At 40.7% G+C, this 60,948-nt stretch overlaps 1 protein-coding gene across 1 annotated transcript; it reads left to right on the top strand.

Moving 5' to 3' along the window:
- Positions 1-32,077: 32,077 nt before the first annotated feature.
- Positions 32,078-59,121, top strand: AZI2 (5-azacytidine induced 2). The gene is made up of 8 exons (XM_072153582.1): positions 32,078-32,486; positions 38,752-38,981; positions 39,427-39,537; positions 39,647-39,746; positions 42,453-42,595; positions 47,200-47,267; positions 53,511-53,638; positions 58,393-59,121. The coding sequence occupies exons 2-8, from the start codon at positions 38,757-38,759 to the stop codon at positions 58,785-58,787; spliced, it is 1,170 nt and encodes a 389-aa protein (XP_072009683.1). The 5' UTR covers positions 32,078-32,486; positions 38,752-38,756; the 3' UTR covers positions 58,788-59,121.
- The last annotated feature ends 1,827 nt before the right edge of the window (positions 59,122-60,948 follow it).

The following is a 60,948-nucleotide window of genomic DNA, read 5'->3' on the forward strand; positions in this document are numbered from 1 at the left end:
ATGGCAGATGATGGGATAATATATACACTCTTCTCGTTTGGTAATCCCTTTGGTAATTCCCGAAAGTTCCTTTCTTTAAACCTCCCAATAACCACCTCAGCTTGTTCCTTAAAGTCAGCTTCTTTCATACAATTTTCCGGGATTCTTTTTTTTGGATCCATTTGAAATATTTTCAACTCATGGGCAATAGTGGTGACTACTAAATTCTATATATAACTATTTTATATAGTTAAATTATATATATATAACTACAGGCAGTCCCCGGGTTACATACAAGATAGGGACTGGAGGTTTGTTCTTAAGTTGAATTTGTATGCAAGTCGAAACTGTATATGTTATAATTGAAGTTCTGGACATTTTTTTTTCTTTTGTCCCAGTGACAATTGGAGTTTCAAAATTTTTGCTGTAATAGGACCAAGGATTATCAATAAAGCTTTATTACAGACACCTTACAGCTGATCATTGCAGTCTGGGGCTATAGTAAAGCATCCAGAAAGCTTCACCAGAGGTCACAGTGGGCAGAGGGGTCTGTCTGTAACTATGGGTTGTCTGTAAGTCGGGTGTCCTTAAGTAGGGGACCGCCTGTATTTACATCTGTGGCTTCCATCATCTACATGAATTTTCAGGTCCAAGAAATGCAATTTTTTACGGTCCTTTTTATAAGATTATAACAATAAGTCATAATGATTTTCATTCAAATATTCATATTATAAATAAGTTCTTCCTCGAAGACTTACATATACAAATTGGTGTAACTGGGGGCAAACTTTGCCCCCATTGTCGTACTGGTGTTCGGTTCATTAAAGCAATTGTTGAAACCGAGGTCAAGCTTTAACCCCTTAGCGCTCTGCATCCAATATATTGGAAACTGAGCTGAGACAGGGTGCCGGCTGTAACTAAAAGCCCACATCCCAGATTCACACCCGCAGTCGGAGTGGGTGTTTAACCCGTTAAATGCGTCAGCGTGACCACGGCATTTAAACTGCCTTTCAGGGATCTCTGCCCCACAAAGCCCTCCCCCCCCTCCAACGCACGAACGTTTTCGTGGGGCGCAGATCATTCCCATGACAGCACTGAGGTCCCATCAGGACCCCTGGGCTGTCTGCCAGCAGTGCCTGTAAGATGGTGTCTATGATGGCACATCATGTCCCATGGTGTATCTAATAGAAAAGTTAAAAAAAAATGTTACTAAATATTACTTTATTAAGCAGCTCCTAGTGCCTTTTTTATGGGTGACAGGTCCTCTTAAAGTCTTATAATTCCCTTGTAATGTCTTTCATAAATCATTAGTTTATCCCTATCAATTTTGGAAAATGTTCTCAGGCTCTAAAACTAGATGGCTTACTTCTATTTGAGCTGCTACCCTGTGGATATTGAACAGAAAAAAATGACAGGAAATTTATGTTTAAAGAGAGAATATTGGGAGCCTGCTGCCTTTAGTCTACAACCATATATCTCAAATAGACAGCAACTTTGCTTATGCTGTGAAAAACATGCAAGGTCTTATGAATAGTAGTCATTAATTAGATATATTAGAGTGATTTAGAAATTGGACACCAAAACAGCTGATTGATATGCAGTACACAAAGTTATAAAATTCCTGTAGGATTCTTGCTCCTGGTTACCTTAGTGAGAAGAGGGGGCGGAGCGTTGTGGGTGACCTGTCATTCTTGTCCATAAAATGGCCACAGATAGATGTTCAAGTAATTTCTACCTTCCCATGTCCGATTTACTCACCAGAACCTTGAAGGGTTATTCCCACAAAGACAAAGTTTCTTATATTTACTCAGGATAACAAAGCCATCTTGGATTATTGTGTGAGGACGGACAGCTGACTTTTTGTCTCTCTTTTCCCTGCCCTCTAGCCTGGCCCCCCTGCAGTCCAGGACAGAGCTCACAGACACTCACTTCCTGCCAGCAAACAACACATCATGAGCTGCAAGCTACAGGCAGATAAGTTATCCGGGGGAAAGGGGAGGACAGGCACATACCTGTAAGAACAGAAAACTAGCAGAGCTGAGTGTGTAATAGGCATCTCATGCAACTCATCATATCTGATTTGTCTCATCTCTCTTTCTATGTGTCAGATAGTAGAACAATGAGAATCATTGTAAAATGATTCAGAAGCTAAAAATCAGAAGGTAAATGAAAGTGCATTGTCACCCCAGAGAACTAGATGGATAATAATGTGTCTGCTTAGAAAGTCCCCACCCACACCCTGGGATTTTGCACTGAGCAGTCGAGGGAGTGATAGGAGCTAAAACTGCAATAAAACTGCGTAAAATTGTAAAGTAAGGGGTTAAAAATTATCTTTATTGTGTAAAAATCACTAGGGGATAGAGATTTGATCATTTTCTTTCGTGGGAAAATCCCTTTAAGACAGTATTCATTTATTTACAAGCCCAAGGTTCTGGAAGGAAGATCGATCAAGAACAGTTAGAGATCACATGGTAAAATATATTTTCAAAACAGGGGCTTTACTTTACATTTCAAGAATGTGTATATTGGTATTTGCTTACCCATAAAAAGTTGATCTCTGCATTGCCCAGTGCAGGGATTATTTTCTTCTATTCACCATTCTTCTTCCAAACTCAATATAATGACCAAAGATAATCAATAAATATGTAATCACAAAAGCGAACAAGAACACTTAAAAAAATCAGAAACACAATGGGGCACATTTACTGAGAACAGGGCAAACTGCATTCATTGCACTTTGCCTGTGTAGTGTACAGAGGGCGCCAGAGTCAGGATTTCTGGCGAGTGTTCTTCATGAATCTGGCGCCCCCTGCACTGCCTCGACAAAGTGCACCAACTTTTCTTTGGTGCACCTTTAACAAATAGGACGTGCAACACACTTCTGTCGGACTTTGCATGTTAAATCTGGTGCACGGTCCGACTGAGCACCAGAACGCACCCCTAATTTGTGTAGCAATATGACTAGCGCAGCTGTGACACAAAAGCGTCAGCTGTGACACAGTTGTGGTACAGACACTTCTTAAATACCTGTGCAAAAGAACATGCAAAGTCTGACGGAAAACTTGTGCAAGGTCCTTAGTAAATGTGCGCCAATATCTCTTATAACAGAAGAATCGAACTCCGCAATATACAACTATTCAGTCCAGATTGGATTATTTTGTGATCATAAAGAAAACACAAAAAATATTACATAAAGAAATATGCTTGGTCTTCTGTGCAGCTCAAATAAATGAATTCAACATAATTAGCAATTCTATAAATGGAAGAAAAAAGGGTTAGAGCTTTTCTAAGCATATAATTATGTTAAAAAAACATAAATAAAAGTCCTTGAGTTGTCCTTTTCAGATATTTTATTCTACATTTTATCCAGCATTTTCAGGCTTGATTAATAGGCACATTATTTTACTAGTGACCAGAAAATGCAATCAGTGAATCCAAAATTTTAATTTATATGAAAACTGTTAACCTTATGTAATCTCACAGCAGCAGAGAAAGTTTCAGCAAGCAATCGGGGGAGGGGGAGAAATTCTCCTTGCACGCTGTAACAGTCTGTAAAGCAGCACAGAGGGGCCCTGGTAATACCCCACAGGACCCCTTGAATCATAAGCATAATTTTAAAACTTGATTTTAAAAGGAAGGAAGCCATGGATAACAAATATAAGATTACCACAGTCACTGTTCCTGGATCTATCAGTAAGTGTCCCTGGTTTATCACGATGGTAGATTTGTTTCACATTGGCGTTGATGTTCCACTTCAGTTGCGCATCCGTTTTGTCTCCGAGTTCGCAAAAAAAAGGCTTAACATTGCTTTGCAAACATCACATCTGGTTTTTCAGCCTCATTAGTGAAAAAAAACAATGTTGCATCCATATTTTTCTCTTATTTTTGCAACTTTTTTGGGCACATATATTTGATATATTTGCGGCTAGATTTGCGACTTTTCCGCTTGCCTAGCAAAATTAGCCGCACAAGAATTTCTCAGTGTTGCGCCCAATATATCGTTTAAATCCAGATGTGAACGCATGAAAAATTCTCAATTTTGGTGCAAATCAGGTTCAAAAGTCGCCAAGAAACTCCAGTTATTAGTGAGGGAGGCTGCTGCTGGACATATTATTAGTGACGAGAGGCCACTGCTGGACATGTTATTAGTGAAGGGAGGCCACTGCTGGGACATTTTATTTTAAAGGGAGGCCACTCCTGGGTGAGGCAGCCAAAAGATTGCTATGGGGCCCACTCATTCCTAGTTACGCCACTGCAAATGGATAACATAAAATGATGTACCACAAACAAAGGGACCAGTTTCCCAGCCTGTTACTTTACATGGTACTATCATACGAGCATATATGTAAAAAGGGTTTTAACATTGAATATCGTGGGCCTGTCATAGACAATCATCAATGCAAACCAACTTGCATTTTTAATGTTTTTCACAACTATAACAATACCCTTGTCATCTCATATTGCCTATTACCCTTACCAACATGAACATTTTTCGTCTGTATGCTATCCATGATTCAATGGGTAATACATGGATAAATTCATTTGTGTGGGCTCATCCACATGGACTGTGTATGAGACAACTGTCTGTGCCACAGGGCTGTTCCTATTCCTGCCCATGTCAGTCTTTATTGTAGTCATATCAGCTCTGTTGTATGTGGCCTGCCGGATGCACACATTCACTGTGTTAATCACATAATCTTTTTGCATGTATCTTTTTACATGTCTTGTAATGATCACCATAAGTCAGTGGTGGCAAACCTATGGCATGGGTGCCAGAGGCGGCACTCTGAGTCCTTTCTGTGGGCACCCAGGCCATCACCCCAGAATGAAGTTCACCAGACAGAACTCAAAGAATCTGCCTGCAGAACCTTCCTACAATGATAAATGAATTTGCCCTCCTCCTTTCAACTGGGTTGGTGTCCTTGGGAGGCTGAAGGATTGAAAGTTGTCAATGAACAAGGAGAAATAAATTACTGCTTAAAGTGCTGCGCTGGCACATTGCAATAAATAAGTGGCTTTTGGTTGAAGTTTGGGCACTCAGGCTCTAAAAGGTTCGCCATCACTGCCATAAGTAATTGACGGTCTGTTTCAATGTTAACATATAAAGGAGTAGCCAAACCATTGTGAACATATAGTAAATATAGAACATATAGTAAACACAAGTATTGAAATTTTACAATAATTTAAAGTAAATTATTCCATATCCTTTACTGAAAAGAACAGACAATCTACTCATGAAAAAATCATAACTTTGCTAAGTGAATATGGTTGTGCGCTGTTTCCCTAGAAAGGTACTAACGGTTCTCAAGCTGCTTTATAAAGTGCATTTTTAACACTGCAAAATTTTCTTGACATTGATGGATGCAGCTTTGAGTTATTTTAAGAGAAAACGGGAAGTGGATTTATCATCAAGCAAGCAAAGCATTGTACACAGAATAGAGAATAGGAAGGTAATTGTTCAGTCTGGTAGTGATTGGCAGACACTTCGAAACTGCTGATTGGAACTGATAGTATGGAGCAGAAGGACCGTAGCCCATAACAGATAAAATTATCAAATAACACGAAAACTTCTATGAAACTTCATTAATCCACATAACATTCCATAAAAGTATGTAAGTATTGCACTACAGAAATCCAGCAAATGTCTCTAAAGTAAGTTTGGAATTGTAAGGGTCACAATATAAAAATAAGAACAATGATATTATGCGTCATCTTTGGGTCAGTGATGGAGAGTGTAAACATTGAATTTGAAACTGCATCAACGGCATGTGATTTTAATGTGATTTTGGAGTGTGTTCACACAATTAAATTAAGTTTTAGGGCATTGTTCACATTGGCGTTGGTGCTCAGCTTGAGTTCCATTTTGTCTCCGATTTTCTTTCGTTTTTTCTCTGTGATGCATCCGTTTTATCTCCGTGTCTGCTAAAAAAAACTGAAGGTTTAACACTGCTTTGAAAACATCACACCTGTTTTCTCAGCCTCATCATTGAAAAAAACTTTGTTTCATTAGGTTTTTTGCAGACTCATAGACTTCTATTGCCTTCCGTGATCCGCATCAGTGAAAAAATAGGACATGTTTCATAATTTTTCCCACGGACAATGGATTAGTAAAAATACAAGCCTATGTGAAATCACCCTTAGAAATCAATGGCTTTGTGAGGCATCTGTGGAAATTATTGAACCACGGACTTGAAAAACAACATCAATTTGAAAGAGCCCTTCACTGCACTTCCTTGATATCACATACAAAAGACATTAACTGAACAGGTAAATCACTTATTGAACATATTTCCCTTCAAATCCAAATTCACCTGCTCAGTAACTGCAAAAACTAAGCCTAAAACCATATCAAAACTAGGTGCAGTTTCTTAATTCAACAGGTGAAACAACTGATGACAGGTTCCCTTTAAGAAACTGCACCTAAAACCACATCAAAACTGATTACTATGTAATATTGCCAGTATATTACAGGAGTAAACTATTAAATAACTTCCAAGAAGACTGTAATTTTGTGTTAGGACCCCCTGTCCTAAAGGGGCTTCTTGGACTTTTGTGGACATAGGTTGTATTGCTTTTTTAATACCCCTTGGTTAATCGCCTGGGAGAAGATGCAAATTTCCCATCTATATATCTTATATATCTTCTATCTATTATATATCCATTTATCAACCAATGTTTCATTTTCTTCTACTATAATATGTATGTATATATTTTTTTATTTTTTTTTAATCTATATATATAAAATCTACTTTATATTTCTGCATCTAGAAATCTATCCATGAATCTATCATCTTTCATATTTATCTTCTATTATCAATCTACCTATCATCTATCTCCTATACAGTTTTCATGATTCTACAAGTGTTGTGCAAGTTTGTTTTAGGAACCCCAACTATTACATTCACCTAGCTTGCATTGCAACCAAGTTTTTTTAAGACCTATAAAAAAGCACTACTCTATGCATCAAAACCAAAGGATCTATTACTTTCTTAATTAAATGCACATTTTATTCAATTTCCCTTTATAGAAAGGCATTCCTAGGTCGACCCTGAATAATCCAGCTGAGTGACAGGTCACTAATAAAATCTTAATGCGAATTGAGCACCTTTTGCTTAGAATTCATTAAAAAATCCTTTATTAGTAGTAACACAATGACAAATGATTAATCCAGAAACTAACATGTTCTGAGATATATTGTAGAATATTTTATGCCCAGATTATCAACGTAAGGTGCCTGTTTAGTTATGATTCCAAAAGAAAATAAATTTTGGGCAACGTTTAAAAAGTAAGAAGATCCATAATTTCTCTATTATTTGTTGATAAAATTGGATTAAAACAAATTGCTTGTTCCTATAAAGAAAACGTGCATTTGTTCAATAGTCTTTTTTCTAATAGCAATGTTTGCAATACAGTACATAACACACTGATGGTAAATCACAATAAAAACAATGGGGGAGATTCATTATGGATTCTCCACCAGTTTTCAGGCAAAGAAACCAGTTTTCGGAGATTCTCTAACCTGCTCACAACTATGGGCATGTTGGGGCAGAGAGTGTGAAAGTCTGGCATTTACTGGAGACTATAGTAAAAAAACTCCACCAGTTCCAATCTGGCCTAAACAGTGGAGTGTGCGCCACTGGTGGTACCACGCCGCAGCAAGTCTAACCGTCTTTGCAGCGGGCTCTGGTGAAAACCGGGTACCAGTTAGATTCCGGTCCCAGGTGTTGGCTTACATCATCGTCTGCCGTGGTCCAGTGGCTCCACTACCCCTGGAGCCTGACAGCAGCATCATGGTTTGGGCCTCTCTTTCTTTAGCAGGGATATGAAAGATGGTTAAAATTGTTGGGAACATGAATAGAGCCAAATATAGTACCATTCTGGAAGAAAACCTGTTGGAGTCTGCAAAAGACTGAGCGGGAGATTTATCTTCCAACAAGACAATGATCCTAAACATAAGTCAATATGGTCAAGTCAAAGTCCAGAGCCGAATCCAATCGAGAATCTGTGGAAAGAGCTGAAAACTGCTGTTCACAAACGCTCTCCATCCAACCTCACTGAGCTCGAGCTGTTTTCCAGGGAAGAATGGGCAAGAATTTCCGTCTCTCGATGTGCAAAACTAAAAGAGATGTAACCCAAGCGACTTGCAGCTGTAATCACAGCAAAAAAAAGTAAAAATAAAATATCCAATAAATTTTGTTCTGCTTAACAATTGTGCCCCACTTGTTGATTCTTAACCAAAAGATTACAATTTTATGTCATCATGTTTGAATTCTGAAATGCGGCCAAAGGTAAAAAAGTTAAATTGGGCCGAATACTTGCGAAAGGCACATTATTAACATAATGTCAAAAGCATAGTTGGCACATGGACAAAACCTGCTTACTTCTGCAGTTCTCCAGGAGTGCCGAACGTCTGTGGAGAGAATTGCACACATCTGCAGACTTTCTACACTTCAAATTTATGCTCTAAATCTATAACTTCACCGGTTTATTTCACCAATCTAATCTCCTCTCTCTCTCTAAAGCTCCTAAAATGGTTTTTGATACTCAATCCTTACTAACACCAACTAAATCAAATTTGACTTTATCAGAAATTTCCCAATACATAAGCTCCATAGATCCCCTTTCCTCTGGTACATCCCCGTTTACTCTTTTCCTTTGAGTCATGGAGAAAAAAGTGCCTATGCTCACCCTACTAACTGTATTAATGACCCCACTTCTCATCTCACAAAATTTTTAATCTTCTCGTGTCTTTCCCCCCTGCTTCAAACATGCTGTTGGAACTCCATTACTAAAAAAAACTCTCCCCGAACCTAGCCAGTGCTGTTAACCACTGAGACTTGATTTATTCTCTACTAACTCCTCCTTGATATATACTTGTGTATAACATCACCTTATTGCAATACACCAGAGAGATCATCTCTCCGCTGACTGTAACATCATGACCTCTCTGTACCAGAAGCTTAATTTTTAACCCCTTGCTTCCAAAGCCACTTTTCACCTTCATGACACGGACCTTTTTTTCAAATCTGCCCTGTGTCACTATAAGTGGTTATAACTTTGGAACACTTTCACATATTCAAGTGATTTTGAAATTGTTTTCTCATGACACTTTGTACTTCATGTTAGTTAAAAAAAATTTGGTGGTATGTTTTGCATTTATTTTGGAGAAAATCAGATATTTGGTGAAAATTTGGAAAAATTCTCGATTTTCGAAATTCAAAATGTTCTACTTTTTCGACACATAGTCATAACAGCAAAAAAATGTAAAAACTAACATTCATCGAATGTCTACTTTATGAGGACATGGTTTTTTATGCATTCTCTAATTTTTGTAAGATGGTATGGGGCTTTGAACTTTAGGTGTGATGTTTCACATTTTCATAAAAACCACAAAATGACGCTATTGAGGGAGGGACCCATTCGCGATCCAGCGGCGCGTTCTATGCGGTGGATTCGGGTCCGGCCGGGATTCATTAAGGCAGTTCCTCCGACGTCCACCAGGTGGCACTGCTGCGCTGAAGAGCATCGGAACGCACTCAAGTTCACTGGCCTATTCCTAGTGAAGGTAAGTGCAAGCTCCGCAACACTTTTTTTTTTTAAATGCGGCGGTTTTTCCGAATCCGTCGGGTTTTCGTTCGGCCACGCCCCCCGATTTCCGTCGCGTGCATGCCAGTGCCGATGCGCCACAATCCGATCGCGTGCGCCATATTCCCGGGGCAATTCAGGGGAAATCGGCGCAAATCGGAAATATTCGGGAATCACGTCGGGAAAACGCAAATCGGGCCCTTAGTAAATGACCCCCAATATATTATTTTTATTCTATAGATCGCTACGACGGTGATCCCTCATATAGTATATAGGTTTTTTAAGATATTTTTACAATTTTACTGAAGAAAAGCTAATATATATACATAACTTGAATATTTTTTGGTTGACAGAGCTGGTTTAGGGCTTATTTTTTACATATTGAGTTGCCCTTTTCATTGGTACAATTTTGGCGCACATTACTTTTTTGATCACTTTTTGGATGGGCCTAAATTGCTGATCGTGGGGGTCTCAGTGATGAGACCCTCACAGATCATGAAAACGAGGGGTCCGATGGGGTCCCACTTACCTCAAGAGTAATGGAGCAGACGGCCGTGCATGACCGTTTTGCTCCATATATCTCAAAGGAGCTGACAGAAATTGTCGCGCTTGGAGATCTCTGTCAGCTCCATTGAGATGTATGAAACGGGGGCCGTATGCTCCATTATTCTCTGGGAGTGATGAGGGGTCCAACTGAGGTAAGTGGGACCCCGTCAGAAGCCTCGTTTTCGTGATCAGCAAGTTAGACCTTATCTTGTGGAGAGGACCTAATTTTGATTTAATGGAAAACCCCCTTTAAACAGGTTTCTCTGCAGACCTATGCACCCTGGTTGCTGTAAATATTGATAGCTGCTTGTGACTGGTTCATTCAGCATTATTAATATATTTATATTTAAATTATTTTCTCTCTTAAAGAATGACTGGACCATTTTCAAAAATTGCGTGTCACCACTTCATCCTGATAGTCTGTAAGCTCTTGCAAGCAGGGCCCTTATTTCTAGTGTTATTTGATAGTAAAAGCAAATATGTTCTGCAAGCAGATAGCTTAATAAAGTTTAAGGCTACAACAAGACAGTTATAGCTTCACCTACTTATGGTGGCCAATGGTCAAATGATTTTGTTGCCATACTTTGTAGAAGTAGTACTACTAAATAGTACTAACATTGTCTCACAATTACTTATCATTATATAGTATAAAGTGCTATAGGTTTATCACACTGATAATGGATAAAAAATGTAGTTTCGGGAATTACAAAGCAACCCCACAGTCACGATCAGTGGATCCTCTGTACAACCGCGGGCGATGATGTAAGCCGACAGCTGGGACAGGAGTCTAAGTGGTATCCAGTTTTCACCAGAGCCTGCCGCAAAGCAGGTTGGACTTGTTGTGGCGTGGTACCACCAGGTCGTTCCACAGGCACGACTTTGCCCGAACTTTGCAAGGACAGACAGAAGGTCAAAACAGGCAGCACAGGATCGGAGTCGGGAACGTAGCAATAGGTCAGGACAGGCAGCAAGGAATCGGAGTCAGAAACGGAATCGATGTCATAACGGGAAATCTGCATAATCGCAGAGGGTTTGGAATACAGCTTTCTCTCAGGTATGGAAGCACAGAGATCCGGCAGGGGTGCCAGGAAGAGGCTTGGCATATATAGGTTGTCAGATAGCCTGCACCAATTACTGGTGCGCTGGGCCTTTAAATTTTAGATGGCTGGCGCGCGTGCGCCCTAGGAGGCGGGGATGCGTGCGCTGAGGAGAGGAGACCATCGCTGGAGTGCAGCATGGTGAGTGAGACTGCCAGCAAGAGGGGGCAAACAGAGGCACATGGGCGTGCCTGCGACCCGTAACATGGGTCGCAGGAGCACCCGTGACACCCACCTTCATGAAGAGGTGGCGTACCTGGACAGGTTGGACAGTTGTTAGTTCCAGGATTTTGTTTTTTAATGTAAATACTATATGTATGACCTTTCCCTTACTCATCCAAGCTGCCATCCTAACTAACTAAAGAAATTTCCTAAAGAAGCACCATGGAGGGATAAGAGCATCCATAATCTACACCTACTCTGATCTATGCCCTCTGCTATGTTATTTGTTGTAAAATTGTAAATTTTGTAGAATTGTAGAATTACAAAAAAGGTGCTTAAAATTTTACCTAAAAATTTTTGTTCCAAGTTGGTGCATTTAAACATTGTCCCTTGCCATAAAGCAATGCACTTTTTAAAGAGTCATTTGTTCTAAAACTAGATTATTTCACTAGATTTTGGAGGATTTCACACAAATGTGGAGTTGTTACCACCTCTGTATATCTGCCCCTATGTTTTCTATGTTTTTATTAAACATTTTCTATTAAATTCACCAGTGAAACTGAAGAGAAAAAACATGCTGGTTCCATTCCACAGAATCCAATGCATCAGTTTTACCAGGGTGCACAAAATGCAGATATCTGACTTTTTAAAATTGGACACTTGAGGGTATATGCCGTCCCCTGCTGCATACTGAAATACTAGATCTCACAAATTGCATCTGATACATCGCCTTCGTCTAATGCATTTTCATCACAAATTGTGCCATTTTCACTATACAATACTATAGATAAATCTCAGCTATTGTCTTCCCTGAAACAAAATGCTGGAGAAATCACTGTAAATAATGGTCTCATATGTACTATGTTAGGGCTCCCTCTTCTGGATAGTTATGCTATTAATGCCATCCATTTCTTTATTAATTCTTTGTGTAAACTCCTGCAATTAATATTCATTCTAAACCACGAACACAAAGCAATGGGCACAGACTGCATTGTTTTTAGTAAATGTCAACCATTTGTTGGCTTTTGTTTCAATAACTTGCCTAAAATGAGGAAAAAGCCAGCTATACCTTACTTTTTGCGAGTAGTGTATTATGTATGTATAAAGGCTGCATTCGATTATGATGTAATGTACCCGAATGATGAATAAAATACTGCAAGAGAAATAACACGTTTATTGTATACAATTAGTTTTAACTCCAAATAACCTATTTAAAAATAAATAATTGGTTTAATTGGGTGATAGACTGAGCTCCATGTGTTTTTATATGTTGCCATCTGTATGAAATAGCCGCTTGTATCTGCTTCTCCAGCAAGTCAGCAATTAGAAACCCCTAAAATGGTTCATTCATTTCACGATATTGTGTTAAATGTTTACAAAATTTCATACATTATTAATTCATTACAAGAAACTGAGAAATTCCGCTGTGAAACAGAAAATGAGACTTTGTCATTGAGCCATTGGTACAAGTAAAAGTGCACACAGCTTAACGGAATAAACTCTAGACTGCTGAACAAGGAAAACCAAGTATATGACGGCTAAAAGTGGTCTTCCCATCTAATAAGGTTAGGGCATATCACTAAGATGGGCTATACATCCTAACAATAATACTTCTGACCAGCTGCTGAGCAGGGGACTACAAAAAAGCACTTTAAGGACTTGATCCAAGTCAACCACTATCAATGCACAGATCAGAACCGGGGTCAGCGTAAACATCCAAAAATGAAAGATGTAAGTCCAGCGTCCAGGAAAAGTATTAATAAATGATTAAAACATTGCTTTTATTGAAGAAAAAAAAATTAAAAATATGATGGCGCCATTATATGGTCTGGCACGTTTCAAACAAAAGTTGCTAGTCATAGCCTAACACATGTGCAGTTCACAGGGTCAGGTCCCGTCTCTAGACTCTTATGTACAGTGCAGCTATACAGCATGTGTGTATGTGTCGTGAAAAGGCACATACACACCTTCCGTATGAACAAGGCAGTCTCCATGTATTTATAAATCTAATAATATTTTAATGTACACTAGGGCATATTTATTATAAATAATGACATTACATGGCATTATTGTAATCATTTCTTATAATAAAAAAATACATTTTGGTGACAACGTCTCTTTACATGAACAAAGCAATGTACAGCCAAAACCCACTGTATTGTGTATAGACAATTTAACAAATTATAAAGTAAAATAAATATATATATATTACTAAAAACATAATAACAATACAATAAATATAAAAATTAAGCAACAATGCTTACAACCATTACTGGAGGACATAACTAGGGTAGGCCGACTGTCAGACTGTCAGGATATTCCTTAAATTTAGATAAAACAGAGGGCCTATTACTGAGAGTCCCGGCTAGGCCCCTCTGGGCTAGGAATTTAAGTGGCAAACTTCTTCCCTAACATACTTAGGCACACAGATTACTAAACGACCCACCAAGCTCTACAACACGAACATAACCCCCTACATACTGAACCTGGAACAGACGATCTCCAAATGGCAACATTACTCTCTCTCTCTCTCTTTTAAAGGTACAGCCAATTTACTTTAGATGGTGGAGTTCCCTAAGCTGTTATATCTTCTGTAGTCTTTGCTCTTGACTCTTACACCTAAAGACTTAAACAAAATTGATTACCTCTACCGGAAATTCATCTGGGGGGACGTCACCCAAGGATTGTGTTTCACATCCTCCAACCAAGCTTAATGGGAGCCTCAACTTCCCTAATATTAGGGCATACAATCTAGCAGCTACCATGAGGGTGATTAAGGACTGGATACACAGCACCTCTATCTACACAGACATCTTCAAAGATCAATATTTTGCAGCAGGTATGGGCCTAACCAACTTACTACACACTACATATGACTGCCTGACCGCAGATCTAACCCATTACTAATGTCCACCTGGCGGCCATGGTCAAGGGTGAGAAGGTGTTTCAGTCTTGACCCCTCGTACTCTCCATATCGGTCATTTATCTGCAATCCTGACTTGCAACTGAGCTACCCACACCGCAATTTTATGCGTGGTTTAGGGCTAGAATTTGCACGGTGGCGCAGCTGCTACATTATACTGACAAACAAATTCTTACAATTACAGAACTACAGGAGAAATTCACTGACCTGCATATTGTGTTTTTTTCCTATGTGCAGGACTCACACTATACTGAGAGGTTATTAGCAAGCTTGAAAGATAACGACTGGAACCCTAGCTGCAGAGCTTGGTTTAACCGGGCCACTGGTCAATACAAACAGATCTCCCTAAACTATGCCCTCCTTCACACCCACTGGACTATGATACCTCACTTGCTCCCCTGACAGCTAGATGACCCATCTGTCACCCTATCACAGCTCCTGAAGGCCATGGTTAATGCCTATAGGTCTTTGCCTTCGCCACGCTTCCAGGAGAAGTACCTCTAGCTGTGGCTTCCCTCCTATATTACTCCAACTAGAGGGTTTCATATGGGTATATATGACACAACAGCATGCTGGAGATGTCATGAGGAGGGAGCCAGCCTTTATCTTTGTATATGGGCATGCTCGATTTTCCAGCCTTTCTGGCACACAATTATAGCCTTTACAACTAAATATCTCACAAATTATGTCCCTAGTGACCCGTTGTGGGCTATATTTGGTTACCTAGATACAGAAACACAATGTTGTACCAGAGGGTGCCAGAGATTACTGACAGCAGTAGTTGCAGCGGGATGTAAAAGCATCCTCCAAACCTGGCTCGGCCCCACAGCGCCCCCTATCAGATTGTTTTGAGATAAGCTCACGTATATAATGCGTATGGACTGGATAGAAGCCTCCCTTTTTTCATCACTTGGGAAAGCTTTATCAACGTGCTGTCACCAGAGATGAGGAGAGATATCAGAAACTCCTTTGTGACCACAGTGTGGTACCAGGAACGACAGCTTGTGGGGGATGCCCCTGTGGAAATTGACTGAATAGTATTAGGAATGGTAGTAGTAGCAAATAAAAGTGGTAACATTTTACAATATATCATGCTTGGGCTGGGGTGGAGGGGTGGGTGTAGCCCCTGGGGATGAGATCATGAGCGAGGTGTCATGATTCTTTGGTTTCATTTGTTTTAATTACCATATATACTCAAGTATAAGCCTAGTTTTTCTGCAGAAAAAAATGTGCTGAAACCCCAAACTCGGCTTATAATCGAGTAAAAATATATATAGATTTTACCAGGTTTTTGTGGTAAAATTAGGGGTCTCGGCTTATACTTGGGTCGGCTTATACGGTATATTGTGTTTGCCTCCTTCACTCCCCCCCATCCGCTTCCCCCAGAATTGGATATAACTATCTTGTAAAGATGTCAATTTACCAGCCTACACCTTATGGGTCTGGACCTTTAAGCCTAAAGGGGTATTCCCATCTGGGCATTTAAATTTTATTTAATTCATTTGCCATATGTAAACATTTCTTCAAATGGATGTTATTAAAAAAAATGTTCCTGTGTGAAGATAATTTCTCATAAATGTAGCCATGTTGTCCCTTAGAAACGAGATAGCTTCCCCGGATATGACCACCCCACACTCTGGCAGCAGTGGCCAGACTTGCTCTATTGAGTCCTGCCTGACCTCCTGGATTCAGCGTGCGACATGTAGTAACTCCCAGACATTTCATATACAAAAACTTTTTGTTTCTTTGTGCAATCGCTCTAGCAGAGGTGGCCGTATCCAGGGACACAGTCTTGTCTCTAAGGGACCATAAGACTACATTTATGAGAAATTATCTTCACACAGGAACATTTTTTTAACAACATGTAATTGAAGAAATGTTTGTATATGGCAGATTAATGAAACTAAATGTGAATGCCCAGACGAGAATACCCCTTTAATGAGGATCTCACTACAGGCGGTCCCCTACTTGAGAACACTCGACTTACATACGACCCCTAGTTACAAACGGACCTCTGGATATTGGTAATTTATTGTACTTTAGTCCTAGGCTACAATAATCAGCTGTAACAGTTATCACAGGTGTCTGTAATGAAGCTTTAGTGTTAATCCTGATTCTTATGACAACCCAACATTTTTAAAATCCAATTGTTGCAGAGACCAAAAAAGTTCTGGCTGGGATTACAATGATAAAATATACAGTTCCGATTTACATACAAATTCAACTTAAAAACAAACCTACAGTCCCTATCTTGTATGTAACCCGGGGACTGCCTGTAATGGCTAAAGAGAACTTAAGCTGTCACCTGACCTGATGAAACCCCACCCACCCTTTTCTTTCCCTCCCCCTCTTTTCTATGGGTCTCTTTCCTATGGGGTTTTGTTTTGTTGTTTTTCATAAAAATGAAAATTATTCAATAAATACAGTTTAAATAAAAAAATAAAGCAACAAAACAACTGCAATTTGCAAATGTAAAGAGATTTACTATTATTAAACAGAAAACCAAACACATCTATACAATTGCATTAACTCTCTAGTGATGTAAGATCTTAATAGATGTTTAGAAAGATATAAATAATTAACAAATTTATCAAAGTCTAATTAAACAAGAATAAGTAAATCTTGGTGTACAACCAATTATTTCAAAATTTGCAACTAGTTAATCAACCATTTAACTTATTATGTTAATTTAATGGAGAACAAATGGAAAAGATCTAACTTTCAAGGATGTTTGTTTTAGAAAAAATTAGCCTTATTGGCTCAACACTTATAATTAAAACTGGCAGGGGAAGTTACGTTAAATAATCTGTTTGTTTTACTTTCTCTACAATTGGCTCAGTGGATTAACCACAATAACCCCCGTCAATAGCAAAGAAGTTACTATTGATAAAATTATCAGGGCTATTGTTTTACAGAATATCCTTAGGAGACAGCTAACACGTGAAGTTAGGCTGCTTTCATACTAATGTGTGAAAACGGCCGTATGAAACCCGTACCATACTGTTGCCATACGGGTTGCATATATCCCCCATGCATTTCAATGGCAATAAGTCCATCCATTTTGATGGACGCACTTCCCACCGTACCATAACGTACATGTGGGGAAAAAAAGAGCAGTCTCTATTTTCCCCCGCAAGTACGGGTGTGCCACATTTTTCCCCGTGGAGAGGGGGTGGGTGAGCTGCGCTATTCCACTAATATACATCTGCTATGGGGAGTCTCTCGTATTACAGTCTGATCTGGTGTCTGTAGTTATTGTACAAATGTAGTATTTGGTTACTGTGGTAGCATTTGTGGTGTACTGTTTTTCGTGCATCTAAAGTTCTGGTTACTAGTGCGACCCCTTGAAGTTAAGCGGTGTGACAGTACGGACCTTGGATCAATAAAGGTTGTGTACCCCGACCTTAGAGTAATGATCAGTGAGCTGTGATATAGTATAATACCTTATTGGGCAGATAAAGTTTAAAGGGAACCCGTCACCACATTTTTCACAAATACAGGTGGTGACAGGTTCCTATAGAGCCCTAGTAACTAACTGACCTTCTTTTAGCTAAACATTGTTCCCCTCAAATTCCCATATATTCAGCTTTATAATTTTACCTGATATTTAAGCATGTCTATAGCGAGTCGAAGTGGGTGTGGCCTCCTCGGGCTGAATCCAGCAGCTCCTCCCCATGCTTCACTTCATGCAGCAGTAATGTCATGTGACCAGGGTGACATCATCGCAGATCTTACCAAACTGTACGCCAAGCATATATCTCATGAAATCACAACAAATCATATCACATTTTTAAAAAAAACAGCCTGAGAGGACAGGGTTCCTGGGCGACAGAACCCCAGTGGGTCCCGTTGCAGTGAACTAATGTGGCAGCATTAAAAAATAAGAAACTAAAACAGTCTCCTGTTCCCTAGTTTATCATATCAAACACTAGTAATCCTGGTGGGCCGACTGCTCTAGGGCTGGTGCAAGGCCGGTCGGGCAGTGGTGGGGCCAGGCTGAAAATAATAAACCATGTTCTCACCTTTCTGACGCTCCGCTACTATATCCAGTCCGGCCGGCAGTAGAAGCTCCGTGCGCGCTGGCTGTACACAGAATGTGATATTGGCAAGCGGCTGATGTCACAGTCTATATACTGAGGGAGCAGGCTGGAAATATACCTTAGGGGCAGGCTGGCTATATACTGGGGGGCTGGCTGGCTATATACTGGGGGGGCTGGCTGGCTATATACTGGATGGGCTGGCTGGCTATATACTGGGGGGGGGTTGGCTGGCTATATACTGGCAGGACTGGCTGGCTATATACTGAGGGGGACTGGCTGGTTATATACTGAGGGGGACTGGCTGGCTATATACTGAGGGGGACAGGCTGGCCATATACTGGGGGGACTGGCTGGTTATATACAGGGTCTGGCTGGCTAAATACAGGGAGCTGACTGGCTATATACAGGGACTGCCAATGTTATATGGCATAGTAGTAGTAGTAATAGTAGTTATATTCTTGTACATAGGGGGCAGTATTATAGTAGTTATATTCTTGTACATAGGGGGCAGTTTTACAGTAGTTATATTCTTGTACATAAAATGCAGTATTATAATATATTTTACTTAGGGGCAGTATAATAGTAGTAACATTCTTGTTTATCATCGAAGGTATTGTCATAGGATTTTTTGTGTATTTATAAGGCAGTATTAAGTTGTGTTTTTTTAAAAAAGAAACTTTATTGCTGTACAAGGGAGGGCGTATGAGTCTCTTTCTCTGTGCTGTACATATTGATTTAGACCATCTATCAACAGTTTGTGTGGAGTTTAATATCTCCACCAACATCACATGGTCACGTCTACTTGTTTTGACTCTACCCACAGAATGGGGCCACTTTTAAAGTTTTTTCCAGGGCCACTTTAAATTCCCAGTCCACAGTCTGGGCCCCGCCACTTGCAAGGTATGCCCAGTGCTGCCACTGGCCCTGGGAGAGGAGTAACAGCCCAGGAAGGAATGGTGTGATTTTTTTATGTGATCAGATATGTGCATGGGGTAGAGTTTGCTATGTTAAGAGGCTAAAGGACCTGCTATGATGCCTGCCTGATCACACTTTTATTTGTGAAAAATGTGGTAACAGGTTCACTTTAAATTATTATCACAAATGGTACAATAGGGTACTTCACACACCGCAGAATTGTTGCAGAAATTAAGTTTATCAGTAGAGCTTGATAAATCCACAAAATGGTTAAGGAAACTTAAACCAGTACTGGGGAATGTACACCAAAATGGTATGACAGTCTGTTCCAGTACTAATCCTGGAAGAATAAAGCTCAAGTTAAAGAACATTTCCAGTGCTCCAATTTCACTTTATTTGCTGAACATACAGTAGCTAATGACTGAAAACATAAGCTGAATTAAATCTTAGTTAAATACATCATGTTTCTTTCTCTGCATATCAAAGAGTTTATACTCAACAGGAGTCTAGAATCAACAGGAGATTGTTTCAGATAAGTCAGAATGTCAAAATTGCAGCTGAAACTTTCTGTCTAAGCTGTTTAAGATAAATTCATCCCTTACAACTACTACAACTACTGACACAAGTTTGGCTGAAAAGAACCAGGGGAATGTGTAATGGTCTGCCCAATGTAGTGTCCATTACAAAATAATGCTCCAATTAAACTTTATGGAGCTCATTTACTAAGGGTCCGAACGCCTCACTTTCGTCGGGTTTCCCTAATGTTTCCGATTTGCGCCGAATTGCCCCGGGAAATTTGTTTGTACTCTAACCAATCAGAGAATGATGATTATTAATTGTTTCAAAGGTCCTGGTTGGATAACCTCTGGACTCTTTGCCCCAAGGGAAGTTCATAAAACTCCCTGGTGGCTGGAAAGTTCCAGTCAGATATAAGATGGAGTATGATGCACATGTGTAGGTATCTGTTTAGATACCAGACCTGCAGGACTCTACTTTCAGGAGCCTGCATAAATCTTTCTGCTGAAGTAGCCATCCATCTCTCAAGCGTGAATCTACCCAAACCAGACTGTGAGCATTCCTTTGCCAGATAGATCCAACCAGTGACTTGGACCACTGGAATTGTTACCTTGAAATTGTCTGTTGCCTACATTGAAGTTTGTGTTCTGGAAATAAAGGAACAGTGAATTTATGGTTGTGACCCCTGCCCCAAAGCTGTATAACAACAAGGGCTTCCTATCTACCATCTAGCCCGGAACCCTTACACACCCAACGGGAGTGCCCCAGGGAGAACTTTATTCATTCGTAGCATCTCCCTCTCTTGTCTTGCAATCTACCTGCCGGATACCTACCCTGCCTGTTCCTCTGGTACCCAGCGACAATGACCCCATCAAGCACTAGGCCGTGTTCAGGCATCCACTCAGGTACCAAAGGGAATGCAGCTGCCCCCAAGCCCAAAAAGGTCAGACCCCAGTGGGGAGATTTGGAAATGAGTTCAGACTGGCATTACATTGCCAAGATAAACAGCTAGGTGCATAACTCTTAAAAAATGTGGTGCATCTTTTGCCTGTTGATGTGCCAATGAATCCCAAACTATGATCTGGCATGCCCAAGCACTAATAGACAGACCAAGTTTTGGCAGGCTACTCATACAAATATATATGTATATATACACATATGTAAGTGGGGGGGACAGGATGTTAGATAATTTAGCAATATTCATATGTTAAAAGTTCTGCACCGCTTTTTTGCCATATAAAAAAAGCCTCCTATATTTTACCTCATCAACCAGAAATTGCTGACCATAAAATGGCCGCAGATGGAGAGTCTTGTGATCTCTATCTGTCCACGAGCAATCACCCTGCAAGGACCTTATGATAGCATTAACTTTTTCACTCCCTACCTTCAAAAACCTGTAACATTTTCCATGTGCAGAGTTATGTGAGGGCTTATTTTCTATGTAACATATTGTACTTCATAATAATAATAATAATCCCTTTATTTATATAGTGCACACAGATTACGCAGCGCTGCACAGAACTTGCCAAATCTGACCCTTCTCCAATGGGGCTCACAATCTAATTAACCTACCAGTATGTTTTGGATTGTGGCGGGAAACCGGAAGAAACCCACACAAACTCTTTGCAGATGTTTACCCTGGAACTTGAACCCAGGTCCCCAGCGCTGAGAGGCTTTAATGCTAACCACTGAGCCACTGTGATGCCCCTACTGTATGAACAGCATTTAGATCTTTAGGAGGTGCCTCTCTACTGATTCTGGCCTGGAATCTATATCAGGAAAAAACGAGGCCTATGACCCGCACCTGTGGGCTATACAAAAACCAAGGAATGATGCGCGGATGGAGTAGGCGTCCCCCCACCAGCCTACGCCTACTCCATAATAAGTAGGCCCAGTACAGACATTACAATGGTGTCTATGCTAGCGAGGCCAACATAGACCAAACAGACTTCTCCTGCTTACCACACGTCTCCATTAACCCTTTGGTTACTGCAGACAAGTCCAGCACTTTTTACCAAACACCCTTCATCTGCCTATAAGACAGATGCCGGTCCTCACAAACAACACCTCTCAGTTTCTCACACTCATTTTCTTGTGTTCTTGGTTTTTCGGCTTTCATTGTGTGCTCTAAATGATACTTCTTCTTTATTCTTTGGGTCAGTATGTCCGAAATTTAGGTTTTATTGTGTTTTAATACATTTAAGAATATGAAAACCTTATGTAAGAAAAAAATGTCTTTGTTTTGCCATCTTCTGACGCCAATAAGCTTTCATACTTCATGTACTGAGCACTTTAACCGGTTCGCGACCGCCCGCCGTGTATTCACGGCAGCGGTCCCGTCGCGCTGCATGGAGAGGGCTCACGGGCTGAGCCCTCTCCATAGCTGGTAAGTCTTTGCTGCATATTGCAGCAAAGGCTTACCGGTAACATCCGCGATCGGTGCTAGCACCGATCGCGGGTGTTTTTACAGCGTGGGCTGCCGGCAAAGCTGCCGGCAGCCTCAAACAGATAGCGGAGCATGGGCGCCCCCATCTTACCTGGGATCGCCGCTCCCAGTGACGTCATCGGGGGGCGGCGATCCATCTCCATGGTAGCCTTGGGTCTTCCGAAGACCCGAGGCTATTTCGTTTTAACACCTTCATTACAATGTGCTGATAGCACATTGTAATGAATGAGGAAGAAAATCCCCATATACTGCCATACTGTAGTATGTCAGTATATGATAGGATCGATCAGACAACCTAGGGTTAAAGTACCCTAGGGAGTCTGAAAAATAGTATAAATAAAAATAAAAAAAAGTTAAAAAAAAAAAATTATAATAAAAAAACCTAAAATTCCAAATCACCCCCTTTCCCTAGAACTGACATAAATATAAATAAACAGTAAAAATCATAAACACATCAGGTATCGACGCGTCCGAAAATGCCCGATCGATCAAAATATGATAACGATTTTTCAATGCGTTGTACCCCGTAACGGAAAATAGCGCCCAAAGTCGAAAATGGCACTTTTTTGCCATTTTGAAAAATCCAAAAAAATCTATAAAAAGTGATCAAAAGGTCGTACAGTCCTAAAAATGATATCATTGAAAATATTATCAAATTTCGCAAAAAATGACACCACCCACTGCTCCGTACACCAAAGTATAAAAAAGTTATTAGCGCCAGAAGTTGGCAAAATAAAAAAAATAATTTTTGTACAGGAGGTTTTAATTTTTGTAAATGTATGAAAACATTATAAAACCTATACAAATTTGGTATCCCCTTAATCGTACCGACCCAAAGAATAAAGTGGACATGTCATTTGGGGCGCTCAGTGAAAGACGTAATATCCAAGCCCACAAGAAAATGGCGCAAATGCGTTTTTTCACCATTTTCATTGCATTTGGAATTTTTTCCCCACTTCCCAGTACATGGCATGGAATATTTAATACCATCATTATGAAGTGCAATTTGTTACGCAGAAAACAAGCCGTCACACAGCTCTTTACGTGTAAAAATAAAAAAGTTATAGATTTTTGAAGGTGGGGAGTGAAAAATGGACATGAAAAAACAGGAAAGGGCCCAGTCCTTAACCGGTTAAGGTGTCATTTTTTTGCAAGATGAGCTGATGTTTTGGGTCTGCATGACCCTTTGATCGCTTTTTTTTTACGTTTTTGATGCGTTGCAAAATAGTAAGAAAAAGATTTTTCAGACATTTTGGTGTTATTTTGTGTTACAGGTTTCAACTGCAGAGATAACCATTTCTCATTTCTAGTTTTGGGGCTTTTGAAAAGCAGCAATACCCAACGTGTTTGTCGACTTTTGACTGCTGCTGGTGGCTTTGCTGGTGTCAGTTGAAGGCTTAACATCAGCAAAGTGGTGCAGAACTTTTAATAGATGTACAGTATGTTGGTAAATGATCCAATGTTCTGCCCCCCTCCCCCACACTTATACACACTTCAAAAAACATGAGGTAAAGTGGCCAAATCTTTAATGGAATTTTCCCATAAAAAAACACTTATCTATATGCACCATAAAATACTGTTGAGAAGTCATGTATGAGCCAGAAGCAATGATTACGAACAATGTGTGTTCTGGCCAGGCACTACTCGCAGAGATGTGTGTTTTATGGGGACAGAAGCTGGGTCCATAGTGATGATCACTATCCTTCCTTTCCCAAGATTTCCCATTTAATAGACAGAATCCCATCGATTTGATTGTTCTGTGGACAGATGTACAATGCGTAAAGAGCTTTGAAAACTCCTCATAAGGGATGATTTTTTTTATACTTGGTTTTGTATTATTAAGAAGTGAGAGGGAGAAACTTATGTCATTTAGGATAAAAGCAGCCAGCCATTTTTACATCAATAAAACCAGAGTTCTATCACATAAATTCAACTGCATTAGTAACAGAAAGACCACTATGTTAGATTGAAAAACCTTGAGAGAGCAGAGGACAATTCTGTCATTTACAGTATAATAGAAAGCCCCATGAATAATTTAGCAGCGGAAAACTCAGAGGCTTGTACAGAAAACAGTGTAATGACTCCAGCAACATTTCAGATGTCTCCCTGCATAGCCACCAGTGGCATATTTTATCTACAATTTTAGAACCATTACTTTATTTGTTACTTGCACAGATTTGACCTCATGCGTAGTTTGCATATCAATGTATTTTCTTGGCTGAATATTTCAGGAAAACCTTCTAATTGGGAGACAAGTGATCTGTCTGTTGTTTGTAAACATTGAAATGAGTTTCCTGGATTATATGATAATTCAATTTTATTATTTTTTAGTGTTACCGACAGCTAAATGTTGGGACACAATGACAAGTTGTAAGTGAATACTGCTAGTTGTCACAATGACCCCAAGGCTGAATTCACAGTGAAAAACTGGGATCAGAGCCTAACAAGAGTAAATGTTTCATTCTACTAGGAGCTATGCATTGCATTGGGAAACCATGCATCCAATACTGAACCATATTGCCTTGTGTGAAATGTAGCGTTAGATCCGATCTGTAACTTTTATTAACATTTATGGGAATTTGCGGAAACAGAGTAATAAGTTCTTGGTTGTTTACATAAAATCCCAGTGGCACATACATTTATCAAAGGTTTATAACATTCTGTGGAAATGCTAAAAATGCCCTTCGTGAGAAAAACTAGAGTGAGTTGTCATTAGTAGAGGGGAGGTTTAGTAGTTAATAGTGTGATTACAGTGGAATTTTTTATTTAGAGTAAAAAGTGTGAGCATTTACGTAGTGTAATACAGGATCAGAAAAGCACCAATCCCAGGGGTTTAACCCCTTAGACACTGAAGTCAAACATATGAATGGGCTCCCTCTGGCTGAAACCATTTCCAATGGTACCAATGACATCACCCCTCAGCCGAGAGCCCTCATTGGAAAAAAAAAATAGTGTGCCCCACAAATACTATCTAAATCCAACCCATATAATTTCCCATTTCCTGCAGCCCGCCTTTATGGTGCTCCTTTTTCTGTAGCCCTCTTTTATTGTCTTGATAAAAAAAACAGCTACAGAAAAGGGGACATTATAATACCTCTTTTTCTATAGCAACCCCCACACACCTATAATGTCCCCTTGTTTTTCACTGAAATGTCCACAGTAGAGCCCCTCAATGACACATCGAAAGCAGTGCTCCCCACACCCAAAGAAACGTCCCTAGCAGAACCCCCCACCCAATGAAATGTCTCTAGTAGAGCCCCCACCCAATCATATGTCACCAGTAGAACACCCCCAACCCAATGAAATGTCTCCAGTAGAGCCCCCACCCAACAATAGGTCCCCAGCTGAGAACCCTCAACGCAGTGTTCCCTGCACTGCTTTCCATTAATGAAATGCCCCAACGGTGCTTCTCCTCCTATAAAATCTCCCCAGCAGTGCTCCCCAATAGAAGAACCCCAAGATCCCTGTGGCTGAAATTCAAAGATGCAGTAAAGAGTTGGGAGTTCCACAAAATCAACCATCACTACAGCGACACTCCAGTCGGGGCTTTATGGAAGAGTGTGCCAACAGAAGCCTCTCCTCATAAAAAAGCCAGTATACAGTTTGCAAAAAACACATGAACTCCCACACTGTGAGAAATAAGATTATCTGACCTGATGAGATAAAGATTGAACTTTTTGGTGTTAATTCTAAGCGATATGTTTTGAGAAAACCAGGTAATATTCATCACCTGCCAAATACAATCATCGGAGTCTACCTCTGGCCAGGGAAAGAGCTGTGCAGTGAGTAGAGAGGCAAGACTGGAGAGGTCCTGGAGGAGGAGTCATAGCAAGCGCTGGGCCTGTGAGGTGCAAGAGGAAGTGAAGACAGATGTGTGCCCAGAAATGGCTCCTTTAATTGTTATAATATGGCATGTTCTTGCTATAAATAAAATATTTGTGGCAGCTAGAGTGGAAATAACTTCCAACTGGAAAAGCTCTATCCTCCTAATTTTCTAAATGTGATTAGGAGAATAAAAGAATATCATATCTATGAAAAAGCATTATTGGATAATTAATATCCCAAATTTAAGAGAAATTTGTAGCCTCTTCCTGGAGCTGCTAAACTAGAATCGAGGTTACTGTAGGAAAATGTATCCTAAAATCAATCAAAATCAGTTTTTGGGGTGTGCCTCTTTTGTCTTCCTATTTGTATGTATGTATTTGTACATGTGTGTGATATGTGACTGTGTGCATTATATATGTATGTCTGTGTTTAACAGCATGTTTAACAGATATTCACCTTCTCATTCAAAGAACTTTCCGTATACCTGAGTATAAAAATTGTAGATTCACACTGAAGGCATCAAAACTATGAATTAACATATGTGGAATTATATACTTAACCTGAAACAACTGAAAATATGTCTTATATGCTAGGTTCTTCAAAGTAGACAACCGTTGCTTTTCTTACTGCTTTGCACACTCTTGTCATTCTCTTGATGAGCTTCAAGAGGCAGTCACCTGAAATGGTCTTCCACCAGTCTTGAAAAAGTTCCCAGAGATGCCTAGCACTTGTTGACCCTTTTGCCTTCACTCTGCAGTCCAGCTCACTCCAAACCCCCTCGATTGGGTTCAGGTCAGGTTAAGTATACTTTCAATTTTGAATAAATCCCAAACAGTGTCACCAGCAAAGCACCCCCACACCAGGCTCTGGAGTAATCCTGTGTCCCATGTGAAATCTGCACTAGTATCTGTATATCTACTCTTCTGTCCTCCTGGGATGACACAGGGCCACCTACAGTTTATCAACAGGAGAGTTAAAGAGGGTGTTTCACTGCCTCTCTTATATGCAGATAGCCATTCTGTGGGTGCTGCTATGCAGATTCACAGGCACTTTGAATTTTCCATCTAGCCCCAAAATAAAACTATTTTATGACCAGTCACTGCCAGTAAGAGGCTCCCTTTAGTATGGTAAAACAATCTGTAATATGGGAAAATTTTATAGGAGATAGATAGATGATAGGGAGATTGATGGGCAGCACGGTGGCTCCATGGTTAGCACTACAACCTTGCAGCGCTGGTCAACATCTGCAAAGAGTTTGTATGTTCCCTCGGTGTTTGTGTGTGTTTCCTCCGGGTCCTCCGGTTTCCTCCCACACTTCAAAACCATACTGGTAGGTTGATTAGATTGTGAGCCCCATGGGGTTAGGGACTGATCTGGCAAGAACAGTGCAGGGCTGCGGAATCTGCAGCAAAGGGAACGTTAAATTCATAGGGGACACCGTGGGCAACTGCCCACTTTGCCTACCCATAGCACCGGCCCTGCTGGGGACGTATGTTATGCTAATCTTCTCTCATATTTTCAGTAGTAATCTGTAATATTCTGTTGACATTGCGTTTACACAGTTTTTACAAAAATGCAATGTTAAACGCATTGTATACACGCATGCAATGTTAACGGAAACTCAAACGCTATCTAAACGTAAGTGCAAATGAGACATCAATGCATACACCACATAAGTGTAAACGCCTGTAAATATAAGTGTAAATGCAAATGTGATGGTACAGAAGTGTAAATGCGCTGTAAACGCAAGCCCCATTGAGCATTACGCAAATGCCACGTAATGCCACACACGCAAGGTGCGTCCATTATTATGATCGTGACCAAGCGCCGAGCGTCCTGTGTCAGGGGCACAGGTGTGCCAAATGGGGTCATTTGATTAGTGTAAAAATGATTTTTTTCTTATGTGGCTACGGGGGCACAAAATCTTCGGCACGCAGCTCCCCGTAGCTACGCGCCCTCGTCCGACGAATCTGCCATCTGCGCATGCACAGGACAGCAGGCCCTCGCCTGCGCGGTCACTGCTCCAAAGCCGGAGCTGCACAGGCACGGGCCTGCTGTTCTGCACATGCGCAGATTGCAGGTTTGTCGGACGAGGGCGCGCAACTACGGGGAGCTGCGTGCCGAAGATTTTTGGTAGGAGGAGAAAAGAGGCTACTGGGGCGTGGAGTAGCCGTGCCATGTAACCTCAGCTGCGGCTACTCCACGGCCCAGTAGCCACATAAGAAAATTTACATGTCTGCAGTAGCTGCATAAGAAAATTTACTGCCTAATAAAACTTATCAAAAAAGTGCGGGGACTAAAAATTATCCTCAGGTCCTATTGATCCACCTACCACCCGATCTACCTTTATAGGTAGATTCGTGGTGGTATTTTCCCTCCAGCATCAGCTTACACAAGGCAAGGTATATTTAGGTCAAAATGACCATTTTGAAATGGTGGGTTTTCTTTAATGTCTGATTAATATATGTGTATATATGTATAGACTGTATATATATATATATATATATGTGTGTGTGTGTATATATATATATATATATATATATATATATATATACCATATATATACTAGAGTATAAGCCTAGTTTTTCAGCACAAAAAAATGTGCTGAAAACCCAAACTCGGCTTATATGCGAGTAAAAAAAATATAGGTTTTACCAGGTTTTTGTGGTAAAATTAGGGGCCTCGGCTTATACTTGGGTCGGCTTATACTCGAGTATATACGGTATATATGTGAGTGTGTGTGTATATATTGTGAGCCAGTGGGGCTCATTTACTAAGGGCTCCGCGGCCGCATTTGTGTTGGGTTTCCTGAATTTTTCTGTTTTGCCCCGAATTCCGCCGGGATTTTGGCGCACTCTTGGGGCCGGCTTTCACGCGACAGAAATCGGGGTACGTGGCCTTCGGACAACCAGACAGATTTGGAAAAACCGCGGAGTTTAAAAAACTAAATGTGTCGCAGGATCAAGCACTTAAATGCACCGAGAAGAAGCAAGTGAACTCCGGCGGACCTCGGCGCAGCAGCGACACCTACTGGATATCGGCCGCACGACCTTAGTGAATACCGGAAGAACCCAAATCCACGTCGGAGAACGCCCAGCGGGATCGCGACAGGACCGGGTAAGTAAATGAGCCCCAGTGACTGGTAAAGTGGTAGGAGAATGCTATATTTCACCTAGGTTTCTTGCATCTGTCTTTTAAGGGACAGGAAATTTATATCTCACCCCAGAGCTGGCTGTCTATATACTGGGGACAAGGAGCTTCTGGCTATATACTGAAGGTATGAGTTGGCATGCTATATACTAGGCTTATACTCGAGTCAGTATATCAGTGATTTTCAACCTTTTTTGAGCCGCGGCACACTTTTTATACTTAGAAAATCCTGGGGCACACCACCAACCAAAATAGCACAAAATGACACTAAAACAACCATATTATACATATAGTTAATAATATAGATTCTAAATTTCTTTTACTCACTCAGTGTGAAACCTGGGCCTGTTTCGATAAACACAAAAGGGATATCCTGGCAGGAATGGTGGAAAGACACACACAAAGCTCTTCCTCAACAGTTCTGTTTCTCCCTGTTTTTAGTATATGGTGCTGATTATTATGTGGCTTATATACTGCAAAATAAAGGGGTACAATGAGAAGTACTATGGCCATGAGGCCAGAGTACAAGTGCCAGCTCATATACTCAGCATAGTACTCCAGCCTCATGACTATAGTATTTCTCATTTTACATTTCTCATTGTTATATGCAGTATACTGCTGGAGTACTAAAAGTACCAGTTTATATGCTGAGTATTCTGCCAACAGTTCATATACTCAGGCAAAAGCTCATATAGTCAGCATTATTGCTGGGCATTACCTTGGCGGCGGGCAAATGCGAGAGTCTCTCCACTCTCAGGATGATGCACCGGCCTCGGTGACGAGGTTCAAAGCTTGCGCATGTGTTATTGTACACGTCTCCTACATTGTAAGAAGCCGTGACCACATATCGCTGTGCATTGCCGGGAAACAAAACACAGAGGGCACCATAGTTTGGGGAACTTTCCCCGCGGCACACCCGACCATGTGTTGCGGCACACTAGTTGAAAATCACTGCAGTATATGGATATGCAGTATGTGGCGTTAAATGTACTCTGTATGTGTGTGGCTACATTCACACTGACGTATGAGACATGAGAGACATGGGGGATAATGATTCAAATAGAAATGGAGTCACAAGAAATTAAGCATTAAATTCCGAGTTTGAGAGTTACAAGACTTTCTTGATGAAATTCAGAATTATATGCTGATGTAACGTCTATACTCGTGTATAAGCCGAGTTTTCACCCCCACCTCGGCTTATACACAAGCTGTCACGCCTCTGCAGACTGTTACAGCAGAGAGAAGAAAGAAGAGGAGACGCGAGGAGCATCAGGGACACAGGAAGGTGAGTGTGTAAGTTTATTTTTTTATGTGCAAGCAAACTGGGGTCTGGCTGGCTATATACTACACTGGGCTGGCAGTATACTAAAAGGAGTTGGTTATATATAACAGGGGGCTGGCAGGCTATATACTACTGGGGGCTTGCTGGCTATATACTGGGAGGCTGTGACCAATGTATTTGCTACCCTTGGCTTATACTCAAGTCAATAGGCTTTCCCAGTTTTGGTGGTAAAATTAGAGGTCTCTTATAGGGGTGGCTTAAACTCGAGTCGGATTATCCTCGAGTATATAGGGTATGTGATAAAGGTTAATTTTTTTGTTCACCAATAATAGTGAATTCTTGTTCATGGAAAAATAAGACATCCCATGAAAATAAGACCAAGTGCCTCTTCAGGAAAAAAATTAATATAAGACACTGCCGTTTGCTTCCATTTTTATGGTGGGAAAAACAGCTCAGAATGTTTGGCATGAAGCAGCATCAGAAAGCAGGGCATAGCTCTGTTGCCTGCAAAGTACAGAATTTAATTCACATGCTTTATTGGGCATAGACACATAGGGGGCATTATACTATATAGCAGTGGTGGTAAACCTTTTCGAGACCGAGTGCCCAAATTACAACAAAAACTCACGTATTTATTGCAAAGTGCCAACACAGCAATTCAAGCAGTAACTCTCTGTTCTACCACAAATTCAATAGAAGACGATCTCCATCAATAAAATGCCCCTGCCCATACCTTCGCACTCTTTCTCCAGTCCGAAGAAGCCGAGGATGTGTTGCTTTGAAATAACACTTTGAGAGTGGCAGCTACATTGCCTGTGCCTGCAGGTGAATTCTTTAAGTCATGTCTGGTGAACTCAGTGATGGGGAAATGTGGCCTGGGTGCCCACAAAGAGGGCCCTGAGTGCTACTCTGGCACCCGTGCCATAGGTTCGCCAACACTGCTATATAGGAATACAAGGTGGTGGGGCAAGGGGAGGGGCAAAAGGCGGGGCAAAAGGCGGGCCTTAGGGCACTTTCTCTGCCGCAAAATTTGTGAGGTACAGCAAAAGGGCCCACTGAGGCTCTGTTGCCTAGGGGTGTACTTAAACTTTGAACCGACGTGTTTGGGGACACAACATAAGGGGAAACCGAGGGCCACAATAAGAGATCTAGGGGCCACAATTTGAGGGTAAAGAAAAAAGTTGGGTAAAAGGAGAGCCTTAGGGCGAAGAGAAATGTCTGTGACGCACAATGCTGCATCTTTTGCCCCTCACACACCTTTATAAGTTGGGATGTCTTCAAGGTTATACTACACGCTTCCCAATGCATCATATATGCTCCATATACAAAAATGACAAATTTAAAGTAATAAAACCTGACAAAGTTTATTTTTTGGAAAAGATTATTTAAGTTAAAAAACAAGGTAAAAGATTTTAGCTTTTTGTATGTGGAAACAAAAAAAAAGACAAAAAAACGGGAAAATAAGCGTTGATCAACATAAGATTTAATACAGGAATATTTATGTATTTCCTGCTTTTCAGGGCACGATAGTCACGTGACGCCTCCAGTCTGAGCCCCGCCCCCGTTCTCTAGGCAGCTAAACACACGGCTACGTAAGAGCGTAATAACCAATCAAGACGCTGTGGATCACGTGACTACAGTGGGAGCGAGGCTTGCAGCGCAGCGTGTCAGTGACAGTACAGAACCGGTGTATTCACGCCAGTGCCGGCAGAAGACTCCCTCACCCGCTGTACAGTGTGTCTCGGAGCCGCAGCCGCCATGGCTGCTCCCCCGGTCCCCGCGCGGCTTGTACTCCAGCAGGTGTTTTCTCCGGTGTCCGCTCGAACTCGGGACAACCCTATGCAGTGTTTCAGCTGTTGGAAACAAAACCAAAAGTAACCGCTGTGTCCGGAAGAGCAGCAGCTCCGCCCCCAGTCCACCAACCGTGCAGCGCCGACTGCGGCCACCAAGGTCTGACACTGACTGGAGAGAGAGCGGTCAGGCTGGAGGAGTCCGGGAGGAGGAGCCATAGAGAGTGAGGGTGAGTGCCCATAGTGACTCCGCTCTAAACATTTATGGGGGACTGGTTAACCATTTTCCCTGCCAGGGTTAGCAGATTATACCACCCTATAGTATAATACTGACATACTGTACCCTGCCCACATTATACCACCCTATAGTATAATACTGACATACTCTACCCTGCCCACATTATACCACCCTATAGTATAATACTGACATGCTGTACCCTGCCCACATTATACCACCCTATAGTATAATACTGACATACTGTACCCTGCCCACATTATACCACCCTATAGTATAATACTGACATGCTGTACCCTGCCCACATTACCCCACCCTATAGTATAATACTGACATACTGTACCCTGCCCACATTACCCCACCCTATAGTATAATACTGACATACTGTACCCTGCCCACATTATACCACCCTATAGTATAATACTGACATACTGTACCCTGCCCACATTATACCACCCTATAGTATAATACTGACATACTGTACCCTGCCCACATTACACCACCCTATAGTATAATACTGACATACTGTACCCTGCCCACATTACACCACCCTATAGTATAATACTGACATACTGTACCCTGCCCACATTACACCACCCTATAGTATAATACTGACATACTGTACCCTGCCCACATTACACCACCCTATAGTATAATACTGACATACTGTACCCTGCCCACATTATACCACCCTATAGTATAATACTGACATGCTGTACCCTGCCCACATTACACCACCCTATAGTATAATACTGACATGCTGTACCCTGCCCACATTACACCACCCTATAGTATAATACTGACATGCTGTACCCTGCCCACATTACACCACCCTATAGTATAATACTGACATGCTGTACCCTGCCCACATTACACCACCCTATAGTATAATACTGACATACTGTACCCTGCCCACATTACACCACCCTATAGTATAATACTGACATACTGTACCCTGCCCACATTATACCACCCTATAGTATAATACCTACATACTGTACCCTGCCCACATTATACCACCCTATAGTATAATACCTACATACTGTTCCCTACCCACATTATACCACCATATAGTATAATAATGACATACTGTACCCTGCCCACATTACACCACACTATAATATAACTCGCATACTGTACCCGCCCACATTACACCGCCCTTTAGTATAATACTGACATACTGTACCCTGCCCACATTATACCACCCTATAGTATAATATTGACATACTGTATCCTGCCCACATTATACCACCCTATAGTATAATACTGACATACTGTATCCTGCCCACATCACACCTCCCTATAGTATAATACTGACATACTGTACCCTGCCCACATTATACCACCCTATAGTATAATACTGACATACTGTACCCTGCCCACATTATACCACCCTATAGTATAATAATGACATACTGTACCCTGCCCACATTATACCACCCTATAGTATAATACCTACATACTGTTCCCTACCCACATTATACCACCATATAGTATAATAATGACATACTGTACCCTGCCCACATTACACCACACTATAATATAACTCGCATACTGTACCCGCCCACATTACACCGCCCTTTAGTATAATACTGACATACTGTACCCTGCCCACATTATACCACCCTATAGTATAATATTGACATACTGTATCCTGCCCACATTATACCACCCTATAGTATAATACTGACATACTGTATCCTGCCCACATCACACCTCCCTATAGTATAATACTGACATACTGTACCCTGCCCACATTATACCACCCTATAGTATAATACTGACATACTGTACCCTGCCCACATTATACCACCCTATAGTATAATACTGACATACTGTACCCTGCCCACATTACACCACCCTATAGTATAATACTGACATACTGTGCCCTGCCCACATTATACCACCCTATAGTATAATACTGACATACTGTACTCTGCCCACATTACACCACCCTATAGTATAATACTGACATACTTTACCCTGCCCACATTACACCACCCTATAGTATAATACTGACATACTCTACCCTGCCCACATTATACCACCCTATAGTATAATACTGACATACTCTACCCTGCCCACATTACACCACCCTATAGTATAATACTGACATACTGTACCCTGCCCACATTATACCACCCTATAGTATAATACTGACATACTGTACCCTGCCCACATTATACCACCCTATAGTATAATACTGACATACTGTACCCTGCCCACATTATACCACCCTATAGTATAATACTGACATGCTGTACCCTGCCCACATTACACCACCCTATAGTATAATACTGACATGCTGTACCCTGCCCACATTATACCACCCTATAGTATAATACTGACATACTGTACCCTGCCCACATTATACCACCCTATAGTATAATAATGACATACTGTACCCTGCCCACATTATACCACCCTATAGTATAATACCTACATACTGTTCCCTACCCACATTATACCACCATATAGTATAATAATGACATACTGTACCCTGCCCACATTACACCACACTATAATATAACTCGCATACTGTACCCGCCCACATTACACCGCCCTTTAGTATAATACTGACATACTGTACCCTGCCCACATTATACCACCCTATAGTATAATATTGACATACTGTATCCTGCCCACATTATACCACCCTATAGTATAATACTGACATACTGTATCCTGCCCACATCACACCTCCCTATAGTATAATACTGACATACTGTACCCTGCCCACATTATACCACCCTATAGTATAATACTGACATACTGTACCCTGCCCACATTATACCACCCTATAGTATAATACTGACATACTGTACCCTGCCCACATTATACCACCCTATAGTATAATAATGACATACTGTACCCTGCCCACATTATACCACCCTATAGTATAATACTGACATACTGTACCCTGCCCACATTACACCACCCTATAGTATAATACTGACATACTGTGCCCTGCCCACATTATACCACCCTATAGTATAATACTGACATACTGTACTCTGCCCACATTACACCACCCTATAGTATAATACTGACATACTTTACCCTGCCCACATTACACCACCCTATAGTATAATACTGACATACTCTACCCTGCCCACATTATACCACCCTATAGTATAATACTGACATACTCTACCCTGCCCACATTACACCACCCTATAGTATAATACTGACATACTGTACCCTGCCCACATTATACCACCCTATAGTATAATACTGACATACTGTACCCTGCCCACATTATACCACCCTATAGTATAATACTGACATACTGTACCCTGCCCACATTACACCACCCTATAGTATAATACTGACATACTGTACCCTGCCCACATTATACCACCCTATAGTATAATACTGACATACTGTACCCTGCCCACATTATACCACCCTATAGTATAATACTGACATACTGTACCCTGCCCACATTAGTGTGCAGCTTGCCACAGGAATGTAGGATGGCTCAAAAGAGATGTGAACTAGCCACAGCTCCCGTTCCATGGCGCTGCTACTCCAGCTACCTAAAATATTAATGGATGCCAAGTGATGTGCCCTCCTCCCCTCCCCCTTCAGACTCTAAATGGCAAAAACTGACTCTATTCAGCTGATTTGCATGGGGGACTGTTTAGTGGGATAGAACCGGTGATCCCAAAAGATTCCTGTTTTGCAGTATTGAGTGCTGAAGCTGTAACCAGTGTGATGGCAATGCAGTTGTTCAGGCATCGGCTATTCCTCCTGATAACCCCATAGCCTGGTTTCTGATGGTTTCCATGTGCAGTGTGATGAGTCTGTGGTCCTGTACTGAAGACATTCTTCCAGCACAGAGCTGTAGGTATGCAGGGTAGGGACCATACATATGCAGTCCAACCAAGGGTGTGTGTATTAACGCCAACCCCCTGAAATTAATTGGAACTACTTATAAGTATAAGCAATGAGCTCAGCTTTCCCATAGATCAACTTGGGGTTTTCAGGGATCGTAACATTGACAGCTTAAGTATAAAATATCAGTATGTTCTGATCATAGTGTGTATCACCTGTGAGAGGTAAGTGGGTGAGGCAGGACACTTCCTGTATTCTCCCTGGGATCACGAGTCTATAGAGTAGGACAGGTGACTATGACCTTTCTTCCTCATATGACTTGCAGTTTCCTCCTCTTATGAACAAAAAGTTATGTTTCACATTCACATCGTCCTCCGTTTGCTGTCCTGTGCCATGGACACAGCAGCTGTTGCCCCCTTCCCCAGTGATTATGGTAGACAGCACCCTCTGTGGTAATTGACATGATACTACAGAATAGAATACATTACTGTATTTTAAATATTTGCAGCACATGGGCTTCACCTATACTAGCCGCTAAACTCCTTGTTAAATGGATACGTTGTATCCTTCATAGAAGTGTCTGACATTTAATCCAGGACTGTATCATATGTTGTGTGAGAGAACCAGGCCAATATGCCAACGATAGCAGCCAGAGGTCGTAGCTGTCAGGTCAGACTCCGTATCGGTATTGGAAACCTTTACTCAAACATGTTTTAATAGAAAAGACAAAGAGAAATTTGTGTCATTATTTTATTTTGGATTATAAAAAGTTGATTTTTTGTATTTTTGTTGTGTGACCCGCAGTATTGCACTATTAAAGGCCAAAAAGAGAGTTGTCCTTTAAGCGTCTGTCAGTGGATGTTCTCTATTATTTAGAGGTGTGTAGCTTGTCAGTTCCTGCAGTGACTCAATATCAATCAATATTACAGCCCGGCAGGCAGGTTTCTCAGTAAAATGTCAGAGAAATCATCAGTCTCACTTTTATTTACTGCTCCCATAAATAGACATTGGTAAGCAAAAGGTAGTGTCCGTATAACCTCTATCAGAGTATGCGTCTCCTGGCCCCTACTGCGCTTTCTTTATAGCAGGTTACATCTTGTGTATATATATTATGGTAGCTTCCGGTAGATACACAATGGATTCTCCATCTGGATTTGGTAAGTAGGGTGTTGGAGAACCAGAAAAGGATTTTTATCAAATTTACATGCAGGAAATCTGGGTGTAAGTTGGAACATGTCAGATTGTGCCTACAGGTTTCAGTCACAGCGCCACACCTGACCCATGGTTGGTGCTGTTATTGCAGCTCAAGTGTGGAGCTGTTTTGGGAAGGATGCAGCCATGTTTTACAACCCCTTTAAATTGGGAACACCTAAAATAGCAAATGTGTACTGTGATCTGGAAATTCATATAGCATTATCATCAATAATGCAAAAATAAAAAATGTTCCATCAAGCATAATCACTCATGTGAGGTTTTCTCAATAGTCCATATAGTCCCGTGTGAACTCCAGGGATGTGTCCTGGAAATGGCAGGCGTCCCTGATCCCAGACCAGTTACATCAGTTTTATTTCGGGTATTGTCATGTCTTTACTATCGATGTATTCATTTACCCCTAAATGTGTTGTCCCAAATACAATCCCTAATATCGTGAACTGTGGTCATACTTTCTTGTGAGATGGTCTTCAAACACTACTCAGCACTAATTGAGTTATTAAGTATACATTTTTTAATATTTAAAGGAAATCTGGCATCAAAATTTATCATAATAAACCAGCGACCCTTACTGATAGATTCAGGCATTGTGACTGTGGTAATCTTCTTATGCTTGTTAACAGTGGCTTCCTTCCTTCTAAAATCAACTTTTATAATTATTCTAGTGAGTCTTAGGGCTCTGGGGTTGTTACTAGAGCCCCTCAGTGCTGCAGATTTACAGTCTGGTACAATGGTTAGAACATGTCTCGCTTGCTGCCTGCTCTCTCCCTCTGCCTGTGCAATCCAGCAGCAGCCGGAAGTGCAGGGGGAAAGGCTTGATCTGCTCATTGTCCTTCAGGCTCATTAGCATGAGTAGAGTAGATTGTAGAAGGAAGGAGGCCACGGATAACAAATATAAGAAGATTACCACAGTCTGAATCTATGGGTAGGTAAGTGTCCCTAGTTTATCATGGTAAATTACTTTTCAAGACAAATTCTAAATAAAATTAATTCTTCTTCTTGGTCTCTCCATGTCTTATCAGTTCTGTGGCTCCTTTTTGCACTTTTTGTCACTCCAGGGCGTCTTCGTAATTTTTTTTTTTCTCTTGGATCATCTTGACCACACAAACTCCTGATCTACTGCTGCAGCATCTATCCTGTAGTTTTGTTAGCAATATTGAACCAGTTCTATTCATTTTCACTCCGTATTAAGCGTCTTCCATTTATTTCAGCCGTCATGGATTCCTTTATAGAAGATGACATTTGTATCCTGACTCGAGAGGAAGAAGACCACACAAAAAGAGCAGATCAATGTGCCCCAATTTCTGCGTCTTCTGGGGAGGCCTCTGTGGCCTCGCACTTTGCTCTTGTCACTGCATATGAGGACATCAAGAAGCGTCTCAAGGACACTGAACGGGAAAATTGTGCCCTGAAGAAAAGATTAAGACAAATGGAGGATAAGGTATGTAGAAAGGGGAATTTACTTTTAGTGATACCTCCCTGTCAGGAAATTCACGCTGCCTCAACTATACCCAGGCTTTGTATTGGGCCCCATTCCCACGGCTGTATTCTCACCCGGACCGGATCATGCGACCAGATCACGGCCCCCATGAACGCACCCTTACACTGTAAAACATTGCTGTTCTGAATAAAACATAAAGTATTCACTGAAGTATAAGTCAAGATACCTGCCTTATACTTGAGTACATAAAGTAGTTGTTTTTAGGGGCAAGTTGTGATTTTGTCCGGCAGGTACCTTTTAAGACCTTGATGTCAGGCCGTGTTCACATGGTGCATCTCAATTATGTTTTGAAATCCGATACAAATGGAATTTGGAGGGGCTTGGTAAATATCTAATGTGTATCTTGCACAAACAGTTTCTAACTCTTATATTTGTAAACCTTTAGCTTTGTGGAGAACCAAGCATGGGGGAAAGTGACAAGGTGCACAGAGCCTTCAGTGCCTTCCGCGAGATTTCTTTTGAACGAGACGGCCTTAAAAAGAAACTGAGCGCATTGGTAAGGGATCCCGGCCTTCTCTCCCACTGGTGGGGATTGTTATTTACAGTACATTCACTCATATTTGTCTCATTGATTTATGAGTTATTGTGGATTTTCCATCATGTAGGAAAAGGAGAAAACGGAATTCACAAAAAATCTCAATGAGCAGTTACAGTCAAAAGAGGTAGAGCTACTGCAAGTGAAATCTGAACTGGAGACACATCAGGGTAAGCTGCACTGTACTGCCATGTGTGTATGGTGCCTCACAACATACCATATTATTGCTTCTGCATACTACACCTAGCCTTTCTCTAGGGTAGAAAATAAGAATCATTTACTGAAAGTATAACAAATTCATGGATAGTTTTTATCATACATTGAGTGTCTGCACCAGAGTTCCTGGCATAAGTGACTATACTGCCAGATTGTGGCATTTTTATTTATTTATTTTTTTGCTGTGATCAGCACAATATACTTCCAATCCTAATTTGCACTGCTGATTGTCACTTATATAGAGTGGAGGACATTCAAGGCAATGGGGAATGGATGTAAAGTATTGCATCCCTCTCCCGGCCTCTGCTGATTGTACTTTAGAGAGGCCCCCAGAGATGTCACTGTCTATATAAGGACGGTAAATAACTGGGTCAACACCCTGAACATCGGCTGCTGCCAGTGTTTACTCCTCCGACTTTCAGTGGAAAAGGGAAGAACAGGAGGATGTATTCAACTGTATGAGCATGCAGTGTAATATGTTCTAGACCTCTAATATCAAGGGTATGCTTGAAATCCACCCAATATATCCTTACAACTGAGGGTAATAATGAACTGTGAATGCAGCCTGATAGGAGTGCTTCTTTCTCTACTTTTGGGCTCCTCTTATTCTTTAATTTTGATAATCTGAATTTAACCCCTGCTTGCTTGCCATGGTGGTCAGGGTTCAGAATCCTCTTCAGTATGTGACTGATCACATATCATATACTGTTCAAGCTGCTGGTAATAGTAAAAGGGTTGAAGTTTGGAGAGGGAGACAAAAGTACAAAGGCTCTGCTTCCTCAGAGATGCACCAGCTCTTCATAAATCCCTCACACCATTGTGAGCCTAAGGTAGCCTGAACAAACCATTCTGATCTGTTGTTACTACTTAACAACCTCTGACACAACATAATAAAGGGAACTGGAAGCAGATGGTCCCTTCCACTGACTTTGCCGAGAATAGGCTTTCTGCACGGACTGTAAATCCCTTTTGACAAGGAAGATTATGATGACATGACACATGAGATATGATAACTGCTCAGTCCTCACCTACTGGAATTCATGGTTTTTATTTGACACAAGCTGTCATTATTCATATTACTTTTACTTGAATAACGAATAAACCACATTTTATCAGTACTGTATATTATGAAAGACATGAGGACACATACACTCATACAGTGGGTTATGAAAAATATTCTGCCCCCTTTAAATTTTTCACTTTTTCATTGCAGGCAATTGGAAAGATCAACATTTTTTTTTTTTTTTTGCTTATTAATGTACACTCTGCACCTCATCTTCACAAAAAAAGTAGATATTTTTGCTAATTTATTGAGACCCTTTGCTTTGACACTCATATTTAACTCGCATGCTATCAATTTCCTTCTGATCTTCCTTCATTGGAGTCCAACTGTGTTTAATTAAACTGATAGGTGTGCACCTTTCCTAATCAAGTCCTTTCTATATGAGACCTCACATCTCACTGTGCGTGTTAGAGCACTTGAGAATCATGAGGCCTCTGGAACTGTCCCGGGAGCTCAGACACACAATTGTGGCAAGGCACAGGACCGGCCAAGGTTAAAAAAAAAATTTATGCAGCTCAAGGCTCCTAAGAGCACAGTGGCCTCCTTAATCCTTAAATGGAAGAAGAACTTTTCCTTGAGCTAAGCAATCGTGGGAAAAGAGCCTTGGTGAGAGAGGTAAAGAAGAACCACAAGATCACTGTGGCTGAGCTCCAAAGATGCAGTAGGGAGATGGGAGAAAGTTCCACAAAGTTTCATTTTTTTTTTTTTTTTTTAATGTGAAGATGTGATGCAGAGTGCACATCAGCGAGCACAACAAAAGAACTTTTTTGATCTTGCTAATTGGCTGCAATGAGTAAAAATATCAAGGGGTCTGAATACTTTCTGTTCCTAGTGTAGTACATGAATTTATTGCTGCTTAACAAAATGAATAGTAATGGACCTAAAATTCTTAGTATAAACTTAGATCAAATAATATAAGCCCCCCCCTATCCACTTCCCCACAACCTCTTTAGTGGGTCACAATACAGGCGGTCCCCTACTTAAGGACACCCGACTTACAGACAACCCATAGTTACAGACGGACCCCTCTGCCCACTGTGACCTCTGGTGAAGCTCTCTGGATGCTTTACTATTGTCCCAGACTGCAATGATCAGCTGTAAGGTGCTTGTAATGAAGCTTTATTGATAATTCTTGGTCCAATTACACCAAAAATTTTGAAACTCCAATTGTCACTGGGGCAAAAGTAAAAAATTGTCTAGAACTTCCATTATAAAATATACAGTTTCAACTTACATACAAATTCAACTTAAGAACAAACCTCCAGACCCTATCTTGTATGTAACCCGGGGACTGCCTGTAATGACATGAATATAATTAAGTTTATTTGCTGAAACTGAAAAAATTCAGTTGTGTATGGAAACTTTACAGTGTAGTAACCATATATTCAGATGTTCCATTGGTAAACCATTACCTTACAATCTACAGGCCATTTCCCATCTCCGCTGTTTATAAAGATAAAGGCTCTGGATTTAGGTGTAATAACAGGAGCCGGTTATTTGTAGTTTGGTAATTTTCTTGATAAAAGACATCTCTGATCTCGTCATCGTTTGCTGGAATGCTTCCTTCTGGATGAATTAACATTTTTGTTTTCTGCAGTAATGAAAAGCTTAAGCAAAAGTATTACTGACTGGGAAATTGAAAAGCTGAACAGTGATCTGAAAATCCGGTCAGTGGAGCAAGAACTGAAATTGCTTCGGGAAGAATGCGGACGTCTCAGAGCGGAACTGGAAAGGACAAAGGTAATTGTCCATATTGAAAACAGTCAAAGCTGTAGAAGCTTCATGTGCTTCCACGTGTGCAGGTATACCATTTTTATGGAGCGATCTGCTGCAGTCGTAATGGTTAAGATTGTGCAGGAGGGTTTGTGAAATGAGGAGATTTTGAGGGTTATTGAGCAGCGTTGGTGCTCAATAAAACTGGAGCACTTTTTAATTCTACTTTCGTGGTTTCCATTTAGGAAGTGAAAGCAGCTTAAAGTGCTCCTGTCGCTGGGAATGTCATTTTTAGCTGTTTAGGGTCCAATAGACTCTGCTATGTCTTTGTCAGGTAATTCACATGACCTGGCTCCCTGACAGCAGTGACTGGCGAGACCTGGGAGGAACAAGCCATGACGTACAAGCCATAATAAAAGTTGCAAATTCTGGTGTACAGCTGATTTTTCAGCCGACACACTATCTCCACGTAGTGTGGGTCTGGCCAGAGCATTTTCTATAACCTGCTACAGTTAACTGACAGTCTGTGGAGCAATTTTACACCAGGGGTAGCATTAATCCAGTCGCACAATCCAGCTGGAGCCGCTGAGTACATCAGGTCTGTGGTGCGCAAGTCATATGTCAATGGTCAAGTATACACACAACGTCTTATTCTAAAAAGTTACTTAAAACAGAAACTTGAGTTATGTATATTAATGGAAGGCTGTTAGCTATGTAGATTTGGCTCCTGAAATGCAGATTTTTACTGTTTTGAGGAAAGTTCCAGTTTTGTACAAAATGTGCTACTTGGCCTATCTTTTTATTCACATGTTGGAGAGAAATGTTGTGCAGGCTTCTGCGTTTGGCGTAATTTTTTTAGTACGGTAAGTATAATAATGAAGTGTAGATATGGTTGCTTTACATACTGCACAGAACGTGATCACGGTTGGTCATGGAGTTTTGTCTTCCCTGCTAAACAGCAGCAGCAACAGTCTAATCATTAGGAAAAAGTAGGCAAGTGATCATTATATGTTGCCTTTTGAAAGCAAAAAAAAGGGTCCAGTTGAGTACTGTTTTCTGTGTGGGACTTAACGGAGCTTTCAGGTTTTACTTATAAACCACCTAGGTGACCAAGGCAGGTAACAGCATAAAAAGTGCCTGTATTATAGTGAGGTCAGCTTTATGGCTCCTGTGACCTCTTTTGCCTTTACTTGTCCCCTTTCTACCCCCTTGCGGCTGAGTTCCCATGATGCAGTTGCATTGGGTTTGAATAGGCATGGGGAACTAATGAAAAGCAATTCACTGAATACACATGTGTTATGACCAGTATACATGCATTTGGTAAGTAGCAACATGTGATCTGCCTTAAAGACAGAACATGTATATTGTATGGTATCCATTCAACGAGACGCTTCTTTTAACCTCTGATATGTACGTCATGGAGCTGTTAAGGATGTATAAAGAGGGCTCAGGGCCTGAGCCTTCTACATACAGACCTGGTGTTTTGCTGCATATTGTAGCAAACACCCATGATTGGTGTTAACTCTTTGCTGCAGGAGTAATTGTCATTGGGGATAGATGATCAGTTGCCATGTCTGCCTGCAGTCTTTATAAGATATTAAGTCCCTAGAAATTATATAAAACAGATAAAATCGTGTAATAAAAAGTGATCAAAAGGTTGCAGTCTTCAAAATGATAGCAATGAAAACGTCAGCTCAAATTACACACAGCTCCATATGCTGTACAAATTTGGTATCCCGGCGATCTTACCGACCGAAAGAAGAAAGGAAACTTATCATTTTGGAGTGCACAGTGAAAGGTGAAAAAATGCATTCGCACCATTTTCTATTTCACCGCACTTGGAATTCTTTTTTTCCTGCTTCCCAGTGCAAGTCATGGATTAATAAATATCATCACTAAGAATTACAATTTGTTACGTGGAAAATAAGCCCACACACAAGGAAAAATTTTAAAATTATAGATTTTTGAAGGCGAGGAGCAAAAAAAAATTAATGAAAAAAAGGTTGCAACCTTAAGAGGTTAAAATGCAATGCAGGTGCATCATGGGAATGCAGCCACAATGTGGTTTACACCTTATTCACTAATGTTAAAAGGGTTTCTCTTTATTGGGTTTAGCCTCTTGCCTAAACCTTGGGTTTCACATTGCTGTGGTTGGTGCTAAAGCATTGCAACTTTGTACAGTTTTACTGCAAAGGCTAACACTGAGGGACGTTCATCAAAAGTTTGGAAAAATGTTTCTAGTTTTTGAGATTTTTTTTTTGTAAGGCTTTGGGCTTCCCTGATTTATTTTATTGGTTGAGACAGGTGAGTCTGTTGGTTTTAAATGTTGAGGCAGCGCCTTGCCTACGCCTGCTCTGGACTGGAGTTTATTTACACAAAATAACAATTTCACCCGGATTTTCCAAAAATCGCAACCTTTTTCAGATCTCCATATCTGGAAATTTATGACCAATCAGGCATTGGGGAAAAAAAAAACATGACAAACTTTGTGAAATGGTAACAAGTCACAAAAATAATGTAAAAATAACAAAAAATTGGTAATGAATAACTCCCCCTTCCCCTAATTTTAATGTCATGTCAAAGCAGAGATGATAGCTGGCTCCCTATAACTATAGTCCCTAGCACATCATCTTGGTCCTGTGTATCCTCCAATCTTAAATGAATGGCCGCTCAGTCTGTCAGTGAAGAAAGATAAAAGATCAGACAAGCTCACACCCAGTTATAATGGAGGGACATCAATTGTTGTAACCTCAGGGAAGAAATTGAGTCTTATTCTAGTTCAAGGAAATCGCTTCACAATAGAAATATTCAAGTTTGGTAACTGAACTGATTTGGACTTCCCTATAGTCTTACGCACATGTTCAGCACATGAAATGATGATGCAGATTTCCACTGGTAAAAGGCAGGGGCACCACATCGACCTCTGAAACTGCAATCATAGGTGTCACTGGTGCTCTAATGTAGAGTGCCCACTAGATGGCAGCAAATACAACGCTATGAACCCTGCATGTCACAACATGCAATGGGGAAATTGGTTTATAATTGAAATTTTTATTTAAATGTATTTTCATTGACATTTTCGGCAATAGAAATGAAACTATGTACAGAAGAGATATGAAAGAGTGGCCCCTTCAACGATGGTCTCAGAGGGGCAGGAAAAATAGACTCAAATCACGTCCTGTGATTATAAAAACATTGACCCAAGCAAAAGCTGCAGAAGCGCATAGGGATTTTTTTTACTATCCATTTGGCTGATTTCAGATTTATCCAGTGTTCTTAGCTGAAATCTTGGTTTCGCCTGGTACATGCGGTCAGTCCTCCTACTATCCAGCTCATGTCTTTTCTATGACTTTTGCTGTTGGAGATGCCGGACTGTAGTTTGTAGGGACCTGGGGTATTCACTATAGTCTGAAAATGCAGCCTGATAATAAAGCCCTTTACTTGCTGCATATAAGGAACTTTGTTACGGGATATCGGTAGTTGTTGTAGCATCCAAAGCTCAAGAATTAATAATAATAATAATTAATAATCTTTATATAGCGCCATAAAATTCCGTAAGCGTTTTTCATGTATAAAATTGCCCGTGGACTGGTGGGGATTATGATGCCTATGAAGACGTATTGTGACCACTGGACCAAATCTATTGCTTTCTTGTGATTAAAAAGTAGCTGCAGAAACATACTTTATAGACATAACCTAAAGTTTTCCTATACTCCTCCTGTTTGATTATTTTTCTTTTTGATTGTGTCAAATTAACTTTATTGAACGTACTAGGTAAAGTGAATAGTTCAGGTTGTACCTTAGGTCAGAGGAATTTCTTAGTACAGATGAGGTCATCACTAACAAACGCCTACTTGGGTAACCCCAGTATAGTGAAACCCTGGGCCTTATGAGTGCATTAGTGTGAATCAGCTTCTTGGGTTTTTGTGGTCATTCTGCAGTATATAGGGTTTACGATCAGTCACTGTATTGTAGAGATGTAATGAGATCAGACATATACCGGGCACTGTAATCTGATATGTAGGAAGAGGCAGGACTGTGGTGCCCTCATCTAGTGCATGTGTATTTGTAAATGATCTGTTTCATTAGTTTCTCAATTCATGATGTATGCAAAGCAGGCACCATGTGGTTACCCTCAGCCACATCTTGTATGTTCTTCCTCTTGTTCATTGCGAATGAGCAAAACCTTCTCTATGCAAAGTCCTTTATGACATAAGTCCCCTGACAAAGCCTCCGTCCTATGTTTTAGCGCTAGAGAGTCCACATAATCTTGTGAAGATCTTTGCTGATGGTTGACTGCAGTGGTGACCCTCCCTTAGGCACATTACAGAGAAATACAAGCCCTTGGTGCCAAAACCCAAAGATGTATTTGGGCAGCTTGTCAAGAGACAGTGGACCAACCCTTTACTACAACAATTGGGACTAAGCTTTGTGGCTGAAAAGTAAAATTTTTGTATGTTAGGTAAACATGGAAATTTACCTTCACTAGTCACTAGAGTAGGGAGAAGCTTCATCTAGTCCATCATTGGCTGTGTGCATGTGGCCTTGGTGTAAGATACTTTTTCCCTCTCTGCTTTTACTTATGATATTTTTATGTGTATAATTGACATCTTTATTGTTTTGTGTTGCAGAGCTCTACTGCTGATAATAAAAGTTCTATGTGCAAGGAGAATGATCCGGACAATACAGACACAGACAGGTAACCTCCTTTTGCTTTATTTTACACCTTCTTTTGTGATTAGGATATAACTTTTGCGTCTTACTTTCTTGTGCCATTATTCTTAGGATGTCTGGTTCCTGGCTTAAGATCAGTAAGAAACTCCATTTTTTTATGCAGTATTTTCTATTATATTACAAAGCAATACTATTCAATCCGAACTACAGGCGCTCCCTGACCTAAACCCTTAACGACCTGGCACTTCTTTGTTTTTGCATTGCTTTTTTTATTTTTCCATGTAAAGTGCTGTGTGAGGACTTGTTTTCTGCATAACAAATTGCACTCCATAGTGACGGTATTTAATATTCCATGCCGTGTACTGAGAAGCAGGAAAAAATTCCAAATGCAGTGAAATTGGTGAGAAAACGCATTTGCACCATTTTCCTGTGAGCTTGGATTTTACGGCTTTCACTGTACGCACCAAATGACATGTCTACTTTATTCTTTGGGTTGGTACGATCACGAGGTTACAAATTTGTATAGGTTTTATAATGTTTTCATACATTTACAAAATTTATAACATTTTGTACAATTACTTGTGCAGTGTAATCTTTTGCTACTTTTGATGACTTTTTCACTGGTACCATTATCAGGACTGTACGGCCTTTTGATCACTTTTTAATGATTTTTTTTTTTATGGCAAAAAAGGACTCTGGATGCCATTTTCCGTTATTGGGTTAAACACTGGGGGGAAAAAAACATTCTGTTTTGATAGATCGGACATTTTGGAATGTGGCAATACCTAACCGGTTTATGACTTGTATCGGTTCTAGAGAAAGGTGGATGGTTTTAATTTTTAGGGTGTCTTTTACTTTTTAAAAATTTGTTTTACTATTTCAGACCCCCTAGGGCAGTGATGGCAAACCTTTTAGAGCCTGAGTGCCCAAACTTCAACCAAAAGCCACTTATTTATTGCAAAGTGCCAGCACAGCAATTTAAGCAGTAATTTATTTCTCCTTGTTCTTTGACAACTTTAAATCGTTCAGCCTCCTAAAGACACCAAGGCAGTTGAATGGAGGAAAGCAAATTTGCCTATCATTGTAGGAAGATTATTTAGGAAGATTCTTTGAGTCCTGTCTGGTGAACTTCATGCTGGGGTGATGGCCTGGGTGCCCACAGAGAGGGCTCAGAGTGCCGCCTCTGGCACCAGTGCCATAGGTTCGCCACCACTGCCCTAGGGTACTTTAATCCTACCATATTCTGCCATACTACAGTATGGCAGTATATGGGGATTTTACACATCATCTATTACAATGTGCAAATCTCCACCACCCTGATGACATCACTGTGGGCAGCAATCAAATCCAATATGTCAGCTTGCTGCCTGGATTTGTATGCCTCTGGCAGCTTTTCCAGAGGCTTTTACAGGGTACAAACCAACCCTTCAGCTCTCTCCACACAGCGGGAGCCAACGTGTGATGTACAAGTACATCATGCATCGGTAAGGGCTTAAGGACACCTGATTTACAATGACCCCTAGTTATAGGCAGACGCCTCTGCCCACTGTGACCTCTGGTGAAGCTCTATGAATGCTTTGGTTTATTCCCAGGCTGCAATGATCAGCTATGTGTCTGTAATGAAGTTTTTTTTAATAATAATTGTTCTCATGACAGCACAAAATTTTATAATCTAATCATCATTGAACCAAAGGAAATATTTTATCTGGAACTACAATTATAGCATAGCAGTTCCGAGTTGCATACAAATTCAACTTAAAGGAGTGTTCCCGTTTCGGCAAATGAATGTTATTGTATGTATATAATGAACAGTTATACAAATTTTTCCAATATAGTTTGTTTTAATTCCACATTGTTTTTTAGATCTCTGCTTGCTGTCATTCTATAGAAAGCTTCTATGTATACATACAGAGGACAGAAATCTGACCATGGTCACACAGGTGCACGGCACATTAGTATCACAGACAGTAATCAGATCTGTGTGTTATAAGGAGCTGTGCACCTGTGTGACCACGGTCAGATTTCTGCCCACTGGAAATAAACAATGAAACTTTCTACAGAATGACGGCAATCAGAGATCTAGGAAACCTTGTGGAATTGAAGCAGAAAGTTAACGGGAAAATTGTATAACTTTTCATTACACAAACAATATAATTAGTTTGATGTAAATAGGAACACCCCTTTAATTACAAACCTAAAGAAACTATCTTGTATGTAACCCAGGACTGGTGTTCTGGTGAAGGGCGCCTACACTAGGTTGAGCTCTGCTTTTTGTTTTAGTCACCAGCAAAAGGAAACTTTCTTTTCTGTTTTGTATCTAGTTGATATTCATTCTGCAAAGGTCTGAAGAATAAAGAAACCTCTTCCTTTTTTGTGGTGTAGTACATTGCATTTAGAGTATGTGCAGTGTATGCTGTATGAAGGTGTGAACAAGCAAACTGCCTGCTTTATCAGTGGTTGTATTAAGTTATTGAGTTTGAGTAACAGTATAAATATATATGTATAAAAAAAATGTATAATTTTTGTTGGTCAAACCCAACCATGGCACCTAACAGAGCAGCTCCCCCTCCTTTACGTCATAAGAGTGCCCATCTCTTACCATGGCAAGTTTAAATCGCCCACCTTTCTCTATAACACACACAAATATTGCCACATCTCAAAATGCTATAAAAACGATTGTTCCTAACTGTGAACACCGTAACTGAAAAAATGTTGGAATCTCTTTTTGCCATTTTTCCATCCATGAATATTTGAATAAACAAATGCTAAACAGTCATATAGATCCCAAATTGATATAAATTAAAATGGCAGCAGGTACCACAAAAAATGAGATGTTGCATAGGTCCGTACACCAAAGTGTGAAAAAGTTATTGGCCTCAGAATATGGCGAAACAGCAAATTTATTTTTTTTATTTATATTTTTTTTACAAGAAATTCTACTATAACCTTTTATAAATTTGGTATCCCTGTGATTGTACTGACCAAAAAAATAAAGGGGAGATGTAATTTGGAGCAGCGCATGAAAGCCATAAAAACAGAACCCACAAGAAAACGCCGCAAATGTTTTTGTTTGTGTCAATTTCACTGCACTTGAATTTTTTTTCCAGTACAATGCATGGAATATTAAATGGTGCCACTAAATACAATTTGTCCCGCCAATAACAAGCCCACATACATCAATATTAACGGAAAAAGTTATCGCTTTTGGAATGAGTGGAGTAAAAAACAGAAAATGAAAACATGCAAAAATGAAAGGGGGCTGAGTCTTGTAAAGGTTAAGAATCTCATCTTTCAAATGACATCAGGGTTTTGGTTCTGAGATAAAGACCTATAAAGACACAGTTCAAATAAATGTTATTGTTTGTATAATGAAAAGTTATAAAATTTTCCAATATACTTTCTGTATCAATTCCTCACTGTGTTCTGGATCTCTGCTTGCTGTCATTCTACAGCAGGTTTATTGTTTATTTCTAGTGGACAGAAAGCTGACCATGGTCACACAGGTGCACAGCTCATTATATCACACAGCTTTTCATATTCTCTGATATTAATGAGCCGTGCACCTGTGTGACCATGGTCAGCTTTCTATCCACTGGAAGCAAATATAGAAGGTTTCTATAGCAGGACAGCAAGCGGAGATCTAGACAACTGAGGAATTAATACAGAAAGTATATTGGAAAAATGTATAACTTTTCCTCACAAAATGAGCATACCCCTTTTACTGTCTGTATGTTTTGCAGTTTATACATGTTTCCTGATGGGAAAATATTGACCATAAAGAATACGTAGTGTATGCAGATTCTAAATGTGGCTTGTGGTACACGGACCTTGGTCATGTACATGTGTATGTATGTCTGCCAGATGTATGACCTCACATAATTAAGTTTGCCACATATCTTAGGGTTTAACGCTATATTCGCACAAACATGAACCCGACGTACCGTAGCACGGTGGCGCCCAGGAGAGGAGTAGGGGGTGAGCACTGCCCTCCCCATAGAGAAATATGGCGCACGGCACTGTATTTTGGGGAAAGATAGGACATGTCCTATGTTTTCCCTGGGTACCATACTGCTCCATGCGCCCATTGCCGGCCTATGCCGGAGGTATATATGTCCCCCTACGGCCGTGTGAATGAAGCCTAAAGACCTTGATTGTGTAGTCATGTATGTACAGACATGGGCCACAAGGGGGAGAACAAGCGCTTGGCACAGTGTCAGTTTCCATTTCTTCAGATTCTAAATAAATTGATGCAAAGCACTAAAAATAAATTAGAATAAATGTACAGAGCTGCAGATTGTGCAGTTTTACTTGCCTTACAGAAACATCTGCTTGCCTCCTAAAACCCCAGAGTGTTCGGCACATAGGTGTAAACCACTTAATTAACAACTTGAGGTCTAAGAACGCTGGAAATGTTTCCATGTCTGTTTTCATATTCTGATTTACTTGTTAACTGAAAGCATGTCTCTTTTTCCTCTTATTTTTGGGTTAAAGTCATTAAAATTGTCAAGTAATAAAAGCAGCATTTTTTCCTGTACATTCTGTTCCAGCGCTACCACTCATGTCCCTCCTGATGGCTGTTTGCTGGGGTAGTAAGGTAGCCATGTAACCACAGGGTGCTGGAGCCTTTCAATACATCAGCAATCCCAACCTAGTTATTGGCTCATGTGTGTACATGACTCCAATTTAAAGGGACCTAAAAATATTAAAGGACATCTACCGCTGGGATGAGACTGTATGCAAATGAGCTATTAACACCTATGGAGCCTGAAGCCCCTTGGGCTCATTTGTATACAGTCCTTCATGCTGGTGGTAGATGTCCTTTAAAGGAAATCTACCATGAAAATCCAGCACCATGGCTGTAGTAATCTCTTCATGTTTTATCCAAATTCCCAATGCCCTTTAGTGCTGCAGCTTCACAGGCTGTTACACTGTCTCCCACTGCTCCTGATGTAATCTTGCTGAACCAGAGAAAGTTTAAAAACATAATGGGGGGTGTGCTCCAGAAGGCCTTCATTAGCATAATTTAAAACAAATCTAAGAAGATTACCATGGTCACTGTGCCTGGATATATGTGCAAGTGCCCCTGGACGTTGATGGTAGATTTCCTCTAAAGAGAACCTGTCAGGCCGATTTCAGGGCACGAAACAACCCACAGGTCCTTATGGACCAGTGGTTTAGCGCCCAGAATCGCCCTTTAAGAGGTTCCTTCCTGGGCACAATTTAAAAAAAAAAAATTATACTTGCCTTCCCTCCCGAGCTCTATCCACCGACACTCTCCTGCAAGTGAAGCTGGAGTAGTAACTAATCCAGGGTTCACGGAGCGAGAAGAGGCCCGCGCTATGCAGATACAAGTCTGATGCAGCACAAGTATAAATATATATGGTGCTAAATAAAAAAATTGAAGCCTGCATCATTCTCTGTGTATTGGTCAGAGCAGGTTACTGCAGATCAGCTTCTGTCTATTAATATATATTTATGTATGTAAAGAGATACAGGCGGTCCCCTACTTAAGAACACCCAATTTACAGACGATCCCTAGTTACAAACGGACCTCTCGTTATTGGTAATTTACAGTACTTTAGCCCTAGGCTAAAATAAACAGCTATAAAAGTTATCAAAAGTGTCTGTAATGAAGCTTTAGTGTTAATCCTGGCTCTGATGACAATCCAACATTTTTAAAATCCTATTGTCACAGAGACCAAAAAAAATTTGGCTGGGTTCCAATTATAAAGTATACGGTTCCGACTTGCATACAAATTTAACTTGAGAACAAACCTACAGAACTTGTATGTAATCCGGGGACTGCCTGTACACAGATTTATAGCATTTACACATATGTACAGCTATAGCTTGATTATATAATCCAACTTCCTGTTAGTTTACATATCAGTTTTCTGTCGCCCTTTGTGATGGTTAATGTATACACAAAATACAATATGTCAATACCAACCTGTCCGTTGTGTTTTTTTTGTTTGTTTTGTTTACCTGTATTTAAATCAATAATTTTTAATAGTGGTGCTGGGATCCGTTGTGTTTTTTTTTTTTTTTTTTTGCATAGCATATTTGTGTAGGTTTTCCGCACTTGATGTGATGCGTGTACATGTGTCTGCGGTATGTGTAGTAATTTGGAAGACACAATGCTCATTGTCACTATACGCTGTGATGTATAAAATATGAAGTAGCAGAAGCCGTTGTCCCCAGGCAGGTGAAGTGGAAGATGAAAGATGCTACTGGGCAACAAATGAAACCTCTGTGTTCTGTGTTGTAGCAGCGAGAGCAGCGTGCGGCAGGCGTACTGGGAGCTGAAGAAGGAAATGTCTAATTTACATCTAGTGACTGAGGTACAAGCCGAGGTGCTAAGAAAGCTGAAAGGAACAGTGGCTGCGACCAAGAAAGGCAAGTCACATTACTGGGTGTAATAGGACTCCTCCAAACCTCCCATCCCTGCAATGCCATTTAAAGAGCAACTAGCTATCATATCTCATCAGAATCTCGCTGTATGAGGCTGCCGCGTCTGGCTGTATTAGAGCTGCAGCCTCGCCGATTTTCTGGTTTAGCTTCTGTCTCATGCTGCATACTGGTCAACTTCACACATAAAGGTGTTGCTGATGTGTTTTTCTGCTGCGCTGTATTTTCTTCCCCCTTGTGGCTTTTTCCTCTCAGCCAGTCTAAGTGTACAGGCAGAGGTGTTAACACTTTATTTGTATTTGACCTTTTACCATAAAAACAATGCAAATACTTCTCATCCAAGTTTCTCTATTGTCATTTGTCGAGTCTAGAAAAAACGCACTCATGTGAAAAATGTTTTTATTTTATTTTCTTTTTTTAGAATTATTATATTTTTTAATTTTGTGTCACTTTCTTGCACAGCTTACGAGGGTTGTAGTCATTCATATAGTAATGGTGCATGTGTGATGCAGCCTGTAGCTCTTCTGTTGAGGGTATTTGCTGAGCTCATCATCCCATGTTTAGGGGGTCCTGGCTCTGCACTGCGATAGGAAGGATTGAGATGGCATGTTTGATCTCAGCAGTTTCACATGTGTCTTATTTCCCTCTTATCGAGAAGACGTCCACTGTCAGCCAAATGTTTGTACGGAGGGGGAGGGGGCATAGGTGAGGAATCACAGTTTGCCAAATTAATTAAGAGGATAATTGTGATGTTAAAGTGTAACCATTATTTCAAGTGTTTTTATTGTTTTTCGGTACAGCCCTCTAGTACCAAAAAACTTTAAGTCTTGTCTTAGTCTTTGAGTGTTGCTAAGGAGAGTCTGCATTGCACATACATATAAGATTACTCCTGCAGTTATAGCGAGTGGCGGGCTGTTTAACCTACCACTTAAAGAAAATCAACCACTTTGTGAAAGCACTTTTTTGTTTTCGTGCTGATAAAGGCAGTTAACTGTACAATAGAAGAGAGAATGAGTTACAAAAATATTTAAATGAGGCACTGGTGCTCTAGGATGCAACCCCTATGTCGCTTGGAGCTCTAGCATCACATATTTATCACACATCCTGTATGAATAATTATCCCCTTCTCTGGGCCAAGAGTCCGTGACATGGCCGCACTGACAATGAGGATCGTGACCAGGCCTACAACCGGCCCTCGGCAAAATCTTGCCCATGCAGGGTCATGATACTCATTGCATAATTGGTGCGGCTACGCAAGACTAGGCCAAGAGCGGGTGACCTCACTGGGCGAGGGAGGAGGGGCTTATTATGAACAAAAGCGGCGTGCACAAACATGTGATACGGGAGCGCCGTGTAACATAGGGGTTAAACCCTAAAGCGCCCACGTCCCATGTAAGGATTTTTATACCTCATTCTTCTCTTCTATTGTATAGTTTCCTGGTAAAAGGATATTACTGCATTTATCAGCAAGAAAACACCTGTAAGTGAGCTCAGCTAAGAAGTGCGGTTACAAAGTGGTTGATTTCCTTTAAGCTCCTTTATAGGGGTTGGCCACTTCATGTTTTTGTGAGGTGTGGGAGGACAGTGTATTAGATATGTTACCAATATACATCTATTAAGTGAAGCCTTATGGTTCAGAAATGTCTTTACCTCATGAGCTGTCATATCTGTCCATAAAATGACAGCAGATGGAGGGTCATGTGATCCTGACCGTACATGACCAATGTCCTTCCAGGACATGAATACTATTGTAAGGTCCTAGAAAGTAGATTGTTCATGATAAATGGGGACAGAGGCAGGTTAAGGTGCCTGTAACATTGTACGCACATTCTTTGTGTTAAGGAAAGACATTTTATTAAATTTATTTCTTTAACAAATCAAATTCCTTCTTAAAATATATACTACAAAATGTGCCAAATCTACCTCTTCACATTATTTAAAAAATATGTTACCTCAGATTTGGAGCACAATGGGGGTTTAAATGCATGTCTTTGTGGAGATATTAAAAAAAAAAAAAGCCAAATACAAATCTAGTAATAACTAATATTTTGGGAGGATAAAAATATTCACTGATTCAGGTGCACTTATATAATAAGCCATCATAGTCATCAGAACATAGTGGGTACATCCAAATTTATAGGACACTTAGTGTTTTTGGTTTGTTCGGCCACATCTACAGTCTGCACGATGTTTCAATTGGATGAAAGCGGATGCCAATTAAAAAGAAAACACCATTGTTGTCCATTTGCTTCTGTTATTTTCATGGCTGAATCTAAAAGCAGATGTGAACCTTGCCTTCTGTAGTAATCTCCACAACGTACTCATGAGTTTTTTTTCTGCATTGTTAAAATAAAATTTTCAATCCATTTTATATAATTTATTTGGGTGTATCGGGCACATTCCTCTTCTGTGTATCTGATGTGGTATTGACACTCGGCTTCAGTCTTTATAGAAGCTTTATAGGGAGCAAAGGGTAACATAATAGTTCCTGATGCATTTGGTTGAGCTTAAAGGAAAACTACAAATTGGGTAGTTGTGATTTATACTTGCAGGTGGGGTGTTAGTAGGCTGTAACAGGACAGGTTTTCATTAAGATGCAAATGGCGTCATTCTGGATAAAAACAAAAATTTTTTTTAAATATGCTAATTAGCGCCAGGCACTCCGGTGCACATAGCACAGGCGGCCTGGCGCTTCTTTATCTACTAATTATGCACAGCTCCATTCTTCAATTTACTCCGACTCCCTCCCACCCATCTGCCCCAGAGCTGGTGACGTCTCATGCAGCAAGCCAGCAGATGTGGCTGCCTGATAGCGATACGCACTGCGCAGGCCTGAGACTTATGAAAAAACTGTCACCATCGCACATGCGCACTATACACACTATCAGGCAGCTGCCTCTGGAGTCACTGGAGCGTCCGGTGCAAATTAGCATATTTTTTAAGACTTTTTTTTTCCTTTCCAGAATGACGCTATTTACTGCTTAACGAAAACCTGTCCTGTTACAGACTACTAATGCCTGACCTGTAAGTATAGATGGTTTAAATCACAACTACCCAAGTGGTAGTTTTCCTTTTTAAAGGGTTTTTTTTTATTGCAGGTCTCCAAACCTTTTATACATGGTATAGTGGATGGAGCCTACTGCTTCCTGATCCACTCCGTGTTAGGGGAATCCTGGGCCGTGCAGTGTCCTGATTTCAGACCGATCACATTGCTGAGGGCAGAAATGTAGGGAGTCCCTTTATCATCACAAAATCACAGAGCTGTAATGTGGTGGGTCCATGAAATCCATCCAGCGATTCATGGATCAACTTTGTCTTAGCGGGGTTGGTCACCATTCAGCAATATTTTTAAAAAATGCTACCACACGTTTGCCACGGTTATATGAATGCTCTAGTGCAGTGGTGGCGAACCTATGGCACAGGTGCCAGAGGTGGCACTCATAGCCATTTCTGTGGGCACTCAGACCATCACTCCAGGATATAGTTCACCAAATAGGACCAAATCTTCCTGCAGTCCCAGGCAACTTAAGCGACACTTCTTCGGAACTGCAGGAAAAGTGAGAAGTTGTTGTCAGAACTGCATTATCTTTGAAGCTCATCCTGCTGAACCCTCCATTCTTCTCTACTGGAGAGAAGCTACAACAAGAGTCTGATTTGCCCTCCTTTTAACTGTGTTGGTGGCCTCAAGGGGCCGATACAATTGAAAGATGTTGAAGAACAGGTAGCAATAAGTTGCTGCTTAAAATGACATGTTAGCACTTCACTGTAAAAAAGTTAATTTTGGTTGTAGTTTGGGCACTCTGTCTTCAAAAGGTTTGCCATCACTGCTCTAGTGCTTAGAAAGCTTCACAAACATTTCCTATTGTTATGAAGGCACGTTGGAAAGTAATTCTCAGCTAACAGCATAGGGCAGGCTAGTCGGTTGATCAGATGTGCTCTGCTAACCGTGCCGGACACACTAAGTCTATTATGATTGGAGCCAGACAATCTATGCTGCTGCTGTGAGGTGCGTTCCAGTCATCTGCCATCTTCAGTGCTCCAGTGATGCCCTTGAGTGAAGGATCTGGCATGGCTGGACAGGGTGATCTCGCTAGAGTCAAAGATTTACTATGCTGCTTGGTGGGATCTTTTTTGCCAAGGTGCCTACATAGCTATAGGACATATTTGTGAAGCTTTGTAAGCAATGCCGTATTCAACTGTGGCAACATTTTAAAAATCTTGATGTAAGCTTTGTTCATCATGGGAACAGCTGATTGATGGCAAGTCTGGTTATCAGACACCCACTGACCTGACCGAGGATAGGTCATTAGTATCAAAAATGGCCCACAGCCCATAAAGCCCTTTTTAAAGGAACACTCCAGTCACAGCTGATTCAGTGAATTGTATCTTGTGCAAGGCCTGAAGGGAGGAGCAGGAATCTAGGTTCTAGGAATACAATGAAAAGGAGTCCTGCTCCTCCCTCCAGGCCCTGCACCAAGCACTATTCAATGAATTGGCTCTGACTGGAGTGTTCCTCTAAGGGTTTGTGCTGAGTTTGCAACTTATACCCATAATCAACGGTGTAGGAGTCGCCATTTTAAATCTGTCCTACAAAGGATCTTCTATTTCATTGCTACCACAGTGAATGGAAGCCATGATGTGGTGTGATGCTCACTGTATTGTTTTCTTCATCATGTTGAATATGTGGTAAATGAAAACATTATGCATCCTGCTAAATAACACAAAATATATCCCTCTCATAGCTTCCCATGGCCCAGTGCAGTGTGAAGAGGACCTGGAAAGAACCTTCAATAAACTGCGGATAACAGCCGGTGGGGTCATTTACCAAAAGGTGGCATCTCCTAAAGAACAGAAGCTTCAGGGCGCTGCCCCCGGACCCCAACCACATGAAAGCACATTTAGCACATTGTCTGAAAAGCCGGAGACTACACGATGGACAATCGAGAGGCCTATTCCGATAGGTGGGAGAGACTGTGAGGAGGCAGATTCATACCAGAAGTTGTGTTCGGAAGAGAATTCATGGGTAATGCCAAGCCCCCCAAAGCCCAGTGAAACCCTGTTCTGGGAGACCAGGAATAACTCTGCATCAAGCAACCCCGGCCAGTATTATAATCCAAACTACAACTTTGACAGCTAAGGCGATGGCACTAGCGTATTAGTGTGCGGTCCGCAGCTCCTCTGATGTATCTCGGTAAAACATATGCAATTTGTGGATTCGTGGGCAATTATTAATGAGTTATGAACGTTTACCTGGATTCTGTCTTGCACCTTACAACTTTCTTTCCGTTAACTTTATACTTTAGTTTGAGCAAATTCATCATAAGGACATGAATATTGTATGTCAGGGATGTAATAAGAATCTATTTTTAAATAAAGATATAATATCGATGCACAGTAAAGGATAGGCCTGTCAGTACATCGGGCTGAGAACTTGCAGGCATTTGCTGTATATAAAGTTTTTTTCTTTTGGACAGCTTTAGTTTTGTGTCTATTCTAGTCACTGGTGATCATGTTAACTTTCTTTAGTAGTATGCATTAAACCATGGTAAGTATGTCACATCTGTGTATTCACCTTTCTTCCTCCCATTGCAGTAACAGATCATAAGCTGATTTGACCTATATAGTCGCAGTGTACTTTACTCTTATCTGAGAATATCAGCAGTCTGGGTGTGTAGTCTGGACCGCCTCTTTCCCATAATGACAATTTGACGAGGCTGTCCAGACTACACATAAAAATTGCTATTATAGGAATGCGGTCAGACAGTAGGTATTCTCCTTAAGGAGACAATGCCAATTAAGGCCACCTTAAAGGCGTGTGGAGACTTAAAGCCATAGATGCTCCACTAAGGAATTCTGGGAAGAATGCAAATAAGTTTTCCAAGGTGTTAAATGGAAAACAATACCTCCTTTTGCTACCTTGAAAGGCAGCCCCCTTTATAGGAATGCGGCAGTCTACATTATACAGCCAGGCTACTGATATTCTCAGGTGGGAGTAAATCACACTGCTTCACTGGAACAGCAGTCTGATGTGTAAAGGGTGGGCCAGATTGTGTAGGCTGTTATTATAGGAAAGCGGCCAACCAATCTGGCAGTGTAGTCTGGATTTCCTCCTTTAGGCCCCAAGCACATGAACATATGGTAAATTGTGTGGCCAGATCATGGCCCCCCATAGACATCTATGGGAGCTGATCATGGTGCGATTAACCCACACTGTCTCACCGCACTGTGACCGAACCGAATTACAGGACATTTCCTATTTTATGCCGTATTATGCTCGGCTTTCAATGGAGAGGGGAGGGGTGCAGTGTTCACCACTCCTCTTTCCTGCACCCGGCTATATGCTTGTCCAGGCTATGGCCCAGGCAATCTTACGTTTGTGTGCATGAGGCCCTTACAGTGGTAGAGCTAAGAACGGCAATAATAATCTTCTGTGAAAAAGATTCAAACGATCAGCACTTTTTTTTTATGAAAAAATTCTTGCTTCTTTATTGAATCATCATTTAAAATCGATCAGCACATAGTAGTATCCACAATGATCGATTTTATATGATGATTCAATAAAGAAGCAAGAATTTTTTCATAAAAAAAAGTGCTGATCGTTTGAATCTTTTTCATAGTCTGCAAAAACCTGCAACCAGAGGGTGTATCCTTTTGCACTTTCAAGAGGACGGGGAGGATCACCAAATGCTCATAGGTGTAAGGATTTCCTTCAAAACACACTTGCCGCATGGACTTTTCAATAATAATCTTCTACTTGCCTCTTTTCTCCTCTCCCGTCCAGTGTTTGAGGTCTATGTGGGTCCCGATAATATAAAGATGCTTACATACAGTCTGCAGAGGTCATGTCCTGGTGACGTGTCCTCACCACTTAACATTTTCAACATTGCCTGTTTTTTTTTTTTTTTTTTTTTTTTTTGTGCGTGTATGGGGGGGGGGTCATTTTTCTATAAGACATATTTGGTAGACTTGGAAAGAAACTATTTTGGGAGTACAGCAGAAAAATGAATTTGCACACGACTTATTGTTCAGCATTGATTTTACTGTGTTCAGTATAGAGAAAAAAATTATAACTTTGGGGTAGCACGCTATTTTTGGTGATACAGGATTTATATAGTGTGGGTTGTTTTTTTTTTTTAACTAGAAATCAAAAATCATTAAATATATTTGCTTTGTGGGGCTGTTTTTTTCCCATTGATGTGAGTGCTTTATGTTTTCCAGACTAGCTGTAGTTTTTCAGGTTACTATCCTGTTGTTGTTTGGACATTTTAAGAATATTATAATCAATGATGTTATGATGG

This window comes from Engystomops pustulosus, chromosome 5 (assembly GCF_040894005.1).
Source record: "Engystomops pustulosus chromosome 5, aEngPut4.maternal, whole genome shotgun sequence".
In the NCBI taxonomy this organism is placed as follows: Eukaryota; Metazoa; Chordata; class Amphibia; order Anura; family Leptodactylidae; genus Engystomops; species Engystomops pustulosus.

Bases quoted from the DNA above. Each gene is read 5' to 3' on its own strand.
- AZI2 (XM_072153582.1), top strand. From the start codon at position 38,757: ATGGATTCCTTTATAGAAGATGACATTTGTATCCTGACTCGAGAGGAA. The intron at 38,982-39,426 runs GTATGTAGAAAG...GTAAACCTTTAG, and splicing joins TAAGACAAATGGAGGATAAG to CTTTGTGGAGAACCAAGCAT. The intron at 47,268-53,510 runs GTAACCTCCTTT...TCTGTGTTGTAG, and splicing joins GACAATACAGACACAGACAG to CAGCGAGAGCAGCGTGCGGC.